General features: G+C 35.9%; 5 protein-coding genes across 14 annotated transcripts in view; 1 reads left to right on the plus strand and 4 right to left on the minus strand.

Moving 5' to 3' along the window:
- Positions 1-27,584: 27,584 nt before the first annotated feature.
- LOC113044321 (UPF0462 protein C4orf33 homolog) lies at positions 27,585-29,976 on the minus strand. Its single transcript, XM_026204214.1, has 6 exons — positions 29,846-29,976; positions 29,271-29,482; positions 28,945-29,005; positions 28,808-28,859; positions 28,145-28,344; positions 27,585-28,055 (listed from the first exon to the last, which is right to left on the minus strand). Exons 1-6 carry the CDS (start codon positions 29,959-29,961, stop codon positions 27,956-27,958), a joined length of 741 nt encoding a protein of 246 aa, XP_026059999.1. The 5' UTR covers positions 29,962-29,976; the 3' UTR covers positions 27,585-27,955.
- A 57-nt stretch (positions 29,977-30,033) lies between these two features.
- LOC113044319 (sodium channel and clathrin linker 1) lies at positions 30,034-43,950 on the plus strand. Of its 5 annotated transcripts, none has more exons than XM_026204207.1 (22): positions 30,034-30,087; positions 30,664-30,705; positions 30,818-30,882; positions 31,875-31,924; positions 32,088-32,160; positions 32,414-32,469; positions 33,863-33,992; positions 35,403-35,525; positions 36,012-36,077; positions 37,915-37,985; positions 38,227-38,317; positions 38,413-38,504; positions 39,226-39,403; positions 39,512-39,667; positions 40,182-40,253; positions 40,346-40,420; positions 40,949-41,094; positions 41,187-41,379; positions 42,642-42,838; positions 43,157-43,235; positions 43,338-43,433; positions 43,725-43,950. In XM_026204207.1, exons 2-22 carry the CDS (start codon positions 30,672-30,674, stop codon positions 43,785-43,787), a joined length of 2,106 nt encoding a protein of 701 aa, XP_026059992.1. In that variant the 5' UTR covers positions 30,034-30,087; positions 30,664-30,671; the 3' UTR covers positions 43,788-43,950. The 5 variants fall into 5 exon arrangements, with proteins under 5 accessions (XP_026059992.1, XP_026059994.1, XP_026059996.1 ...); XM_026204209.1 differs by having other exon boundaries at positions 39,512-39,610; XM_026204211.1 differs by having other exon boundaries at positions 39,584-39,667.
- A 1,107-nt stretch (positions 43,951-45,057) lies between these two features.
- Positions 45,058-53,127, minus strand: LOC113044322 (clathrin light chain A-like). 3 transcript variants are annotated; one of them, XM_026204215.1, is made up of 7 exons: positions 52,835-53,127; positions 50,893-50,921; positions 50,008-50,125; positions 49,801-49,912; positions 48,182-48,235; positions 46,880-46,915; positions 45,058-45,771 (listed from the first exon to the last, which is right to left on the minus strand). In XM_026204215.1, exons 1-7 carry the CDS (start codon positions 53,019-53,021, stop codon positions 45,600-45,602), a joined length of 708 nt encoding a protein of 235 aa, XP_026060000.1. In that variant the 5' UTR covers positions 53,022-53,127; the 3' UTR covers positions 45,058-45,599. The 3 variants fall into 3 exon arrangements, with proteins under 3 accessions (XP_026060000.1, XP_026060001.1, XP_026060003.1); XM_026204216.1 differs by lacking the exon at positions 46,880-46,915; XM_026204218.1 differs by lacking the exons at positions 46,880-46,915; positions 48,182-48,235 and having other exon boundaries at positions 52,835-53,124.
- Positions 53,128-53,710: 583 nt separating this feature from the next.
- Positions 53,711-57,640, minus strand: LOC113044320 (sialic acid synthase-like). The gene is made up of 6 exons (XM_026204213.1): positions 57,394-57,640; positions 56,631-56,846; positions 56,267-56,366; positions 55,651-55,805; positions 55,250-55,516; positions 53,711-54,153 (listed from the first exon to the last, which is right to left on the minus strand). Exons 1-6 carry the CDS (start codon positions 57,523-57,525, stop codon positions 53,944-53,946), a joined length of 1,080 nt encoding a protein of 359 aa, XP_026059998.1. The 5' UTR covers positions 57,526-57,640; the 3' UTR covers positions 53,711-53,943.
- Positions 57,641-59,735: 2,095 nt separating this feature from the next.
- Positions 59,736-63,112, minus strand: part of LOC113044323 (bifunctional UDP-N-acetylglucosamine 2-epimerase/N-acetylmannosamine kinase-like) — a 17,650-nt gene continuing 14,273 nt past the window's right edge. For all 4 annotated transcript variants that reach the window (XM_026204221.1, XM_026204222.1, XM_026204220.1 and 1 more), the window contains 5 exons: positions 62,980-63,109; positions 62,680-62,901; positions 61,499-61,681; positions 60,608-60,724; positions 59,736-60,519 (listed from right to left, as the gene is read on the minus strand). In XM_026204221.1, coding sequence (XP_026060006.1) covers positions 60,284-60,519; positions 60,608-60,724; positions 61,499-61,681; positions 62,680-62,901; positions 62,980-63,109 — 888 coding nt within the window. In that variant the 3' untranslated portion in view covers positions 59,736-60,283. The remainder of the gene's footprint in view (positions 60,520-60,607; positions 60,725-61,498; positions 61,682-62,679; positions 62,902-62,979; positions 63,110-63,112) is intronic.

Raw genomic sequence — 63,112 nt, forward strand, 5'->3', positions numbered from 1 at the left:
GATCTAAGATGGGCAAGGACAATGAATGTCCATGTAGACGTGTCTGTGTAAAGAAAGAAATGTTTAGCTTCAACATTCCCCTCTTTTTTTCAGTGGAATCTGGAGCATGTTCAAAACGATGGAAGTGAGGAAGTTGGAAGCATGTCATTCTTGCGTTTCCCCATCATAATCATTTATTGATTCCAGAGCAAAGCCGATAAAATGTCATGCTTCGCTTGTGTTGTTTGTAATCAGGGCACCAGAACCGTCTGTTTCGGCCTCAGAGGCTGCAGGCTAATGGAACAGAATTTCCCATGTTAATCCTGCAGAACATTCCACAGAATTACAAAATGGCAATAAAGGAGCATTGAGCATTCAGCATGTGTCTGTGTGCAGTGTGTGTCAGATATTTATATATTTTTGATGATGATTTAAAAAGATGTGTGTGTGCGTGTGTGTATATATTAGCTTTCCTTTCGATGACATCTTTTAGATTTACACATAAAAGAATTCAAAGAAAATCAAATATATTTTTAAAAATAAGTCATAAGTCAAAATTCAGAGCTTATAAGAAATCCAAAAACTGTCCAGGGAGGATGCTGTCTGATCATAATGGTGCCTTGCTGCTGCTCTTGTCGAAATATCAGGAGGGACAACAATGGAGCCAAATGAAACGAAAAGATCTGGTTGATTGTAATTGGTTTATGGAGAGAATATCCTCATCAAATTACAGGCTTTAAGTTTGACTTCACTGAGCCTCAGCCTGCATTGAACAGGGAAACTGGACTGTTCAGAGCTGATAAGTCTGATTACTCATGTTCAGGCTTTGGCTAAATGATATGGTGTGGATTCATAAAGCACTTTATTACATTAAATATATACTTTATATAAAAATTTAAAATAACAGGTTTGGAATGTCATGAGGGTAAATAATGTAAATAATGAGTTCTTTGCATTTATGGATGAGCTCTACCTGTAACAGCATTTTGCTTATTCTGTAAGTCTTTTAACAGGCGGATGAAGTGTTAAAGATCTGGTACGATTGACTCTCGCAATCTAAACCAACAAGCTGTCACAGCCGAGCAGATGAAGCCTCTGAATATATTAGTGAAGAGACAGACAGTGAAACAGGCTCATTAATTATGTCTCGACATTGTGTTTCATGTCAGTCTCCCATCAGTGAGGGTTTATGGGTAAGTGTGTTTGTTTGTGTATACCGGGATTTTTGACAGCCGCCTGCAGTGCTAGCACCATAACATGTGGGGTTGTCATCAGGGCGAATCCCCTTTAGGTTTGTGTGTGCACGATCACTTATACATATGCTCGCGGAGATCACTGAATCCTGAAGAGCTTTCTAATGCTCTACATATGTCTCTGCATGAATGTGACATGTCTTATGTTTTTGTGATGAGGCATAATTGCCCTTGGCGAACAAATACCAAATGTTTCCCTGAATGGAAAGTGTCATAACTGTGGCAAATTTGTGGGATAACTCATCAGAGATGTGACAGAATGATCTCATATTATTATTATTTATGATTCACAGTGACAAGGCAGGAATATGATTAGAATCCAACATGTTTATAGTTTTATTGTAGCAGCTTTAGAAAACACGTAATGCTCTGCCGGAGTCTTTTATTCTGGAAACAATGAATTAACCATTGAATCAAACATTTACATGTGTTTAAGTGTTTTAGCTAGAGGATTTCAGCACTTGTGTGAACTAAGCTGCAGTTGTGTTAAGTAGGTATGATTTGTATGTATGAAGATAAGTGATTTGCATGGTAATATATGATGAGCATCCAATTTATACTTAAGTAGTTGCAAATGGACTTCAGCATGATTTCAGTATATTGGAATGAATTCTAAAGGATCATGTGACACTGAAGATTGGATAAATGATGATGAAAATTCAGTTTAGATCAAAGAAATAAGTTACATTTAAAATATATTAAAATAGAAAACAGTTATTTAAAACAAATATATTGTAACATATTTCACACTACTGCTTTAAATAGAGTTCTGAAGAGCATGAGACATTTTTTTCAAATGTATATAAAAAAAATAAAAATCTTACCTACCCCAAACTGTAGTGTATATTTTTTACTCACTCGCATTTCGTCACTGAATTTTCTCTGAAAACAACCTGAGGACTCTTGTAACTGGCCTGACAGTTTTTGAAACACCTGAAGACATTCAGATTTAACAACCTTTGGCTCAGAGCTGTGAAGGTCTCTTCAAACAGCACAGAAAAGTTCCCAACACAAAACTCACTCGCAGACAAACCTACCACTGCATGAGTCTTCACACAACAAAGAGTATACATAGACGACTGATTTAACTACTCTGTTGCAACATCGCTGTTATATTGCAGATATTAAGCATTGTCAGATGAAGAGAAGAAAAACCGAATGAAGGGACCCCAAAAATGTGGAAGTAAATCAAAGCTAAGGGATGTGGTATGATAGAGAGAGAAGTGCAAATGGATTTATTAGAATATAAAAGGCATCATTTTTTGTATAATCTCCTATTTCTACAAAAACGAGACCTTCTGCTTTTCGACGCTGTACCCAGTTTGACTTGAGCACATTGAACAAAGTGATGTATTTTTCAGCAGGTGCTTTTTTTCCTCTGTGTTTGAAGATGGGCTCTTTTCTCTTTAATAAGAAACGTTCTCTAGCATTAATATGGAAATGAAGTGATGTTAATAATATAAAAAGTCTGTCTCTAGTCAAGTCTGAGCCAATAATTAAGTCCCCAGTGTAGGCAGACAGAAATGTGATGTGTGTGTATGTGTGTGTGGGCACATATGTGGGTAACGCCGTCATTGTTCATTTGTCCCTGTTTTTGTCTATATTTTTCTTGTCTGCATGGTGTCTTTAATTGTGTATTCAGGTATTTCAGATAATGCTTGCTACTAAAAGAGAATAAGTAGATAAAACATAAAAGATAAAGCATTTATGGTTGGGGTATTGTGAAAAAAAAATTATGGATATACGGCACGTTTCAGGACTCAAGCCTTGAGACACTGACAGCAGCGTAATGAGTACTGAGAGGAGAGCATAACCAATCCATACATAGGGCACATGAGCGTGCACAGACTCCGTCCACTACCTGTATTCTCACGGAGAACAAAGAGCAGACTCTGTCCAATGACAAAGCAGACTTTTGGGCTGTGTTTGGAATAGCATGTTAAGCTTTTAAATATTATCTTACTGAAATAATTAAGAGTTATGGAGTGACTGATATTTATATGCAATTTTATGTTACTTTAAGTTAAACATCTTGGTCACACTTTATTTTAGGGTCCAATTTTCACTATTAACTAACCATTAACAATGACTTTTGCCTCAATTAACTCTTTATTTGCTGCTTATTAATAGTTTATAAGGTAGTTGTTAAGTTAAGGGTATTGGGTAGGATTATGGATGTAATGCATTATATGTACTTTATAAGCACTGATAAACAGCCAATATGTTAATAATAGACATGCTAATAAGCAACTAGTTATTAGTGTGAATTGGACCCTATACTAAAGTGTTCCCAAAATCTTGATTTGCATTACAAACTATCAAAATTTCATCTAAATATCAACAACTGCACCAAGTTGCATATTTTTGCTCAGTTTTTTTTTTTTTTACATTCTCCATATTCTCCAAATCATACAATATGAGCCGTCAAATCACATGTACAAAATTTTATATTGTCTGAAATTCATTTTTCTATTATTTCATATTTAAAAAAAGGAAAATAAAAATTTAAAAATTAAAAATAAACATTTATTTCTAAGATGTTAGCTGAATGCCACTGTCTAAACTGCACATGCAACACAGTGCCAACAATGTAGCATACTACTGTTTGAAGCATTTGTTGTTATATAAGCAGAATACCATTTCCACATTTTTAAGTAGGCAGTACACAGTATATACTGCACGGTATCCTGCTAGTATTCCATTACAAACACGGCCTGTTGCTCTCCCATTGCCATTGCTGATCCCTCATTCAGATATGTTTAAACATCCGTCAAAGTAATGATGTATGGCTCAGTGCTACGTGACGTTTGGGAAAGTGAAGTCCCACTGTGCCTCTGTGCTTGGCAGACCTTTTCTTTATGTGTTTATTTGTGTTTATGTGTTTGTGTTTACTCTTTTCTGAGGCAGATTGGCTTCCCAGGGACCTGCCTGCAGTTTAGTGCTAACAGCCAATTAGGAGCATAGAGCCTGAATACACTAATACACACAACAACTGTGCCCAACACAGGCAGGGAAAAGGATAGAGTGAGAAAGAAAATGGCAGAGATTTGGTGAAAAACAGAACGAGGCACCTCCGCAGGCACCGCTTCTGTCCCTACCTTGTTACTGTCCTTGTGTCTCCTCTTAGAAAACTCATTTTCCCAAAATGACTGAGAGAATGATATGATATTTGTTTTTTGTTGTTGTTTTTTCCAAAACCTAGTAGGCTGCCAGCAGCAGATGTATTTTAAGGTTTGTGCTACTAACACAAAGACTTTTCCAAGAGTTATTATGCCTAATATTCCTTATTTTAACCAGAACGTTGATTATGGTGAACACCAGAGTGCATTGAGCTCAGTGGCTGATTTCGGAATTGCATTCTACTATACTACACTCAGTATTTCTTCTGTATCTTTGAATGATAGAAATAGTAAGAGCCTGAATTCAGTCAGTGAAGAAAAACAATCCAAGATGTGGACATAAACTCATATTTTATGGCTGGTTTTCTCTTTCGGGTGAAGTATTGCCATGGCAGAGCAACAGTTTAAAAAGATTCTTTCTAAGGTAAGTTAATAACGCCTCCAGTCTATTGGCACAAATACAGTAAACATATCAACTTTAACTCTGTAAAGCCAGACATATGGAATAATAGTCACAAAAATCTATTCAGTTTGAGTTACAGTATATGAGAGAATATTGAGCTCTCGAGGAGACCCAAACTGAGCAAAAAGTAAAAATTTGGTGTAGCTACTGATATTATATGATCAAAAACTAAGATTCTGACCGCTTGTAATGATCATCATTAAAATATTTAACAATACAGCAGATTACTTTCATAATGCATGCAAAAAATCAAGTTGCTTTGATAACAGGAGAGCACAAGTGTAAATTAAACATAGTGATATATTTAAGACTTCATTGGATGATAGTTTTATCATCCACATGAAACCATGCACACAACACTGAGCTGGTTTTAATTAACAGCATTTTATTAAGGCATGCTAAAACTTTTTCAGCTGAGAGATTTGAAATGTAATAATGTTACTGTAAACATAAATCATTATCCACTTCTAAATGTCTGCTTTTAATGAGCTCAATCATGGCTGCACCAGACTCAGCTGGGACATATGAGACAGTAAACACTCTTATTAATAAAACTTTATAGAAAACTATGAGCATGTAATATGCCACACAGGGTCTACCAACAGTAACCAGTTTTAATTCCAGAACTCATCACTGTGAGATGCATAAAAAGCTGGTCCTTGTGTTTTGTTGATAAAAAAATTTACTTCATCCAAAATGTAGAGGAGTTTGTTTCTTTATAGGGGAAAAGATTTGGAGAAATTTAGCATTGCATCCCTTACTCACCAAACATCCTCTGTAGTGAATAGGTGCCGTCAGAATCAGAATCCATACTAACGCTTAATCCAGTGAAAAAGTCAATCTCCTGTTGTCCTCTCATATCAAAATCCACCATTTGTTAGGGGATATATAGGGGATATAGTCCAGGAGCTACAGTTTTAAGTTAAAATGGTTTATTTACTACAAACACGCAGCTTTACACTTCACAAGATGTTAATTGATGGGCTGGAGTTTTGTGAATTGCTTATGGATTATTGTGATGTTTTATTACCTGTTTTTACACTCACTCTGATGGCACCCATTCGCTGTAGACAATCCATTGGTGATAAATTAAAGTAATGCTACATTTCTCTTAAATCTGTTCTGAACTGCTTCTTGGATGGCCGTAGGGAGAGTACTGTACATTTACAGCAAATGTTTATTTTTGTGTGATCTGTTCCTTTAAGTAACATCATGAGAACATCTGCTGCTGCTTGTCTAGGCCAGGATATTTCTGTTGAAAGTTTTAATCTCGGGACACTAGCAGTGTGTTTCATTATAAGGTGAGTGGCAGACACGCATGAACTAAAATATATCACAAACACGATATTTCACTATCAGTGCTTCACACAAAAATTAACACATGCTCATTAGAAAGCATGCAAACAAATGTGAAGTTTCAAGAAGAGTTAGACAAATTAGAGAAAGAAGCAAGATGCAGTAGAGTAGGAGACAGAGAAAGAAAGACAGCGACATTGCGCTGTGTGAGGTGATGTTAAGTGCGGTTACAGAGCTTAGCAGGACACCTCTAATTGCACAACCTACTGTGTATGTATGTGTGTGTGCATGAGAGAGAGAAAGCATGAACGTGTGATGAGGTGCAGTGAAGTAGAGACAGCACTAATTACAGTTCACACTGTGTCTGTTTGAGAGTACTGTGCATGTGTTTTTTGGCTGGGTGCTTTAAAGTGATGTCCTTTATATAACTTTCCTGTGTGTAGGAGTGTGTGTGAGAGGGTCTGACTTGACCCAAGTCTGAGGTTGAAGTTGAAGTCGAACTGTGCGCTGTCGAGTGATGAACTACGGCTTGCAGAACGTCGGGACTTCCTATAAATAATAAAAATGGAAAAATAAAACTGTTTGGATTTCTCATATCCAAACATCAGCATAGTAGGCAGTATCATAGTAGGGCTAGAGAGGCATCACCGTCTTGATTGTAATACCATGGTACTTTGATATATATACTGCGGGTCAAAATTAATACCATATTTAATACCACATTTCAGATATTTAAAAGAAGAAAAAAACATGATAACACTTGGTACTTTTATTTTTTTAAGCATTATCACAATAATAATAATATATTTGTGGGGCCTTTTAGTATAGCATCCACACAAAATTTGGAAGTCAGAATCAGAATCAGAATCAGAATGAGCTTTATTGCCAGGTATGTTTACACATACGAGGAATTTGTTTTCGTGACAGAAGCTCCACAGTACAACAGAATGACAGCAACAGAACATAAAACACATAATAAAAGAATAAAAAATGCAAATAGGTAGAAAAGTCAATAAATAGTTTATAAAATGTATTTAAGTATTTTCAACATTAATGAAAAATGTAAAGTGCTGTAAATGTAAAAATCTGCGCATAAAATTATTATTATTTCTTTTTTTCTTTTTTTTTTCTTTTTTGATTTTCATTATGAAGATTGACATTCTGGTAAAGGTAAAATAAAAAGTTAATAAAATATTTTATATTTAATACTGTATTTTTGAGGTTCAAAATGTCCTCTAATATATAGTCAAACCTGAAGAACATAATACAATTTGCTTTTAAAAAAAAAACGGATTAATTGTCCAAATCATGTTTTTATTTAAATCTGTTATGCACAGGTTTCTGTGAGGCTTATGTTTAGGAGTGAGGCTTGGCTTAGGCAGTAGAAACTATTATTACATAATATGAAAATAATAGAAGTCTATGAAATGTCCTCCCTAATATACAGTAGTGAAACAAAAGTGTGTGTGTCTTTAAAAAAAAAAAAGTGTGATGTATCTAAGTCTCTATTCACTCTCCATTCTCCTTTAAGTGATAAATAGTTAGACATTCAACAAAATGTTCTATGGTGTGTTTCTATGTTCAATAGTATCTGATATCAGCTCTGTGATATAATTTAACATTAGCATGGGGAGAATGGGTCAAAAGGTTGCGATCAATAGCTAGTGAAGCTTTCTCCACAGAACAATGTTTCGACAGAATAATATAGGCTGCATCAGCCCTCCTAAAGAGAAATCCTCTCATACACTTTATAAGAAACCATTTCTCTCCACCAGCTGACATAATTTGAAAATGTTCCTTGTTTGGCCCTGCTGAAAAACTCTGTTTTGGATATTATTCTCCGTTATTAAATACTGGTGTGCTGCTTAACTAGCTTAACCAGTAAGAAGTCATGGCTGGATAGATTCACAAGCTAGATTCTGCTAGTGAACAGCATGGTTCAGTTCATCCATCAGCTAAATTAGCACCAAACTAGCACTCGCCAAATCTTCATGCTGATTTGAGCTGGTATTTCCAGCAGGGAAGAGTATATTTTTTGTTACACTGCGTGTCAAATTTGCTGTCTATAAAATTGGTTTCCATTTGATTTTTGAAACTTGCTGTGTTAAGTAGTGACTGCTGCTATTAATGAGCTCGACTGAGACCCTCTGGTGAAGTACTAAGTAATGAAATAAGTATTGAATGATTCTTGCTGTCTGTCATGGAGAAATCAAGCTCGAGACTTAACTCAAACTCTTAATTCCCACTTTGGACTTCTGAATTAATGAAGATTACAATGTTAATGGAAACAGAAGTAGACTTTGGATAGTGGTGTGATTTTGAAAGAATTGTGAGATGAGAACTAAAGAACGGATAAAAATTAAATATGTACCTTGAATGCAATTTGAGTTGCATTAGATGAAAGCATCTGCCAGATGCATAAATGTAAGTGTAAGCAACACAAAATCAGCATTAGAATGCTTTCTGGAGGCTCATTTGACACTGAAGACTGGAATAATGACTGCTGAAAATGTAGCTTTGCCTTCACATGAATTACTTTCATTTGAAAATATATTCAAATAGACTTAAGTTCTTTTAAATTGTAATAAATTGTACAATATTACAATTTTTACTGTATTTTACCTCAATTAAATGCAGTCACAGGAGGCTTCTTTCAACAGCATTTAGAATTTCACAAAGTCAGTAATGAATTGTTTGTTGAATCGTTTGATCCTGTTCATAAACACGATTCAAATCAAACTGATTTGTTCAACTGGTTTAGTGATCAACTTGCAGTGAAGTGTCTTTAGAAGTCATATAGACTACTTTTATGGTGCTTTTGATTCCATTGAAGCATAAAAGCAGGTTTAAAGCAGTAGTTTTTGGTGAGGGAATGTGAGTCTCAAAGTCTCAGACTAGGCCTATATTTGGACTATACAGTTTCTCTCGAACTCTGTTCTGGGTGTAGCTTGTTTGGGTTGTTTTGTGTTTATGTGTGTGGCTCGTGTTCCACTCAAGTTATTAAACACCACAACCCCAGTGGGATGCTCCCTCACCAAAGTCCCGGTGGGAAACCGACACGCTGTGAGCCCAGTATGCTCTGACACCTTCAGGGCCATGCAAACGCACTCCAGAGGTCTACCAAACACACATACACACACGCTCACAATTCACCCGTGACCGGCGCGTATAGGGCAGGCGCTGGTGTGTGTCCTTGTCTCAGTCTTTGGCAAGGCCTCCTTCCACTCCCACTGGGGCCGCTGAGGGTGTGTATCTGTTTGTGTGTGTGGACAGTCCTGTTCCTCACTGTGCTTGTGAGTTGAGCATCTCTGCGTGTGTGAACGTGGGTGTATGACCGTCACGCCTCTCGTTGAGTTAAATCTGTTCCTCCTCACCGCTCCATACGCTATGTGATAGATGGACTGTTTAAAAAAAAGAGCTTCTCTCTCTCCGCCTTCTGGATCTCCTCTTTCTTTCTCTCATATTCCCTCTGTTCATCTGTCTCCTCCAATACTCCTTACCTCTGTTGCACGTTTCAGCACTAGAGAATACATTCCAAATTTCAGTCACGACGAAGGCAATTATTTAGAAGCTTGTTTAAGATTTAACCCTTAAGGAAACAGAAGGTTCACACTACTTTTTTCCATGAAATTAAAGTGAATGGTGACCAGGGGCAAGTGTTATTTATTATTTATTTATTATTCAAAAATATAAAAAAAATTGGATTTTGAAACGCAACAGCATGCCAAATATTTCATGCGTATTGGCAGCACGTCAGCAATTCTCTCAGATCGTGTCTTAGATTATTCACACATAGTGACTGTTGCTCGTGCAAACGAGCACAGATTTCGGGCATTTGTTGGCAATTTCACGTAATCTGTCGGCAAGTAAAAATCAGGGCTAAGATCGTGCAGTGTGAACTCGGCATGAGGGGGTTATCGCTGCTTTCCATGCTTTTATCTATGCTAGCCAATTAAAACTGTATGCAAATTGTTCATTATCTTTGACAATAATAGTCTAGATAATAAGTTGAATTTGAAGTATATTATGACTACAAATGAAATCAAATAAAATTAAAGCTAAATAAAAATGTTAAATAAATAAAATGACAGAAGCTTATAACAAAATTTATTTAATTAAATTTAATTAAAACTAAAAGATAATACTAAATAAATAACACTGAAATAACTCTACCAGGCTGTCAAGCTTTAAAATTGATCAAGAAAATGTAATAAGTGTGGGGGAAATGTGAAGCAGAAGTCCAAAAAGGACACATTTTGATAGCAGATGTGACCTGCAAACGCATGATTAGTATACTTTGTTGCATTTCGAAGACATTCATTTTAGTTCCTCGGGTTTGGTTTTAATATATACTGACATTTCCGAGTCTCAGCCCACATGTAAATTCATGAGAATTCCAAATTATTTAATTAGACTATCAGATCACAGTGCAGTGAGCAGAATTCACTATCAGCTCAGTGCGTCTCAAGAATCAATTTTTTTATTAAGGAATTATTTGAAAAGTCATGGCCAATCTGTGTTTTTTGAAGCTGCAGTAATTTCTCTGCCAAATGGAAAAAAGAATGACCTAAAAAAAAATAATGAATATCCAAACAGATTGTTGGTTTATTTCAAAATAGAAGTGTAAACACTCTGGCTGTACACTGCAATCAAACATTGCTTTGCATCATTGCATCCTGACCAACCAAACACGTTGACTGAGCAATGAACATGATGAGAGAGAAACTGTTTGAAATCATGACTTTTGCAATTTGGTGGAATTACACCCTTTGGTGGCAAACAAAAATGGTAAGCAATTTGCTTTACCAGTGATGAGTAGAGAAAGGATGTGTTTGAGAATAAAATGCATGCAAGTCAGCAGTAAAATGCTCCATCTTGCTCTTTTACTCCTTACCTTCCAGCAAACCCCATGAGCCTTCACAAGCTCAAGAACACTGCAGAATGACATTTGGTTTGATGAGCTCAACATTTTTGTTATAAATACACATGTATTTATATGAAAGAGAAGAGAAATAGTTCCTTGGTGAACTAAAAGTGTGAAGTGAGATGTGAATGTGCATTAAATTGCCATTTCTACTCAGGAACACACACAATATTTGCCTTCAGGCCTGTACTGAATTGCATTGAGAGCTATAACCAACAGCAGGACAGTTTTTCAAGACCTCTGCAATAAATAAACATATTTCATGTCCTCAAGTAATCCAGAGTACGATAAGATCATATAGCACGAATCCAGTATCATACAAATCAAGAATGATGCCTGAAAACATAGTGACAGTGACAAGAGTAAATATCAAAAAGATGACTTTCGTAACACAGAAGTCTTGTCAGTGTTGTTTAATAAATGAGTTCAACCGACACGAGTTCATTTGTCAACCTTTAATTGACTGAAACTGGGCTTTGAATGCTCTTTGATTTATTACTTGAGTGTACAGTGCAGCATTTGGGTCAAAACTGATGAGAGTGACTCCGATTGAAAGATGGTGACTGAATCTAAAACATTCAGACGACACATGGCCCGTATCTCTATCTCTGTGAGTTACTGAAATTCCACATGAAAGAACACAACACCCATGAGAGAAGCGTGGTGAATGTAGCCACTGCTTCTTGTGACCTTGACAGGTTGTAGTTTAGCGGGAGTCCGGCTCAGATTTACTGTGGATCTGGCAAGAAAGACAGACAGAGATAAAAGGGAGAGAGGGGGGATTTTGTTATGTGACATATGCTAAAAAGACACTGCCGCATACCCTCATTTTAACTCCTCTCTTTCTCTCTCTCATTTTTCGTCTCGGTTTTTCTCGTCAAATTGAACCATAGGGAAATCATGCAGGCCAGACAATTGTAGTGTTTTCAGAAATGTGGTCTACATTCACAAGTAGTTCTCACTGTCAATTATAGCACCCTTTCTGGCCACAAAAACACTAGTAAAAAGTTTTTTCACAAATAAAACTAATTAACTTAATATCAAAGTCAGTTTGTTTTGGCTGTAGAAATATCCTCAAAACAATATACATTTATTTAAAATGTACTTGTACATTACCTTGTTTTGTTCTGTTTTGCTTTCTTTTTAGTTTAGTTTTGTTTTCCTTATTACCTATTACAAAAAAAAGCACAGTGTGTAAATCCTGCAAAATTGTATGTTTTGTATATTTCAGCTTTTTTTTTTTTTTTTTTTTCTTGTTTAAAGTGTACATCTTGCTACGATTTGTTATATTGCTGCTTTAAAAACACTTGGCTAATTGCAGATTATTATACTTTATTAAATAATTTAGTTTTTCCTACCCTATTTTGTAAACTTTTTTTCTTGTTTTATCTGTACATCTTAATAAGTTTTGTTAATTCATATTAAGTTTTTTAAAACAACATTTTGCACATTGCAGATTATTTGTTTTATTTTATTTAGTTTTACCCCATGTTGTTCTTGTTTTATGTGTAAATCTTGCTAAGTTTTGTTATATTTCTGCTTTAAAAAACACTTAGCAAGTTGCTGATTATTTTAATTTTTTCTTACCTTATTTTGCAAACATTTTTTCTTATCCTATGTGTAAATATTTATGTCTGTAATATTTATAATATTTTTGGATTTAAAAAAATATATACTTTTCTCTATAGATACCAAGCAATCGTAATAACCTGACATAGATAAGTCAGAAGGCTACTCCAGCGGTGGTCATCCAGCTCAGAGCATGGACACGTACACGCACAAACACACACACACACACACACAGAACACACACAGTGTGGGATCGCTATCTATTTGGACAGGCTGTCACAATTCTGAGCATAGTAGGGCAGCTGTCTATGGCTGACTGGACAAGGAGCAGAGAGATCACAGCTGGATGGCACACACACTCACACACTTTCAACCCCAGAGACTTTGCCAAGTTTGGCTGTCTGACTGTCTGCGACCTCGTCTGACTGGTAGAGCTGTGCGTCTGTTGTGTGTGTATTAAAGACCACTTCTGTTCATGTCTTGTCCAGTTGCAGTCTCTCCTCAGATGTACAGTACCTATTCTTCATTGAGCCCTTCTTTCTGTCTTATTCGCTTTGTGGATGTGGGCTACAAAAGTTTTAGACATCTAGAAAATCTGCACAAATGTCAAAAATGTCGGCAAGGTTTGCAGATGTTTCCTACAGATGCTTTTCCCCTGTGGTATACCACCTGTTTCAAAGGACCACGTGTTTTATTTTTTACCTTAAGAGCATTTATAATGTTCTTCAACATCTTAAAAAGTTGAAAAGTTACACAAAAAAAAAAGAAAGCAGACTCTTGGGCTGATACTCATGTCAGACTCTTGGGCTGATACTCATTGTTGTAATTTTAGTATGTACCCCAGTCTTATAATAAAGGCTTTTTACCTTCCTAACTATGTGAGTGCCTGGATGTGGTATTTCTTGTTTTGCAACGGGATCCACCTACAATGTTTGACCATTTGTTCCCCTCTGGAGCACCCATAGTTTTGTTTTTATCTCACAATCGATCACCCATTTTATATCTCCCAATTAAAAAAAAAAACAAACAAAAAAAAACAGAATTTTGATAAACTGCAAGTTATAATGGCTGAATTTGGCAATATAAACTTGCCACTGACAGACAAAATGTCAAATTACATGTTTAAATGATCTATTTAAAATATTATAGGTTTAAATATGATTTCATGCTGTTACTGAAGGTCTCACATTGATTCCCATATGAATTGCGGATGTTTGTATATTATGTAGACCTGTTGCTTTTTAATGTGATGTCTGCAAAGCATTTTTATTGGATAATATTTTTTTAATTGAAGACAATAATAAATATAGATTACCTGGGCTTAAATTTAAGGTATCTTGATTTGTGGATAAGGTATTTACCCATCATATAAATAAACTTTAAGACATCGTCTAATTTGTTATATTCATAAACATCAGAATGGGAAAGAACTTTACTTATGGAAGTATTACACAGCTGGTGGAACACAGGAAACAGTTTCATCAGTCTTTGCAACCATAAATGTCTGTTTAACTTCATAGGGCATCTTTGTCGAAGCTATTCTATAAAAATAATTCTTGCATTCCTATTATAAAATGATTGCTTTGATTGGATTGCATCTCACAGAATGTTTGCTTTCAAGTAGCATTTGGATGTTCTGGGTGGACTGTGGTGACAGTTTTGCATTACAGATAATATTAGAGTCAGCACAGCGCATATAATGCTTTCATATCAATGTTTGTATTATGTTTTAAAATTCTGAATGAACACTAGGGGTTTCTACTCCAATGGGCCTTTTATGACTCTTCCTACCTGTGTGCTTGAGAATCTGGGAGCCTGACTTGGTGGGTGTGCGCGTGTGTGTGTGTGTGTGATACTGACAGGCCTGTAGAAGGGGCTGTCACACATCAGCGCATCTCCCTCTGTCTCGCCACATGAGTCAGTCCCACCTTCCATGTTTCAACTGCTTTCTTTCTTTCTCTCTCCCTCGTGCTCTCATGTAATTATTCCTTTCCCTCTGTCATCCTCTGTGCGTCACTCTTAATTGTCTCCCCAGCATCGCAACCCAAATTGAATTCTGCGCAAAGTTCCCCCTTCTGTCTTCCCCGTCACTCAGCGTTCCCGACACTGTCGTGCTCTTTATACACACAAACACAAACAGACCGACCTTTCCTATTTGTAATTAATTACTTGTGATATATACACCGGGTCTTCAGTGTCTGATGTTAACTTGCTTGTGTTTGGACTTTTTTTCTACCCTTTTCTCCAGTCATTTATATATTTACTCTCTGACTCTGACCTGGTAATGGCTGCGTTTGTTTACCCATTAGATGTGGTCTCCCGCGGTGACAAGATGAACCGTAAGCATGTTGTGTCTGTGGGAGGTGTTGGCATGTCAGCCCTAAGCCAGCCGTCGTCTGTGCCATTACACTCTGAGCCATACACACACGAATTTCATCCACGCAGGGTCCCTGTCAATCCATAAAGCTGAACAAAGCCCGGCCTGTGTTGATCTGTCACTCCGTCGCCCGGTCATTAGACAGTTATGGCACTATAAACACGCCGTCTCACTCTCTCACAGAGACGCTGTCGGACTCATCGAGACCTGACAAAGAAAGACACAAAATTCTGTTCAATTCAGTTTTTCCATCACAGAAATATTCATGAACACGTTAAAGGGAAGGTTCTGCATAAATGAAAATTCTGTAAGTGGCTACCCAGCCAAGCTTGTGTGATTGTCCCATCAGCATGATCCAGAAAAATAAAAAATACAAAATAAAGATATTTTGGAAAATACAATTGTTACAATGAAAATCAAATGTCTTCAAAGGGACATAAAGGTACACTGTTAAAAAAGTTCTGATATATATATACTGGTAATAATATAAAATATATAATATATTACAGGATGGCTTATTGGTTTCTTTATATTTTTTACTTAAAGCCTTACAACTTATTTTTTACAATTTGTGTGAAAGAATTTTAACTAAATAAAAAGGTAATATAGCACACTGTATACAAGTATATTACTGATTAACAAATAATAAAGTACATTTCTATATAATCATATATAATGTGTTATGGAATTTCCTTTTATTTTTACTGTAAATTATGAGGTAAATCATTATTTTACAGTAAAATTACATATCATGTAACTATTAATTTTTTACTGTATATGTTAAGATAGTTTACTAATAACCAGACTGTAAATATAATTTAAAAAAAAAAAAAAAAAATTTTTTTTTATAATTTTTACTTTCTTTTCATTCTAAATCTATGGGATTTTACTCTCTCACACACTCATTTTATCAAAGAACGAGTGAAAACTAATAGTGTGATCGCTCAGAAAAGTAATAGCACACCTCTCCTAAAAAAATAAATTAATAAAAAATACTATACAATTTCAGGTATCATTTTTGTGCAGTGAGTAACACACCGAAGTTTAATGAAGGTTATCGGTCTGTCATCTAACCCTTGGAATTATCAATCAAATAGTAATGTATACCTTAGCAAGGACAACTAAAAATATACAATTTAATTCATTATTTAATTCATGTATATATTTAATTAAAAACAAACTCCAATATGTCAAGACAAATGCACTAATGTTCTTTGAAACTAATGCTTTTTCAGGTTTATATATATATATATATATATATATATATATATATATATATATATATATATATATATATAATTAGATTTTTCTTACGACATTAACAGTATATGCATGCTTTCATTAAACAGTTTTTCATATAGTGTCATTAAGAATTGTTTTACTTGCAATGTTTCTATTACTTATCAAAATGGCCATTTATGCGATGAGAACTGAAACGAGATGCTTGTGGAGGAGTACCACAACTTTCAAGGGCTGTGTATGTGTGTAAGGTGCTTGTGTTTAAACTCCTGTGCTTCATTATATCTTGATGATTTTGCTTCAGTGTAATTAAGTACAGCTCAGACCTTGGCAAACACACATACTTGCTCACACTTTCACACATACGTATACGTACACTTAAACATATGAAAGAAAGAGCCACAGTGCCATCTATTGATCAGACAGCCTGTACTCTCTCTCTCTCTCTCTCTTTCTCTGTCATAGGTGCAGAGACAGCCTCCTCCATCATCTGCCCCTCGTATCAATAACAGCTAGACACAGCAGTGCTACGTTGCAGAAGGAGCTTGTTTGTGTTATTGTGAGGCTGTGGATGTGCGGCGAGGGGAAAGAGACAGTAAGAGAGCATAGAAGTGACAAACAGAGGGAAAATGAGCAAATTCAGTGTTCGTTTGAAGGCCACAAGCTCCTCGTATACCTCAGATATCCAATTATATTTTCATTTACAATGAATAAGAATTTTTACATGCACACAAACTCAAACTGAGCATTTTTCTAGTGTTCTAAAACCCCTTTCTCCTGTTTTCATCCTCTCTAGGTATCACAATGTGTCTGCAATGGAATTCAAATTTAAATAGGTAATGTAATATATTTTTAGTACGCTGAACTATTGATATCAGTGTTATATTTGTATTATTAGTATAGGCTTATAGCATTTATTCATATTTTGAAGTAGTTTTTATTATATATTTTTATTTTAGTTTTAGTTGTGTTTTTAACATATATATATAAATTGATGGCAACACTTTAAAATAAAGTTCTATTTGTTAACATACAGTATATTAATATTAGATAACACAACATACATTAGTTAACAAACTAACAATGAAATACTTCTGCTGTTTATATCAGTGTTATTTTAGTATTATTAACTATTATGGTATTTATTTTTATTTTGAACTAGCTTTTATTTTGAGATTTTCTATTATTTATTTTAGTTTTAGTGATGTTGTTAGGTGCTTGTAATCATTTTTTTTCATCTTTAAAAAATTTCTCATAACACTTTATATTGGGTTCCAATTTTTTATATTAGCTAGCTACTTTAAATAGCATGAACTAATAATGAAAAATAATTCTAAAGCATGTCTTAATCTTAGTTCATGTTAGTTTCAGCATTTACTAATTAAAATCAAAAGTTGTATCTGATAATATTATTTAATGAATCTGAGCAAACACAAACAATGTTTTTAGTTTTTTTGTTCTTTATTAACTAACTTGAAAAAATACCAGTTAATGCATTCACTAGCATTAACAAATGGAACATTATTGTAAAGTGTTACCATATTTCTGTTTATTTTAATTATTTCAGTTTAAGTTATAAAAAATTCCTTATTTTTGTTTAAGCTTTTAAGCTGCCTTTTTCCTCAAACATATTTTATTTTAAGTATCGGGGGGAAAAAATGAATAGCTTTAGTTTTAGTTAACAGTAACAACACTGATTTATATTCATTCGTTTTAGTGCTGAATGAAGTATACATTTCTTTATAATCACCATTAGCCATCATAGTTTAGCCCCCCTAAGCTTGACGCAGTGCATTGTGGGATTGCATTTTCAAAGGATACATTTGGTTGCCTTAAAATGTGTTTTATTCATGCAGCTCACCAGGTTTGGGAACATCCACAATGAGGATGATAACCCGTATGTGTGGGAGGATTGACATCATTTTAAATAAAAATAATACATGCTCAAGGAAACACAGACAGCCGTAGTAGCAGCTGTCAGGAGTTCAGAGCGATGGGGGAAAGAAGATCAGGTGGGATCAGCTAAAAGACACACTCAACATTCTTATTCACATCTTCCATAACAGGAGGTGACAAGTGCTATAAAGACTCCAAAACTCAGAAAATCACTCTATACAAAAACAGACAAGTTTCCTCACTAGACCATTTTTTTCACCTATAAACTTACATGCACACGCATTCTAGTTCTTGGATCTTCCCAAGGCCAACATAGGTGGCCAAATCAAGGTCAGGACCCCGTATCCATTTTGGTTATCAAGAGACCATCAGAACCGTGAGTGGATCCATTTAGCCCTTTCCATAGCTACACTCCCTCCCGAGAGATAGATGGATAGAGAGATAGATAGGCAGAGATAGAGAGAAAGAGGGATGACCATTTAACACAGCCAGAGGGTCCTCTTTAAGGTCTTACATCATCTCATACACAATACACCAACTAATGGCGTGTAATAATCCCCCGTAAAGACTTAATGTGCTTAATGTGTTGGGTCAGCAGAACACTTCTCCAAATGGTTTCATATGGCAGCACACGCAAAAAAACGTCCAATCAGAGGGAAGTAGGACCAGGCCACGGCAGACCAAGGATGGAAACTGTTTTACTGCGGAAAAGAAATAGTAAAGAAATAGTTCACTGGAAAATTATAACTCTGGCATTATTTCCTCATTTTAATGTAGTTCAAAAGGAGTTTTGTCTTATATGGATCTCAAAAGGAGATATTTAGTAGAATGTCTGTGCAACTGTCCATTTAAGGTTTGCCCAGTGAGGAATCACTATAATGGTGAGGTGAGTGTGAACGGACAGTAAGCTTAGAAAAGTTCCAGAGAACTATTTTTCCAAGTTCAAAAAAAGACAGAGTTTGTGGTGAGATCTAACAGATATGTGCAGCGACTGTTCAACAGATTGGAGATTAACTCATTGTGTACCAAACAGGCACTCTGTGTAGATTGTATTCCTTTGTAATTGGCTGCTGACAGTGGTTTTCAGGTCTCTTTACAGTGCCTCTCTTACCTGACAATGGGTAGTACCGCGGTACAGTATGGTAGTGCCATAGTACCGTGATGGTAATTCTATGGTACTTTCATAAACTGGATAATTACCATATTCATACACAATGGTGAATGAACGTACTTCAAATAATACCACAATATTACCCATATTAAAAAAGTAATGTGGTATAGTGATGTTATCAGATGGTAGTAATGAAATGCATGTACCATCATTGTATTTTAACGGTACTTCCAAAAATATTATGCTACATGTCCAAAATACTAATTAACTTCAAAGAATACCACAATTTTATCCTTACTAAAAAGTAATGTGGTGGTATCATGGTATAGTGATATCATATAATAATTATGGTATGGTGCTGAAATGTATGTTATTTGCATGGTACCACCATATGTGTCCAAAATACCATGGTAGTATGAAACTATGTGCAATAAATAAATGTAATTAATAACTACATGGTAAGTGGTAATACTTTTTGTATTAATGCTGTTTGTCCGTTGTTGTTTTTTTGTTTTTTTTGTAAATGCTATGACCGTAAAGCTTTGGTTTTAACCATGTTACCAAACAATAAAACAATATCATATTCATTTAGCATGCTATTTATGAAGTATACTTCAAAAAAGATCATAATATTACCCTTACTAAAATGTAATGTGGCAGTTCCATGGTATAGTGATGGTATTAGGTGATTATACAGTGGTATTTTGAATAATACTATGATATTACATTTTTTTATGATCCTCTCAAAAATATCATGGAACTATGCTAACAAAATACCAAGGTACCCTGCAGTCCTTAGTGGGGTGCAGCTGGTGTGGTCACACCGGGCCCTGCGGCGAATGGACTGAGGGGGACAAATCCCCCCGCCCCACGGCTCATGTACAACCCGCCAACCACACCCCCCCATCACAATATGTGTCTGTGTATGTTTGTATGTGAGTTACATCTGTATGCAATCAGTGTGTGAAGGTGAGAAATTGTTCTGAATTTGTTTTTATTGCCAGTGTGTGTGTAAAAGTCAGTGTACATAAGAGAAAGATGGGGGACTTCCTTAAACGGGAGAGTGAAGGTCACGTCTATGGTCAAGCTGATATAAAGTCAGTGAGCTATCACTGCAGCAGTGGTTCTGTCACAGCGGAGATTAAACAGTTGCTAAGGGGTGCTGCTGCTGTCTGTTTGGTGGCTAGTAATGCTCAGTGTGTGGTCATCCTTACTGCTGTCGGGTTTTTTTAATGTAATTTTTTTTTCCTCAAACCCCAAGAGCTTACTTCATTCTTCCCTTCTTATCTACCGATGACAGAAGTCTAGTCTGCACCTCAGAGAGAACCCTTCACCCTGACATAACCACACACAAGGGACCACACATATCTTTCCTCTGACCTCCTCTTCGGATTTGTCATTTGACGTTAAATTAAAGTGATGTTATGAAATATGATTACTAATATAAAAATGCCTCTTCTGTTTTAAAACGCAGCCTTTACTCCATTCTTGAGTGTCACATGTTTCTTCAGAAATCGTTCCAGTATTATATATATATTTTTAAATGTATTCACTACCATTCAAAAGGTTATATAAAAAGTTTTTTTTTGTACTTTTATTAAGCAAGGACGTATTAAATTGATCAAAAGTGACAGTAGAGGCATTTTTTAATGCTACAAGAGCTTTCTATTTTCAGCTAAAAATCCAATGCAGTTCTTTCTATTCATCAAAACTTTCTATTCATCAAAAAAATCCTTAAATAAAATGTACACAGCTGTTAACAACATTGATTATAATCCACAAATCAGCATATTATAATGATTTCTGAAGGATCATGCATATTAAAATACAATCAAAAAATAAAAGTTCCCAATATTACAGTTGCTGTATATGTATATAATTCATTTTTGCTGTTTATGTTTATGTTTTTTTTTTTTTTTTTTTTTTTTTTTGACCAGTAGTGTATATAATTCCCCCTAATCATTCAGTCACAGTATATAAATGTATATTAAAATGCATCCCTCTGGGACTCTTTTTCAGTGCCTTTTAGCCTATGAATTCCCATTCCTAGACTGAGATCCGAAAGCATTTGAAATTCTAGTTGAAGTCCTGATGATCCCAAATGGAGGGCTCTTGATTCTAAATGACACATTAGATGAATCTTGATTGTGAAGTCCCTCTGATCTTGGCACGCTTATCTTTATTTTTAGTGCAATTTCTCGGAGACGTATGAGCACTTGGAGTCCTGATTAGCTGGTTGCACTCAGCACTGAGTAAAATTAATTGTAATGAATTCAGAATGGCATCGGATGCATGCAGATGTCTTATGGCAGCTGGGATATGTCAATATCAAATATATGCCCTAAAGCAAACACAGAATGATGGTCTTGCTGAAAGATTTGTGCTTATGAAGTCAGTTTTATCAAGGCTGGACTTTTTAATTCCTATCAAATGGGTAAACATTTCCTCTTTTTTTTTCCGGATGTCATATTTGGTAATTGCAAGTGCACTTTCTAGTGCAACTGATCTTTCTGGCAGCCTGGGTGAATATTTCAAAAAGTAAGCTGATATTTTAATGAATTAAGATCAATTATGTATCACAAGTGTTTTGTTAATGTTCTTTCATGTTTCGGTCTTTTAAAATTATTGAAAGCTACTTGTTTTTATAAATATTCTATGGTAGCAATCTTAGATGATGTTGCCCTGTTCTAGCACATCACCTGTCATTCATTAGTACTATAAACATTACTTTCCATTGTCACTTTTGAGCTCTGACATGTGGTGCTGTCATATTGCAGTTTGTGTTGTGTAACTTGATTGGTGTCAAATTTATTTGCGCATATTGGTTCCGTATGTCTCTCTGGTTGCTTGTAATTGCCCTTACAAAAAAATAACTATGGTAACCAAGTTCTGCCAAAGTACCACAGTGACTACAGATATTTTACAACTTAGGTGTCAGTAAAAGCTTACACCATCTGATAGAGAGAACATTTTAAATGATATTTATTTACAGAAAAGCAAAAATACTATGGTAAATGTTATGTAACTTATGCATTTTTATGTTGTTAATGACATATATAAGATTATAGATTAATTGTCGATTGAGTGTTTATACCTAGAGTGAAGGTGTTACAGACATGCAACTGTTTTGAACGTTGAGAAGCTAGATATGTGTTATAAATAAAGAAGTAAATAAATATAAATAAATGAGAAACAGTAAGAATTACAGTGTAGGTGGAAATATTTCCCTAAGGCAGATAAAGCGGAGGATGAGTAAATCGTGCCAGAGAGAGAGAGAAACAGAGAGAGAGAGAGAGGGAGAGAGAGAATAAAAAGAAGACAGACAGACAGATATATATGGAAAAATAAGGCTTTTCACTGAATAGCACAATAGTTTAGTCATCAAATGTCAACCTGTTATTTGAGATGCATATAAATGCTAAATGTAAATGTAATTGGTCAGTTTTCAAACTTTAACCTTTAGTTTTGTTTTAATATGAGGATAGCAATTATTTTGCTAGTTTAACAAACATGATTTGGTATTTTTTTAGCAATAAATATTTAATATATTTCAAAGTTTAATTAACTAATATTTAATAATTAGAAGAAATTTCAATAAAAGGGATGAATGAACTAATATTAAATTAAATTCTCAATAAAAATCCATAAAAACACACACAGGTTGTAAATTATATCTAAATTAAGCTATCAGTTGGTTGAGCTTGACAAATACAGTCAGCACAGCCATTTGTTTTCATAATTATTGAAGACATTTTGATGTGGGACAATCTATTTTAACAGACAGGGCAGATTTTGATGGATTGAAAACGAACTATTTCTCATGCAAATGTTGTTGTTGTTTTTTCTCTCTCTCTCTCAAATGTAATAGTTCACATTTTCATGCATTTAAGTGTAGACCCTATTTGTGGAAAGTGCCAGCAGTGCATGGACCTTTCCCGTCATTTGTTCTGCATGTAAATGGACATTTCTTTTTCTTGTAATGGTCCATTACTTCCTGGTACCCTGTGTATTGTGTTCATAACACTGAATAATTTCAGCATACTCTGTGAAAGCAAACCTTATTTGTTTTGATTCACGGAACCCAATTCCACTCCGTTGTCCAGCTTTGCTTTATTGTCATTTGTCCTTACTCTCCAGGACCACAATCTTCTTTATTTTCTTCTCTTCACCAAAGATCACCGTGTGCTCCGAAGACAGTATCAGACATTATGAATTTTTATTGATTTTGTCAAGGTAGCAACATGAGCAGTACATGCTTTACCTCTTAGATAATTGGATAATGCTGAGAAACTCATGCCGTGAGACAGATGGCACCGTGTCAGAAAGCAAAGAAAGAGGACTAAAAGCGAGCCGATATGTCTGAGCCTTTCAGACTTTAATCTGAGTGCAAGAGATGATCATGTTGGACATGCAGATGAGCATTTCTGTCTGCAGAAAGAGAAACAGAGTTAACTGGAGTGAGACGTGTCAGTTTTATCTTTTGCCTGCTATATCTTATATGGCATTCTGATATCACTACAGCCAGAAGATAAAGAAACAAATGACTTAGGCAAAGCAATAATAAAAAATTTCCCTCTCACCCTCTCTCTCTCCCAGGCTTAGTCATCCCGCTTTATGATAGCTTATGAAATATTAGTATGATAGTACTTGACAAGCAAATAATGCTTTCTATGTTTATGTGGAGCTTTTCAATTGAGAAAAGGTCAAGATGCCTCAGACATTTTCTGTTAATTAAGCAAAGAGACTTGATTAGCTAATTGATGATTTTCCATTTGATGTTTTCCAAAATGGTTATTTAATGTTTTGTTGGGTAATTAACATGTAGCACAGTCCATTAAGCCTTATTCAACAATTAATTAGAAATCTTTCTAAATGGCTGCAGAGCCAGAGATATTCCTGCAGTAACATATGAAGATGGTTGCGATATGTTATTCCATGTCTGTCTGAATACTGGATTCTGATTGGCTGGCAGGTATGCATTAAAACCCTTTAATGCACAGGTACTGCAGTTCCTTGTTAATTTAATCACTGTTCCATATCAATGTGCTGCTTTAATGGATGCACACGAATAAATACTAACTAATAATAAAGTAACAATAAATAAATAATAAAATATACTCACATTTAGGAAAAGTCAGGGTATTATAGTTATATGGGTTTTATTGCAACAAAGATTTCAAAATTTCAAAAAGGTAGTTCTAGTGTAATTCATTCAGGAACGAAACAAGTTAGTCATTGAATTATTCACACAACCAAAACATTCAAAAAACAATGGTTTGTTCAAGAACACTTGTACAGAGACACAACAAAAAAGGTTTGATTCTTCTGTGGCGTTGATTGAAATTATATCAGCCGGCGAAACAAAACGTACCTAGTAATATTTGTGTACTCAAGGCTTCCGGTGTAATCTGCTTTTAATTATTTTAGCTGTACACATATAGCCTGTTTATTCTACTTGATATTGCAGACTGGCATTTCTTATAATATTCATAAACACTGTTTTGTAGCGCAATTAGTTTAACTGCACTTTGTTATGCTACTAGTTGCAGCTAATGAACCAGAAATATTGCACATTCGCAAAAAGCACATTTTTCCCATATTGCAAAATAAGGGGAATATTTTGGACACAGCGGTGTAAAAGAATAAGTAGAACTGAACCATTCGGTGACTCACATTTCATCTAATGTGCAATCACAGATACTTATCTCATCCTTGCAGGCTTTTCATTTCCCATAAGAGTGCAACTGTTGTGTAGCTAGTTAGTTTTGCCTGTGATATTAATCAATAAAATTCCAAGCACATCAGGAGAGAAATGCTGTTTTGGCTGCCTAACTGCAGCACCCGTCATAAGCTCATCCATCCGTAGCTCTCAGACAAATGGGAGCTGATATTTCATCAAACTGACCCTTGTGCACAAACAGAGCGTCTCGCTGTGAGTTAACCACTTTATGAACAGCTCCACAGTTACCACGTTTGCTTTAGAGCATGACCTCTAAATGTCTTGTGGAAAGACACTTGGCTCCATGTCTCATGCCTCTTTCTCTTTCTTCATGGGTTTAGTATTGACAGAAAAGCTGAGAGTATCCAGGTAGCATTTTCAACCCCGTCTCTCCACGTACTCCCCCATTTATGGCCATATAAAGTTCAATTCTGTTATTTTGTGATTTAGTGTCTCTGCTGGCCCTGCGTGCCGTGCCCTCGGTGGACCCGCTCATCTTGTTCTCATCCAGTCATTCGTTTTCCTGTGCACCGTGATTGGGTTATATCGAAATATTCATTCATCACACGGAACGACCTTTATTCCACTATCAATCAGAGGGTGTCGCGCGGGTAAAGGCTCTCCTCGGCGACCCTCCCCCTCCAGCACTTCCACACAGCACAAACAGCCTGATAATGTTGTGTTGCCTGCCATCCTCTCTTATTACTGCCTCCCAACTCAGATTTATCATCTTCCCCTCCCCTTAAAATCTGTAAAAAAAAATAAAAAATAACCTCCGCTTTGCGAGTGTGGTTCTTTATCATCCTTTACTTTTAGGCCTCCTTCTTTTATAGTGGCCTTTAATGGGCTTCACTGATGTGCGTGCGTGAGAGAGAGTGTATTGTACTAATGTTTATGATTATGACAGAGTTATAAAGGAAAATATTCTCCCTGACAGCCCCTTTTATCTAGAAAAGCTTTTGTTGCCATGGAAACACACTTTTGTAGCTCAGAGCGCAATGATTGATATTTGTTTAGTGATGAACAAAACATATATCAAAATTATCTCCGATAGAAAAAACAAACTGTAAACTGCCACTAGACACTATTGCAGGTTCAAAATATTTGTTTGTTATGTGTTTTCCGATAGATGAGAATCAATAATTTAGTGCAGATATTACCTGCCTCTGATAAATGGATGGAAGGGACAAAAGCGACAGGTAAACAGGTCCATTATGGATATAATGGAATCAAATAACAAACATGATTCATTCTCATTTTTTTTTAAAAGGAGTGGCAATATTTACCCCTCCCTTCGGTGTTCAGGGTTGTATCTAATGTGTATTCGATGAAATCTATTCCATTTCCGTGTGGCTAATGCTGTTCAGCTATAGAAATACCTCTGAAAACATGCCAGTGCCCAATCTACCCATTCAGTTTTGAACAGGCCTCCTATCAATTATAAAATGTCAGCGCATAAATTCTCCCTGATTTAAAAAACATGAGTGGAAGGCCATCTGATTGACTTCGCTCTGCTCCTAACAAGAAGCAATTTGTACTCCGCTGTTTCCCCCAGTGAATAGATTGCATGTGGAGAGAACAAATGCGATTACTCCGAGTCTGTGTGTGTAATTTGAGTACGGGCCTGGATGTGATTCTTTCTATTGGGTTCAATTTTATTTATTTATTCATTCATTTATTTAGGCTAAATATATTAGTAATGTGTTGTGCCTCTCTGCATTCCCAACAGATGAATTTGAGTAACATCTTTTTCCATGTTATACAAACTACACATAATAACAACGAATATATTTATTAATACCGACATTAATATAATACACAGTAGGCCTAATTCTTTGTTAATAATTTATATGTAATTAATATGTGTGTTTATGTATGTGTGCAGCTATAAATACTGTATGCCATAATCAGTTGTTAATAAAATTAGGCTACATGACGTTTGTTTCCATTAATTTGGTGTTTAAGTAATAGCAGCACTATAAAACGAAAGCTTAAAATGTGCCCTTTTAAAAGGTTTAAGTTATGATATCAAGTGTTTTATATATATATATATATATATATATATATATATATATATATATATATATATATATATATATAAACAAAAATATTCAGTTCAAAATATTTTTCTCATTTCGCCGTCCTTTGGTTAGCCATGACCTTTGCTCTCAGTTACGGCGCGTGCATTCAGCTCACGCCCGCAGAGTGCGCTCGTGTCATGAGTTCTGCAGCGCGAGAGCAGCGTCTCGGTAATTAGTCTCTGTTAATATTCTTTTAACGGACAGGGGCTGTAATTATAAACCCGTGTTCCGTCTTATTAGCAGCTAATTTGTAGTTTACGCAGCGCCTATCGATGATACGCGTGGGTTTGTTGAGAGAGTTAAAGCTGGCTGTTTTTAGAAGAGGTTTTCCTTCAGCTCATGTTAGATACTTAAAGGTTGCACGACATTTGCTAAATAAAAACACATAAAAGGGATTAAAAGAAACATCTTGTGATAGGTTTAGGCCAATGTTAATTGATAATTACTAATTTTGCTCTTGACCACCTAAGGAGAATCTCTGAAGTATCATCATTTAACGTAATATATAACAGCACTATGCCATATGTAACAGTGTTACCAAGAAAGGACAAAGAAAACTTAAATGTTATCGTTTGTTTATTAAATCTTCGATTTCTACATTTACCATTTCCATTATGAAATGGTTATTTCATTTTGGTATCCTATATAAAATGAACAATTCCCATTTGCTACATAAATATTTGGTGCTGGATGGAGTACTTACTGCTGAGATTAGTGCCGCATTACTGAGAGGAGATTTATTAAATTGTGATAATAAAGGCCATTATATTGCTATTACACCCACATTAAAACAAGCCACATCATTAACTTTGATTAGACTGCAGTGGAGTTTGTGCTCTAACATAGCAATGGAAGCAAATTGCGAGTAATTACTGCATTAAAAAGCTGGTTAGAGGACAGTTCTAACTTCATTTGTGATTTTCAGCTGGTCATTTGCTTGCCAAATCCCACAGGTCAGATTCTGGCTGAACCCAGTCTTCTCCCATGATGCTTTGCAGAGTGAAGTCTTGAAAATACTCGAGTCGATGACTGTTCAGATGAGAGACGTAATGTTAAGATCCCGGTGATGTTAAGATCCATTAAAAGGAAACAAATCGTATTAAGATGTCTAAACTTACAAGTCTGGTCCCTGTCCTTCTACTAGGTCTTCTCTAGGAACAGGATACAGAGCCTCATAGGTCCTTCCAGCTCCAGAACCATGGATGGCATAGGAATTCATCTTATTAATGCCCTGAGGGAAATACCTCCAAGGTAGAAGTGCTTCTCCCTTCCATATTTTGTTCTTTGTATTGGCTTTGAATGATAGAGGGATTTGTTGCTGCAACAGGTCAAGATATTGGTCAAGATTAGCATAAGAACTTTCATATCGCTGCATTTTTTATCCTGTGTATTACAGTAAGCATTACTGCAGTTTAATGTTTAGAGTTTAGACAATTACTGTTATAAACTGTACTTGATCAAATCCAAATGTGACAGCAAAGTCATTGTTAAATGTATCTAGATTTCAGAAATTATAGAAATATTAAGCAGCACAACTGTCTTACACATTTATAATATTAATCAATGTTTCTTGACCACATATCAGCAAATTACTTGATGATTGAAAATGATTTCTAAAGAATCATGTGATTCAGCAATTCAGCTTTTACTGTCACAGGAATACTTAGCATTTTAAAATATTAAAATCCAAGTTATTTTAAATCGTCATAAGATTTGATTGTGTTTCCTGTATTTTTTACTGAATACATTAATATGCTGATGTACAATGTGTTTTTTCTTACCATAAACGCATTATGTTTTCCATTCAGTAGCAGAATAAGATGTTGTCCATGACTGTAATGACAAAATATTATTTCAATTACACATTAGAATTGAAAAATCTTCCTGCTGCCTGATAAACACTGTAGGCTTAACTTACGGACAGACTTCCACCTCCAGATACTGCTCAGTGTCACTGTTCAGGAAGAATGTCTCCACCACTGAAAAATAAGTCAAAGAGCACACATTGTAAAAACTGTCAGTTAGAAATTCTGAGAAAATCAGTGAAAGGTAAACATTGTTTAGTGTTTAATTCAAGCACACACCAAAGTTCAGTCTTTTAGATTCATTTGGTAATAGTGCAAGGATCAACATGATCAGCTGATTGCACTAATTCTTTATCTAGTTATTATCTGAAAGTAAGAACTCAGTCTATTAACCAAAACTGACAAATTGGCCCTATATTAAAAGTACAGATGAATTTACCCTCATAGTCCCAGAGACCAGGGAACGGCTCTCCAGGTGGTCCGGCTGGTGCAGGGGGGTCATTAAAGAAAGGAGCATTAACCTGCATTAGCAAACCATCCTCACCGGGTGAGAAACGAATCTTTACCGGCTTGTGATCCACACGTAAGCTGTCCCAGGTATGTTTGATGTGGAACTCCATGACAGTCAGGAGGATACAACCAACGCAGACACTGTTAAGCATGGTCAAATATTATTCTTTTTTTTTTTTCAAGTCCTGAAATAATAATAAATTACTATCTGGTTAAGTTCTCAGACGTTGTATTCTTGTCTGTTAAGATAAAGTCTATATATCCACAGTTCTGTGCTCTAATACGTCTTAAGCCCAGCTCAGGATACAGGACAGTCTTGAAATATGAAATAAAGTTCAACAGTCATAGATAAGCCATCATTATCTTATCTGATATCATAAACTGAAGAACATTTTCTGATTTCACACAACAACATCTAAGAATCCGTGATAAATTTCAGCAGTCGGCCACATTGTCAGTATTAAATAAAATAACAAATAAAAAAATAGTTTAGTGAATTCTTGCCATATTAGATTACATCGAGAATCCTCATCTTGATAGTTCTTCCATTTAAAACCATGAAAAACAGGAACTCCGTAAGCCGCGCGGAACGCAAGCGGGTTGAAGTTTCCCGGGAACATTTTAAAAAGTTGCACCGCGTTCCTGAGGATGAATCTGATTGGCTCTGAGATTGAATCCGAGCGTCCGTGAACATGAATCTGATTGGCTGGAAGGATCTTTAAACTACAAGGCGGAAGGATTTGGAGGTACCTATCCTTATAACATTAACGCTACATTTATTTACGTCTTTCTGCTATTTTGTCATCTCTCATGTTACGCGTTGGAAAAAATAAACATTTATTATTAAGTTTTCTGACAAGATTGTTCAGCACGTTTACAATGAATGTTGAAATATGTGTAGCCGTTAGCCTGCTAGTTAGCCGATGCAAATCTCCACCTAGATACCAATGATGCTTCATGCTGTTGCTGAGATTACACACCAGATTCGCTTCTTTTTCATTTAATCTATTAAAGATTATGTCATTTCGTAATAATCCACTTTAATAATGTGCGTTTACACGATTAAACCAAAATGATAAATGATATGGTTCTATATAGTCAGTTAATTCAATGGTAAACTATTAGCAAACACAAAGACCGTCTCCAGGGATCATTTGTGCTGGCTGTGTATAAACTGACTGCTTCAGTAAAGCAAATTGTTCAAATTACCTACCCGCCCCATAGACTAACTGTTATTATCGTTATGTTGATGATACATTTTTGCAAAGCATTTGTTACCTTGCATATACGTTTGACCTAACAAAGTTATTTTGTTGCTGCAGATGCAAAAATGACAACAGAAGTCGAGTTTCTTCGAGATCAAGGTGAATTACGCTAGATCTCTGAAATGATGTTGTGCAGATACATGATCAGTTTTACAATCATGCATTATATTCATCCGCACTTGAACTTTGTTTTTTTGTGTCTTCTTATCAGTGAATCGTTTAAACTCCGTCCTGGGACGATATCAGGATGAATTTCCTCCTCCCTCAGTGTCACAGGTTAGATTTATAATTAAATGGCCGTTTTATTTGTTGAATTATGTAGAGATTAACTCTAGACAATGGCATTCTGTTTCTGTGGTTCAAAATGAATGGTTAAGTAAAAATAGAAGAGTTCATAGCTAAATAAATACAAATTCTGATGTCATCTGTATTACTTTTATGTAATGCAAAAGATGTCAAGGTAGAATGTGAGAACTAACAGCTTGAGTTCACTGTTACTGCATTATTTTCCATAAAAAGAAAGTGAATGGTTTCCAAACAGGCTTGGAATAACAAGAGATGAAATTATGACAAATTTTAAATTTTAACCATATTTAAGTCTGAGCAATGGGGGTAAAACAAACAGAAAATTCCTCAAATTCTTAATTCACCGTTCCATAAATTAATCCCTAAAAAGGTCTTAAAACGAAGCAGAAACTCTTAAATTCATAGTCACGTCATTAAATGATGCATGCACTGCAAAAGAAAGAATGAATATCTTCCTCAGTATCTTTGCCTTGTTTTCCAAATCAAATATTAAACATCCTTAAATCAAGACACATTTACTTGAGATGCAGACTAAACATATAAACTAAATAAATTGAACAAAATTGTGTTTATGCTTAAAACAAGAACAAATGTCCTTCAATGTGGTATGAAATCTTATTTTTGCTTTTAATAAAGGTATTTATCTTGAAAACTAATCAAAACTTTCCAAAAAAATTTATTTAAATAATAAACTCTGTTAATAAACTGTTTTGATAAATTACACCATAAACAAGACTCTTTATTTTATATATATTAGAATCTTTTAGACATTTGCTCTAGAAAACAAGACAAAAACAATGATAAAGATATACTGATAATATAATATACTTATAGTATAATCCATTCAATTTATTCCATACGTTTCCTTGGATGTACAAAGGTCTTAAAAGTCTTAGTTTAAATTCATAAATCTTGGGGAAATTGTCTGTAGACTAAAAAAAAAATATATTTTTTATATTTAGACAGGTGATGTGGTCATGGAATCTGCAGCTCCCTGGCTCTCAGACAGAGGGTAAGTCTCTACGGCCTTAACAAAAAAATAAAAATTGCTACTACAGTCTCTGGTTCAAGTCCTCTACTATTTTAAACACTCATCCGGTTCATAATAATAAAAAAAAAAAATCTGGCTTAAATGTTTTATGATTTTGTCTTCTGACCTGGGTGTGTGTTTTCAGTCTAATGGCTCCTCTAATAGAAGAATATGACAGACACATACAACAGATGGGGATGCAGCTCAAGTTCTATCAGGTACACATCCCTACCCTGCACAAATGCTTACAGCACATAAATGCTCACATTACAGTGAGGTTTTATGACTGTCAGGGCTTGATGGGACTAATTTCATGCTGTCAGTTTTAAATTGCAGTTTAATCCCAAGTTAAGTGAATTTGTCATGTAATAAGTTTGCCATTCAAGAGTACACTTTCTCTCAGTCTCTCTCAATCATCATCCTCCTCCCACCACTCACTCACACGCTTGTTTCTCCCTGTCAAACACTCAGAGGCAGATGACAGACGTCAAAGCAAGCCTGGAGCAGGTGGTTAAGGAAAACGAGCGGTAAGAGCTTTCGAATGGATCTCCTGCTGATTTCTCCATCCAGCCACTGATTTATTATAAGAGTCAGTCAGTGCTAACAGCTTCTGCACCACAAGATGATGCCCACCCTTTATGTAAATTTACTTTATTTGTTAGAGAAAGTTTCGTGCCCCAGTGTAGAGTAGGGCCTTATGATTCATGAGATGCGGAAATTGCGGACGGAATCATATGGTCAAAATGATACGATTAAAAAATAATACGATTTGAAAATAATTTGATTATTATAAAAAAAAAAATTAAAGGTATATTTACCAGAATGTTTTTTTAAATACACTGCAAAGTATTGAAAAAAAATAATTATATATATATATATATATATATATATAGATAGATAGATAGATAGATAGATAGATAGATATAATTTTTTTTTTTTTATCAAATTGTAATGAAAATGAAATCCAGAAAAAAACAAACAGAATTTGGTTCAAATAAAAAAATGTTGAGGGGAAAAAAAACTATAACATATGTCATAGGCCTTAAAAAATATATTTTTGTTAAAAAAATTTATAAATTGATGTTTTTCATGATTTCAGTCAGCTAGACATACTTTTGATATTTATTTTTTTATTAACATTAAAACAGAGTCTAGAAAAATTCTAATGAAAAAAAAAAATCTAAACCGATTTCATAGGGCCCTACTAGAAAACCTTGCACCCCCACCATGATCAAATTGTCAGTATTGTATAGTAATTAGTTCTGTCAAGTGATTAATCATATCCAAAATAAAAGGTTTTGTTTACAAATGTATGTGTACTGTGTATATTTATTATGTATATATATAAATGCTCACATACAGTATATATTTTGAAAATATTCACATGTATATACTTATTTATATATTCATATTCTTATATTTTATATTATACTGTATGTAAATATATTTAATATATAAGCATAACGTTTCTTAAATATATGCATGCATGTGTTTGTATTTATACATACATAATAAATATACACAATATACACATAAATTATGTAAACAATAACGTTTTATTTTGGATGCGATTAATCGTATGACAGAAATAATAGTAACAGAACACAAAATGACAATTTAAGCAATTAAACGTAGCAGATCCAACAATATTTACATGAAAAAAAGAAAAGCAAAATGACAATTAAATCTTAAATTATTACATTTATGAACATTAACACAAAAAAAAACCTTGCTTTTAAATGTATCTACTTTCTTTTGACACTGATTTAATTTGATTATGTGTATTCATGCCAATCTATTACTATGCATGAAAGTCAGTTAATACTTCAAAACCAATTAAAGCATTTCTGCAGATAATTCCCAAATTTTTACGAAGGTTGAACTTTTGCAATAACTGTGTATATTCATTTGTATTTGCAGGCTTCATGCAGAGCAGAGAATGTCCATTGAAAAGCAGTTGCAGTCTCTGTCCACTGGAACAGCAGGAGACACGACAGCGGATGCGATCGCCATTAGCAATCTGGAGGAGCAGGTCAAGTGTGCCGTGGAGGTGAATATCCAGACCTCTTCCAAAACCTCCTCTAAACTCCCATGAGTTGGTCTGTGGCAGAAACCCACAGGCACTTTCCTGAGCCTGTATTCTGACTCTCGTGATCTGGGGTTAACACCGCTTTAAAGCGTCGTTCTCTAGTTAATACGTGATGAGACGGTGCAGGTCGTGTTGTGCTTAGGGAATGGGTTTTAATCAGCGTGGAGTACGCTCCAGGTGCTACTGAGGATTACATATCAACACTTGACATTACGGAGTAATGAGAAATTAGTGCGACACTCATCAAGCTTTCCACTTTCAGCCTGACATTGCACATCTTTGCCCTTCTTTAGGGAGCAGTTCACCAGAATTGAGTATGCTGCAAATCACATCTAAACCTCTCTAGAGAGCGCATCGGTTCAAGTCAAGTCTCAAGTGACTTATTTTTGAGTTTGTGGACTTTCCAATTCATATTCACATTTCTAATTTCCTAATTAACTGAGAATGAAATAATTAGCTATAAATGAAACTTCCGGTGAGACATCACTCTCATCTTAAAGGTGGTAATACAGAATGAAGCAGAGTGAAAAGAAGAGTAGTAACTGCATGGCTATATTATGTCGTAATTATATGTATCTGTTTGTATATTAGAATATATTGGAGGTTTGCCAATATCAAATAAGCAATATTGTGAATATTTGCAAACTGTGTGCTAGTTTTCTCACTACTTGTTTTGCAAAAAGAATTCGAGCATTAAGACTAAAATATTTTAATAGCTTCTCTGGCTTAAAACTCATTAGCAAAAAAGGGTGATAGATCTGGGAATATGATTCATTCATGCAAATCAGTTTTTGCGAACTGTCCATTTTAATGAATCGGGTTAAATTCAGCAGTTCATTTGCATTAATACTCAGGAGTATTCACGGACATTTTACATTTTGAAATGTTTTTATAAAAACACAAGTCAATTTGCGTGAAAAACTAATCTAAATGCTATCTGAGTCATATCCAAAACATTTAAAAGCTTTAATTGGTGTAGTTATAAAAATCTCTTCCATTCAGCGTATTTACACCAAAATATAATTGTTACTGCAGTTACTGTAATTAAACAAATCTCAATAAACATAGTTAATTTTTCCTCCTTCATGCTTTTCAAAACAACTTGAAGTGCCAGAGAAATATGTGTAATCCCTGCCAATAAATCTCATGACCTTGACACTGCTAGCATCATAATTAAATTCTCTACAAGTTGAGCTACAGTTTAAATCTATTCAGTTAAGTTCAGTTAACACTGCATATCAGATAGCAGTGGTATTCAGAGGGAGGTTTACATACACATTTATGGAAGGCCACAATCATAGTCTGTTTACCTTCGATTTGATTAGTTCTGTGTTTGTGTGTGTGTGTGTGTGTGTGTGTGTGTGTCTCCAGGAGAAAGAACGGGCTCTTCAGATGTGGCAGACTGCTTCGCATGAGTTGGATCGACTGCAAACCCAGTATCAGTGCTCCATAAGTGACGGACAAATACACGCAGTTGAAAGGCAACACATGCAGGTTACACTGTTTACATACTAACATTTTTACACGTCCAAGTTCAGTCTGTTTATAATGCATGTTGGTTTCTTTTTAAACTCAGCACACACACACACACACACATATATATATATATATATAAAGCATAAGGACATCTATAAACACATATTTGGTGGGCATACTCCTATTTGGTTTCTGAAACCAGTTCAGTATCCTCTGTAATTTTCGCAGTTATTTCTAGAGTAGGTCATATGATGATTGAACACTAGAGGGCAGTGTTTAACTACATGCAGTCACAGTTAACAGAACAAACAGACCCGCAGCATTTTCCAACAATTATACATGAACCGGAAGGCATGCTGGGCTGAATTATTTGAATATATTAATTCAATATTAGCTGTTGGCTTTAAAATATTGACTTAATTGTGGCTTGAAGCTTATTATAATACACATTAATTAATTTTTTTAATGCTTTGTCTGTGCTCTTACTGACAATCGCTGTTTTAGAATCAGCTGGCGCAGGTTCAGCAACACAACCAGAAGCTCCAGCTGACCAATCAGAAGCTGGAATCAGTAAGACTTCATCTTTCAATATGTAAACAATACTGGGTAGAATCTAAGGCCTGGGGCCTGTACCATGAAGCTAGATGAACTGCATAGCCAGGTAAGTTTAAGGTTAGTTTGCACCAATCCTGGGTTTTAGGTACCATGAAAGTGGCTTGGCTTTTAGCGGCATTTATTGCCATAGTAACTTACACTCAACGGCTAACCTGCACCGGGGCAGCTTATGTCCTGAGTTAGAGATCTCAAACTGAAGTTGGACCAATCAGATGTGAGAGAAGTGACACATGTCTGACACAAAGTCACTCCAGTTTATCGTCCTCCAAATTAAAGGTCACTAATGCTAAAAAAAGGAAAAGAAAAAAGAAGTCTGGCTTTAATGATAATTATGATTTATAGAATTTTGATTCATATTCATATTATTATCATTATTTATCTTTTACACACAAGCAGTTTTAGTTTAACAGTTATAATAAATAATTTATTTTAAATAAATATCAATGTATACAGATCTTGTAATATAAATTATTTAGTTTCAAAAGATTGCACTTATTTATTTAAAAAATAGAAAAGCTGACCTTACATGTTTCGAGTCTCTAGCACTATATATTTTCAAAAGTATAAACTGCGTTAACAAGTTTGACTTGTCACTGAACTGATAGAGCAAGATTATTTATCCTTCATTTTTCATATGACGTCTAAATTTGTCATATTCTTCAATCTCTTAACCTTTGGCAAAACATTTAACCTTTAGTTTTGAATCTTGCTGGGTCTCTCGCGAGAAGTAAATCAAACTTGCTTTGTGTTGCAAGGCTCGTGATTGGCTGTTCGCTAGTGATGTCACACATTGCATGCACTTCTCAAACTCAGGATCAAAGCCTGAGTTGACAGAAAGTTGACGGACAGCATCATGGTACCAACAAAGCCGGATTGAAGAGGTTTGGTTTTGTTAACTCAAAGCTAATCCTTGTTCAGCTACCATCATGGTACAGGCCCCTGGTTTCACAGACAGGGTTTAGGTTAAACCAGGATTTGGCCATAGTTCAGTCAGGGCATTCAAGTATATTTTAAAACAAAACAACTGATATATTTTATGATCAGTCAGTGCAAATTTCTTTTAGTTAAAACAGCCCAGACATACATTTTAGTCTGGGACTAGGCTTAAACCTTGTCTGTGTAGCTGGGAGATAATCTACTGTACTTTCTACTGTTTATATTGTGCGGTTTCATCAGATTTATTCGAATGAAATAATCTTCCATATTTTTTTTTTTTTTTACTTTCTTGTCTCTGTTCTCACATAATTAAATCATTACCATCTTTTTTATGTTTATGTATTTATTTGGTGAATAAACCTTTTTTATTCTGTGTTAATGTCCTGTAACTTATCCCTTAAATATGTCATCAGCCACGTTTCATGATCCAGTGGATCAGGTGGATAAAATCAATATACTTTTCCCACTGAAAATGTGTTGAAAAATATCATTTTACATGTTTATGAAAGGATTTCATTAGTGATATCATTGTCATGACAGTGAGTTATGCAATGGTTTTAAGGCCTAATCATTGTACTGTCTTAGTCACATGCTTTTTTCACACTAGTCAGAACACCACGTGTTTGACAGAGTGTTGTTCATTGTTTAGCCTTTGTGTGTGTGTGTTGGTTGAGGAGAGAAATACTACTCTTTTCATGAATATTTAATAAGCTGTGTAGCTCTCACACACCCACCTTTTTCACCCCTATCCCATATCAACCTCCAGAACCCCACCATCCTGTCCTCCGTTTTTTTGATCCTTGCGAATTTCTATGAAGTGTTCGGCCGGCGTTCATGTCTGTCCTGTCATCCTCAGACCAATCAGCAGTTCCTGAAGACGGTGGCAGAACAGAGCGGTGAGCTGGAGCAGTTACGCAGCCAACTCAGGTAGCGTTCCAGATGGCCAACCCCTTCAAGACTTAACCTTGACTCGAGTTCTGTTTGCCTCATATGTTTATAATTCAGTCAGCTCGGTGTGATTATCATGAGTCTAACACAGCTTTAGTGCAGTCACATTTACTCAAGAGAGTGAAAATGGGTTTTTCCTGTGATCTTACTATTCTATTAATAATTATCAGAATTTAGAAAGTAGTAAAAAGATCAGCTTTGTGTGTGTGTGATGTTTCAGGCAAGCAAAGCTTGAGCAGAGATCTTCTGCGACTAAAGTGGAGGAAATGACCAGACTCCTGCAGAATGTCCAGGATCAGATGCAGAGGAGGGTGAGAGACAGACAGCTTGCATACACTGTTAATGTTGCTATTATTGTGCTTATGTCATTTTTTTCTAATAATGTCATGTTTGTGTAATGGTGCAGGAAGAGGACACAGCAGAAGCTCAGGGTAGAGAAGAAGCATCTGATCGGAGACTTCAGCAACTACAAGCAGCACTGAAGCAGCTAGAAGCCAGGTGAAGTTTAATAATGAAGTCAATGCGATTTTGTTTTTAAGAAATAGCACTTAAATTCAGCAAGGATCCATAATTAAACAAATTATATGGTGAAGACCTTGTAATAATGCTACAAAAGATTTTTCAAATTAATGCTGTTCTTTTGAACTTTCTATTCATTATAGAATAATGAATAAAACATGACGATTAACACTAAAATAAGGAGCATAGCCATTTTCAACATTGATAATAATAATAAATGTTTCCTGAGATTCAGATTATCATATTATAATGATTTCTGAAGGATCATGTGACACTGGAGACTGGAGTATAGGCTGCCTTAATAAATTAAATAAACTTAAATATTAAAATATGTTAAAATAGAAAACAGCTATTTTGAGTTGCAGTAATATTTTGCAGTATTATGCTACTGTTTTTTGTACTGTTATTGTATAATATTATACTATTTTGTTTTATGTTTGATTAAATGAATGCAGTCTTTGTGAGCCTAAAAAAAAAAAAAAACTTAAAACAGTAATGCACTTATGAAGTTTTAAAACAACTAAAAAAAACAACCGACGCAGCCTTTCAAAAAAGAAAAGTATGTATATTACTGCATTGTTTACTAATGGACACACAAATATGTAATAATGTGAATTGTTTGTATAGATTGTTTCCTTTTTTTAATTCAAATATGAATATATGTTATATTATTATATTTGTATTTTGTTTTGCTTTTCAGACTCAAAGCTGCGACGCAGGACTCCGAGTCGGTGCGCAGGAAGCAGACGGATTGGGAGCGACAAGTGGGAGAACTACAGGGTCGCTGCGCCTCTCTGGAAGAGGAGAAATTTGAAGCCCTCAGTCGCCTCCGCAACTCCATCCAGCTGGCTGAGGAAGCCTCGCTTCAGAGAGAACAGGTCACGCTCCAAATAATCACACCGCACAGGCCCAGTTCAAGAGCTCTTCTATACGTACCTGACTTCTCTCAGTCTAAAATCATTTGCTGTGTTTTTATGTTACTCTAGGCTCAGCTGAGGGAGAAACAGAGAGCAGAAGAGCTGGAGAAGATGAAAGATGCCATGAAGCAGCTGATTCAGGATGCTGCCATGCTCACCAGGAAAGAGGTGCTCACTGCTAATGTTCTTGAACTTTCAAAGGAAGACAACAGAATACGACACGAGGTCTACGCTCAGACACGTTAAATTAGGGTTTGCTCCAACCCTAGTGAACCTAATACCTAGATAATATTTTAGGTACTATGAGGAGCATTTTTATAGTTCCTATAACTATGGGTGGAAGCACACTTTTTGACATGGTGGTACTGCAGGAACTAGGAACTATTTCAGCTTTTAAATAAAGCATAGTTTCAAACATTTGATCAGTGTGTGGAAAAAGCTAATGTTTAGCTTACCTGTTGAGAAGAGTCTCTTGAGCAACTCAGTTGAAAGTCAAACATTTAATCAAATTGCTCCATTCTGTTTGGCAAGCCTATGAATTTTGGCTTGCACTTTTGTAACTAAATCAAAATTTCTTTAACAGCATTAAAGATTAAAAGCAAATGTACTTCCTTGAACCCTGTAGAGCTCTATTTCTAATTTTAGTGCTTTGACATTGAGCTAATCTGTGATCACAGTGTACATATATTGTTATTTGCATCTTTGCATCTCTGAATGTTTTCTTTTCCTCCTTTTATAGGTAGAGAGTGTTCGTAAGCAGTGTAACGTTCAGATTCATCGTATGGCTGAGGAGCTTTCTGCCCTGCAACTGGTGACACATTCATCAGCATATGTAAAGATGTGTATAGCTACAACTGTCACCACTGCAAATCAACATTATTTCTGCTGTGGTTGTGTGTGTAGGAGTGTGCCGATAAAGAGACACAGATTGAAAGAGCCCATCGGGAGAGAAAAGCTGTGGAAGAGGAGCTGGAGAAGGTGAAAATGAATGCACAATTTTACTCCCATAATTAAATGTACTAAATCTGTACAGTATTTTTCTGTGATGGTATCAGATTTAAAGGGACAGTTCATCCCTAAAAATTTAATTGTCAACATTTACTTACCCTCACTTTGTTCCAAACTTGTACTAGTTTCCTTCTTCTATTGAACACAAAAGAAAATATTTTGAAGAATGTTGGTAACCAAATATTTAACTGCAGCCATTTACAGTATGGAAATACAGTGAAAGTCAGGCTTCCGTTAACAGCATTATTCAAAATATATTCTATGTTCAACAGTAGAAAGAAAACTCTCACAGATTTAGAACAACACGAGAGTAAATGATGACAGTTTGCATTTTTGTGAACTACCCCTTTAAGGAGTGTTATTCACTATGATGTGACATTGCAAATAGAAAACAGTTGTTTTAAATTGCAACAAAAACTATTTATTTATTTTTTGATAAAAAATACAGCTTTGGTGAGCATGAGACTTCATTGAAAACACTTTGTATTTGTGTTGTAGGTCTATAAAGAGGGCCGAGTTGGAGAGCCTGAGATGAGGAAGATGGAGGCTCTCCATCAGAGATGTTTAAATGCTGAACGAATGAAGGACGAAATGCAACTCACACTCAACAGCACTAAAAACAAGATGAAGAAGATGGAGATGGAGTGAGAACTTACACGCACTCTCCTAAACTAAACAGAGGTCAAACATAAGGGTGCATTCCGAACAGTTTGCTGCCTCCCCTGTGCTTGTGTAGGTATTCAGAGGAGCTGTCGCGCTGTCAGGAGGAGTTGCGGAGGCTGCAGTCCACGCTGACGAGTGCAAGACAGGAGAGTACAGCCATCAGTGAGGAGAGACTTACACTGCAGCAAGAGAACCAGCAACTGCACAGAGACATGGAAGCACTGCGCAAAGAGTGTGCGCTCGCTCAGAGACGCGCCAAACAACAGGTTACAAATAACTGCATTCTCAGAAAAACTCATACCCACAGTCACATTAGTTGGATCTTAGTAGTGCTGTCAAATGATTAATCTAATTATTTAATTATTTATATATATAAAAAAAACTTTTATTTTGGATGCGATTCAATCGTTTGACAAATCACAAATTTAATGTATATGTTATTATTATTGTTTCCATAAAAGAAAGTCATATTTGAAACCACATAAGAAAAATAGTATTTTTGGTTGAACTATATTTGTAAGCAATATTTAAAGGTTGTGTCATAGAAAACTGGATTTCTGATTGACGTCACAACTGTGAGCACATCAGCACCCATATTTATATATTTAGAAATAAGTATTCAGGAACCTGGCCCAACCTGATGAACGACTGTGTGAACTACACTGATCTGCATAGGTTAACCAATCATAACAGAGGTCATTTACATTAAGTTGTAAAAGAAATAGTTAACCCAAAAAATCTGTCATCAGTTATTTAGCCTTTTTTATTCCAAACACATCAAGTCATCATCAACACAAATGATTTCAGTCATTCCATTGAAAGTCCATTCAGAATCAGAATCAGAATCAGAATGAGCTTTATTGCCAGGTATGTTTACACATACGAGGAATTCCACATACGAGGAATTTGTTTTCGTGACAGAAGCTCCACAGTACAACAGAATGACAGCGACAGAACATAAAACACATAATAAAAGAATAAAAAATACCCCAACCACAAAAGAGATCATAAAAACATCAAAAAAGTAATCCACAAGAATTGAGCAGTTAAATCAGTGTTCTTAAAAAAAAAATCTTTACTTTGTGATAAACAAATCTAAAGCTTTACTTCACTTCTAGACACTGATCAATGCGCATACATAGAGCTAAACAAAAGCTCAAACACGATTGCTTGATCTGCATGAACAAATGAGGTTTGCTCTCGCATGTTGAGTTTCCTTGGACCATATTTGATGGAATGGTTTTCAGGGTCAGAAATATCTCCGGTTTCATAATATTTTAATTTGGTCTTCGAAGATGAATGAAAATGTTACTGGATTTCAATGACTTCAGTGTGAGAAATTAATAACAAAACTTACATTTTTGCTGAACTAACCTTTTAAGGCAGTACAGCATGTGCAGTTCTTCTGTTCTGCGATCATCTCAAATTTGAGTGCAAGAAACATTATAAATGGACTTGAGGAGGAAAAATAGAATGGCTAGAAGTGTAGGATATGGCGTCTTTCACAGGTTTTTGATTGCGTGTGTAGGTGTCTTCAATGCAGCAGGAGCTGTGTGTGAAGGAGCAAGGTTTAGAGTCCAGGCTGAGAGAGATGGAGGAGAGCAGTAAAAACTCCAGCGCTGGTTTGAGCAGACTGCTGCTCGCTCAACAGAAAACCATCAGCCGCTACAAAGACGAGGCCAAGAACCTCACACAGGCTTTCCAACAGAAACTCGACAGCCTCAGGTGAGCGCTCACAGATCCCGCAGAAGCATTGTTTGCTAAGGCCAAAATCACTATTACTGTTACTCATATTTAGGGTTAGACCACTCAATATTAACCTTTGGTGTGTAACTCATCCTGCTCCGTTAAATGGATGTAAATGATACCCAGGCCAGAACACCATGTCATGGCTGAAATGTGTTCTTGCTCATGCTTATTTTCATTGTTTTGAGACAATAATAGCCATATAACAAGCTTATTGATTACACATAATGTGAATGTATTAAATAAAGCATGTCAAGTCCGGATCGCAGCAGTTAAAAATGACTGTGATTGTTGCAGGTCAGAGCTGAACAGACAGAAACAGCGCGCTCAGGAACTGGAGATCCAGGTGGAAGCTGATCATCAGAAGATACTGGAGGTGTGGATGTGCAGTTTGGTTTCTGCTAGATGTGTGCTGGAAGTGTTTGAAATTCTGTTGGGTTTCCAGCGAGTCATGTTCTGTCACTTCTGTCACCCCTAGTATGAGAGGCAGGTTTTAGAGCATCAGGAGAAGAACACACGTCTACAGAGGCGTCTTACTCAGGCAGAGCACCGTGCGGTCAGTGCATCACAACAGGTATTTGATATTTACACACTTCCTGCACATTGAATGCATCAGTGGCCACTCACTATTTTCCCTGTTGGGGTTTTTAAAGTGTTCATTTTAGAGTTATTAACTCATTTGTAGTTACTGCAAACCAAAGTGTTTTAAAAATTAGACAAAAACACAAAGGTACAGGACTGTGTACTTTACTTATAAATGATCGTTAAAAATTAGTTCTCCTAATAGAGAAGCTGCATGGGTTTTTTACTTGTGAAACCTTACTGTTGTACAGAATCCCTTTGTAAACTACTTCTTCTGTTTCAGCTGAGTGTGATATCACAACGGAGAAAAGCTGCATCCATGATGGATCTTGAGACTTTATCATAGATAAACAGCATTCATCATCATCATCATCATCATCATCATCATCATTCTGATCAGTTTGTTTTTGGGCTTCACAGTGTGTCAAGAGCTTTCATTGGCAGCATTCCCCATGTGTTTATTATTGCCAATTAATCTAATAAAAAGAACTTCAGTTCACCACTTACCATTGAGGAAAATATTACAATCACTGCTTTGGGAGAATTGTCATCTAAAAGATTAATTGTCTACTGCTGAATGAAACTCTTTGGATAAAGTAATGTTATTTTTGTTTTTAGGGTCAAAAGTTACTACCAACCCAAAGTTTTTTTTCTTGGAATAGTACCTGTTGCACAAATTACCATAATACAAATGTTTTTAAAACTGCATGCAGATGGGTTTATAGTCTTCCTAGGACACAGATTTTCCCATTGTAAGAATTGACCAGTAAATGCAATAATTTATACCAAAGGGTTGTTGAATGTTTGATTCTGAGTGATTTACAGACATTCTAATGTGCAGAGTTCTCAGAAACTTCACAGCTAAAGTAATTGCGTTTAATTAGCAACGTTTAAATAAGTTCTTAACATAAACTGATGCTAATACACACATACATTTATTAATGAAGTAAATTAAACGAAAACATGCAATTTTTAATGCTAGTGAATAAAAAAAAAAAAAAAAAAAAAAAGAAACGACCCACTCGCAAGCCTCTGCTGAACACAACAGTACCTGGATCAGTGAGCTGCGTCTGGGGCCGATGACGTCACTTCCAGGGAGTCATGTTGTACACGCCCCCGTCCCTTGACTCCACCCCCCATGTCAAAACAGTGCCACAAAGCGAGACGAGCAGTATTGCAAGCTCAAACTAGACTGAAACGCAAAATAAAAGCATCGTTGCAAATAAAAGAGTAGATATGGGCATGGAAAATATGTATAGCAAAATCATTGCTTTCGTACCGTTTCGTTTTGCAATTCTTTATTTTTGTTTGCAAAAAGCACATTTGTTTTTCTCAATACTTTAATTTTCATTTGCAAAACGTTATTTTATTTTGCAAAACTTTATTTTTTTGCATATATATGCAGCATTATTAATATGACTCCATATAAAACATCTAGACTATGGTAACCATGGAGTAACACTCCAAACTAGGATTACATTTCAATATCTTAACGAGCAGTAATCCAATTAGTTCTTCTTACATATACAAATTAATCTTTACCATTTTATAAAGTATTATTTTTTTATTTTCCAAAACAATGGAAACACAACAATAAAAAACTGCTTCACAAACACTTAACATTTCAAATGTGTTTAATCATACTGATACAGAATGGACTACGTGAGGCGACGTTCACTGGGGTACAGCTCAGTTCTTCAACAACTTGTGCCATAATCTCACAATGAAGTGTAGAGGACCAGTCTTATGTACATAGTTACACACACACACAGGCTAATATCCACCATCTGTATACAACATACACAAGACATTTAGTACTGTATTCCCAAACACTTTATGAGGGAAATGCATAGATTGATAGTGTCACAATGCCACAAACTGTCTCTACATGGAAAAATGAACATGGAGTTTGGTCCATAAAATAGACACCAAAAATAAAAACAATCTGAACATTGTTATATATATGTATACATTTATAGATGAAATATATATATAAACATATATAGATATAACCATATCATATTATTCTATAATATAATATAGATTATTTATATATGGAAATTGAAATCAAAGCCATTGGAATGGGACCACAAAAGAATCAAAGTTGTGAATCCCACTGGCTGCTGGGACATGGTTTTGAAGACTCCAGAGGCAGAGCTTAGCGAACGAGCGGGGCCTGTTTAAGAGAGATGAGGACCGAACGCATGCGGGAGACATCCTTGGCCTGCTTGCTAGACTTGGGGTTGAAATCGCAAAGACGAGCCACGCGCTCCCATTCTGTGCCGGGACTGTTCTCATCCAGCTCGGACACCATGGCTTCCTCAGCCGCCCTGCCAATGAGAGATCACAATCAGCTTGGGACAGAAACTGGAAACACTCTCAAACACAGCCCACTTAAGCACACAACCGCTGACCTCCTGACTGTTTACATGAGAGATATTGACAGGACTGAAAAATTACTTTCCAGCAACCTCACAGATTTTTTTAAATTGCGTTTACCAAAAAAGTTAATTAAAATGTTTCCGTAGGTTTTACTTTCGGAGGTAAGAGGCATGTGTACCAAAGCAGCTGTGTCTGGGTGAAACTCAATGGTTTTTCCATCCAACAAGAAAACATTCATAGAGGCATTCTTCAGGTGACCACATCCAAAACAGATGGTAGTTTGAGCATCATGCCCCCAACCCACCATTACCAGAACTAGTCTCGATCTTGAAGGCAGGAAAAGGTTCCAGAACAGCCACATTCAAATTTTGCAGCGATTCAGTTGGTTAAAACAATTTGTTGTACTTTGAAAGTCCTTATATTGTGGGACATTCCTCATCACTTGACATTCCAAGGAATGTCAAGGAATCGCGTACGCTAATGAGCCTGACTTCAACGTAGCGACTGACAGGCCAATTAGCTTATTTTAACCACTAAATCTGTGTGCAGAGGCTGTGAGTGCCATGCGTTGGCAGTGACCAAAAGCAGGGCCTCCTGCTGAGCTTGGGGGAACTAAACCAAGTTTCTGGCAAGCCAAAAGCTAAAGAGCTCTTAACATAATAAAAATAAAATCTTCAGAGAGCTTTTGGAAACTATATTCGACTATTCCCGTTTCCTCCCGGCCCATTACCGACCCTTTCTGCTGCCGAGGACTCAGTCCAGTAGAGTTGCATTAGCCTCTCCACTATCACACAATATACACAGCAAAATGGGTATGAAAAGCCAATGAGGTAAATCACGGTCACAATCAACTACATCAACTCACAGGACTAATGCACCAACACATCACCACAAAAGGACATCCAGAATCGTATTTTTAGCAGAAACAGGTTGATAATAAAAACAGCAATTCATTGGTATATAAATTTGCCATAAATGGCGTTTGTTCCCTGAACATATTTGATTGTCTTGTCTTTAGATTTTCTTTTTGTACTTTTTTTTTTTTTTTTACTTAACTGGTCTAGGCGGTAGCAAGGATGGTTAATGTGAGTGCTTAAAGGTGCATAGAGAAAAGAAAAACAAGGAGAAACAGATCACAAGTCAGATATATAGAAAACCAAAAGAAATGAGATTTATGCAGATGACCAAAGCAGGCATGCACTGTTCAAAACCCAAGTCATCTTAGGAGTGTTTCTAAGTGCGCTTAGCTTGCAGCCGTCATTGATGTATGCACCGCTCATGGCGTTCAGCGATCTCAACTGGCGCTTCAGTTGAGAAACATTTACCAAGCAAAAGAAAAGCAGCTAATGTTTATAATAGTTCTGCAGAAAAGGCAGAAGAGTTAAGAGGTCCATGATGAGGGCTGCAGAACTAAGAGTTTTACAGTTCTAGTCTGGGACAGCTTTGCTCAACCTAGGCAACACCGTATTCTAAAAAATTACATCTAAGAGAAGCAACTAGGTGTCTGGCTGAAGTACAAACCATGGGATATAGGTGCACCAAGTCTCGGTTTATAATAAAATTAAATAAATAAATAAAAGTCAACGAAACATTTGACCATGTTGAGATTGTAATCAGCCAACAAGTAACAAAACGAATTTATAGTCTTGCCAACCAATAATATAATATTAAGAGATCAATAAATACATTTAAAAGTTTTAAGTGATAATTTTTTTTTTTAGAAAGCAGAAGATGTTGAACTTTGATAACATTAAAATACATTTTTTGTATTTACTTTTTTTTTTTTTTACAAAATCGCACCACTGGCTGGTTTATTTATTTATTGACTGGTCTGGCAGACACATAGTTGCTTAGAAATTCACTAGTGCTGTATTACACAGACGCTACCTACTGCACTAAATATAACTACTATAATAAATAACTCAATATTAATGCTAGACAATAAACAACATTGACTAATTTATACAAATGTTTATACATCTTAAATATCTAGAAAATGCAGACATTGGTGACAAATGCATAAACAAACAACAACAAAAAAAATGGTTAATTTTGTAAATTAATCAAGAAAAATTATAAAGAAAAAAAAAAGTGACAAATTAGAAAAAAGACGACGGATATAAAATATGCAACAAACATGAAGGAAGGGCAAAAATATATGCTCAACATGCATAGTGTGCAGAATTACTTGTCCAATAAGTAAGAAATAACTAAAAAAAAACTATTTTTTTCAAATGAAGTTAACCAAAAGTTTGGTTAGAAACGTTTGAGTAACATGGGGAGAAGAAAAATTGAGATGCAGGAAGATGAGTTACTGAAATGCATGATAAAAGAAAGGATGTTAGTTTAGCAACATACACATAACCAATCAGATCAGCGAAGGGTTGTTTGAAGAAATCCTCATCCAGCACCCTGGGAGTCCCAGAGGAGAGCAGCGAAGCAGGAGAGAACAGAGAGAGTGGTAAAAAGGAGAAAAACAACACTCATACAGAGCCAAAACACACTGCAGTGTTACCATACCAGTGTTAAGACCAGGCCAAGACAAAAGTAAGACAACACTGCACACGAGAGACAAACAGGACACATAGAAACAAGGATTTCACAGTCAGAGGAATTTGGACAGCTGTACAGAAAGAGGAAATGTGCTTATTTTATTTGTACCAAAAAATACTCAATTTCCACTGGGATGGAATGGAAATGAAACTTAATAGAAATCTTAACTTTTGACCCAATATCGCTTACTTTCCTTTCAGCATGTCTATTGATAAAGTCAATTCAAATGCGTCACTGAAGCAGAAAGAGCCTTCCATAGAGCTCTTTATTCCATTCTAATAACTAAATACAACATCTGATGGCAATCACAGATAAAGTAACTACTTGGGATTGAATGAGGAATGATCATGTGAGCGAAACACTGCAGAAGCTTCTTCACTGTCCTCTCATATCATTATAGTCACAACATCATGAAACGGTTAGACTAAATAACAGGAATGCTCCCTCAAAAATGATCCTCACTCTTATGTTGTGAATGTTTGCGCCAGGGCTTGAAAATTAAAAAAAAATTTAATTGGTTCACTCGGAGCAGAACTGAGATTTTAACGTTTCTGTTCTGTGTTATTATTACCATTCCAAAACCGTTTCAGGTGGAAGAAATACCGGTTAATAACATTATTTTTTTAAACCATATTCTTTGCCTATAATTTGCATAATAATAAAGTACAGTGTTTTCTTTACTCAAAAAGACAAGGAAAATATAGAGATCTAACACTTAATCACAGCCAATACAGCATTATCTTTTCTAGATTTTGGCCAAATTGTATAAGATTGCGTTTTGAGACTAAAAAAACACTTAAGCCTAACTCAACCATGCAAACCTATTTAAATATTTTGATAATTTACTGAAAATAAATAAATGACTTTTGAAACCATTTAACTGATTATTAATCTGTCAAAATTAACTAATACAGTTTTGCTGCATTTATGCACACTCAGAAACCGCTGACTGAACGAATCAGCAGAGCTTGTACAAGCTTTTGTCATCGTTGAATCTTTCTCAGACATTTACAAATGACGAAATTGGGTTGCGCATCTATCTGTGCATGATGTCCAATTCCCCCGGCGAGCAGAGCTTCTCAAAGTTGGGAATAATCAAAATTATTGTGATGTTTTTATCAGCTGTTTGGATTCATTTTGACGGCACCCATTCACTGCAGAGGATCCATTGATGAGAAAATACAAACTCCTCTACATTTTGGATGGCCTGAGGGGGGCGAGTACATTTTCAGCCATTTTTCATTTTTGAGTAAACTATTCCTTTGCAAAAAAAAAAGTTTCCCCTTGAATACACTTAACAAGCATAAACCTCGATGATGAGTACGATGGAGAAGCCATGCACTTTCTAGTGCTTTTGTAACCAAAACAGTAAGAGACAAACTAGGCCTCTTCTATAGACTTCAGCTGCTTGAATAGTGTCGTACCTGTTGTTGACTTTGGTCTTCTCCAACTGCTCGTTCTGCCTTGTGTGCCACTCCTCCAGCTCCAGCTTCGCTTTCTCCTTCCACTCTGCCTCCTGCTTACGGGAGTTAGCATCTGAAAAACAGCAGAGGGAACATCTGTCAGCCCTAAATTAACCTTATAGTTTTAATACTTCTTAAGGAGAACATTAACATCTATGCTCAAGTTACCAAGTTGCTCCAGCCGCTCACGCTGCTCCTCTCTCCACTTCCTCAAGCTCTCCGGCTCTGCCTGCAATCGGTCAACACTGGAGATGGCTGCATACACGTCTGAAGGACCGTTACTCTCCTACAGAACACAAACAGCAAAAAGCAGGAGTCCAAACCATACAATCTCAGTATAATATTTAGTTGATGCAATTCTTTAAAAGCATCGACTCATTTAAGCAATTCTTCAATTATTTTAAAGGGGTCATATAATGCGATTTCAAGTTTTCCTTTCTCTTCTGAGTGTTAAAATTAAACACTATGCCAAAGGTCAAATACCAAACATGTTTTTTCACATCCCCCATGTAGGCCTATTTTGCCATTTTTTTTTCACCATTGCATTAATTAAATTGCAGAAATGTGCTTTTTACTGTTTTGTCCTGCTTTTGAAATAAAAAAAATAAATTACAAAACAACGGTGGCAAATAAATATCAAAGAACAGATAATTGATTTAAAACTTAAAAAAAAAAAAAAGAGATGACAACAGAACAACAGAAGATGCCATTCTTTCAATCTCCACAAGGACTTGTACCATGGCAGAACAACTGTTTGTCACGGACAAAGTGATGTAATGCTACATTTTATAATAAATAAGACACTTGTTCTTTGCTTTGTTTTATTTTATAACATTAAAATATATTAAAGTGCAAAACACACAAACGAAGGGAGGGGTACTAGCAGACCAATTTAGTTTTTTGTTCTGCGCTCATGCACACTGCATTTCCTATCATCTGTATTATAAATACATTGAAGACACGAAAAAATTTAATAAATACAACTCCTATGTAATATTTTTAAAATTGTGCTCAGTTTGATGGAACACAAGAAAGAATCCATCAAAGTCTTACCCCGTGCAGATCTCCATTCAATGCTCCACCTGCCAAGATAAAAGAGAGAGAACAAGGATGCTTAAAAATAGTCAGTGTTCGGTCAATTGTCCATGCATCGTATACAAACCATCAGTATGAATCACCCTGTCATTAGACAAAGGCTATATAGCCTTCCTGAAGCTCAAACAGTAGAGCATGCCACTAACAAATGAAGGCTGTGGGTTTAATTCCCAGGGAATACATGAAACTCAAAAATTACATGCAACGGAAGAAACTTTGGATAAAGGCCTCCGTCAAAAACATTAAAAAAAAAAAAAAAAAAAAAACAGCAATTCTTTTGCAATAACGTATAGTCCATGACAAAGCATTATTTTAGTGGTGAATTGTGGGACAGGATATACAGTCTTTCCTCCTGCCAAAGTCTTTGGTTTTGCTGACTTCTTTTCCTTTCTTCCTGAAGAAATACGTACTAAGCATACAATTAATAAAAGACGACAAGTTTTCAGCAAATGAAAATCCATTTTTAACCCAAGCCTGAATTTAAGTATTTAGGCCTGACTGTTTTTCTGCAGACTGTACTGCATTGTACCTCCAAGACTGTTGTCTTCAGTCACTCTAGACCGAAGTCAGACTGTGCCTTTTTGCCAGTGAAACAACATCCCCATCATCATTTATTCAAAACTTTCGGCCAAAGCAACATTCAAGCCAACAGCCAGTAAAAAGGGAACACTAGACGCTTGTGTAGATTGATAAATGTATGGTGTGATTACAAACCAAGGCAAAGACCACCAAAATGGTCAAAATTAATTTAAAAATGTGTAATTATAGTTTAAGTACCTGTAGAGATTAAATCAGCAATGAGATACTTGTGATAGAAATGTATGCATTGAAACCTAGTGAGCTGCCTAACTAAAAAGACTAACTGTAAGCGTATGAACCATTAAATATGAACCCCTTAAGCAACTCGTTTTGGAAAAAAAAAGGATCTGCCAAATGTTTAAGTGTTTTTTTGGGCACGAAAGACACTCTAGATTCTTTAGAACAAAACCTTTTGACCATCATAACGGGGTTCAAATCGATCATTTATGTATGGTCATTCGAACATTCAAATCGAATATTTATTCCATTACAGGTTCGTTTGAAATGATCGAATCCATCATTTATAACATGACAGGCGAGTTCGAGACAATCATTTCTTGACATTACAAGCGTGTTCTGTTATAAATAATATTTTTGGCAATCAAATGCGTGTTCAAATCACTAATTTTCGTGGATTTCCGATGCAGTCTAAATAGGCATCTCAATACGTGAATACAGAGCAGTGGTCCGGTCAAAACCAAATCTAAAAGATGCCTGGACACTTCAATATAAATGCAATAGGAACTACTCTCTCACTCCCACTCTCTCTCTCTCTCACACACCCTTTCGTCCAAAGGTCATTATATAATAAAAACTCCATCAACGTTCAAGGAACTGGAATTTTGCTGATACAACCAGTACGTTGACGGTAACTTACTACAGTAATCAATCGACACAAAAATCGGTAAATATGTGTTCAAAGAGACAATTATCTATTTTGAACACGAATAAATTTGCAATTAAACCGTTAAATGTGCGGTCTAACGTTAACGTAACTTACCAGAGGAAAGAGCGGAGCTAACGACAGATAACGCCATTTTCCTTCTTCATTTAACTAACATTAACGGTCCATTAAGTAAAACGTTAGGACATTTAAATGGCTTTTAAACTAGTTTTGGTAGTGAGATCTATATAAACAGCACAACGCGTATTATTTATACACATCGCGTTACCTCAGAGCTCTGAATGAAGGCTAGCTGGCTGGCTAACGAGCGAGTAGAACAGTTATTTGCCAGTTATTGAGTCTGACTGATCGCTTTTAAGATTATAAAGAGAGCACTTGTTGTTTGTTTTTATTCTTATCGATGTTGTGTGAACCCACCGTCGGGGTCTTGGCTCAGGGATGAAGGCACTTCTCCGCTGTCCAGGATGCTGAAGCCCTCGTCATTCTCGATGCCCGCGATTTCACTCTCTTGCTGGGCCAGAAACGCTGCCGCCGGGTCCTCGTCCGCCCCCACACCGTTTCCTGCGCTTCCTTGAGGGGCACTGAGCATATCAAAATCGTCCATGGCTCGCTAAATGTTTGGAGTGCGAACAACTGAAAACACAAACCACTAAGGTCTTCCTCGTCGATGGCTCCAATGTCAGTGAGGGAGGTGCTTAAGAGAGAACGGCTGCGAAGGAAATGGCGCTCAACCAATCAGTGTTGTGTATTTTTGATGAGCAGTTCTGTTGTCCAGTCAAATGACGAGAAGTTGAGTCGCCGACCAATAAAATGACTAAACCGTGGCTGTACAAGTCCCGTGATCATCAGCGTGCCCTGATAGGGCGTTGCAACAATATGGTATTGCAAACGTATCAATCTATAATAAATATAAACAGGACTTGTCATGAAACACTGACCGCGTAGTGCCCTTCACTGAAAGAAACAAGCTGGCCTTTGAAGGTCAACTGAAAGCTAGATTTGTGTGTAATTTTAGTTTCAAAGGAAAGCCTGATTATATCCCAATAAATAAATAAACAAACAACATGTAATGGCCATTTCCTGCATTCCTGTACCATGGTATTTAAAAAGACAATTATGGTGCTACCATGACAAACACACAGTATACACACACACACAAATCCTATCAACACTTACTCAAAAAAAGCAACATTCACGGTATAACCCAATTAAATTGGTAATTTATATGGATAGTAATAAGCCCTACACATTTTTGATTCCATTAATTCACCTTAAAAATAAGACAGATTTCCATCTTTTTTAGCACCATTATTTATTCAGATTTATTCAGCAGTATTTGGCAAATAAAAACCCATATAAACAGATTTAATGGTACTTGTTGTATTGTTGCATTAGTTTCTGTCTGCAAAACATAATGCCATTTTAACCGTGCTTCTAGAATAATGCATTTCATTTTGGCAAAAATATCTCAATTTCTTTCCAGTCTGATGAAGAACGACAGGCAGAGACGGCAAAGACAGTTTTCCTCAAGCTTTGGCTTTTTTGCCGTAGTTGTCGACTGCATCCTCAATGACGCTCTCGTCCTCTTCGATGTCTGTTGTCACTTTCTTCCCCACCAGCTGGAAGATGTCTTCTGGAGCTACACCCTTAGGTTCTGCTACTTTCACAGTCAGCATGTCAAGGGTCAGTTCTGTACCTTTCGGGATGGCGGTCTTGGCCACCACAGATTTCCCAAGCTAGAGAGGAGTGAAAGATGTCGAAGAGGAATTACAGGAATGCTTTGACAGAGCAGATTACTTGATGACAATGTGGTTCTGCTGTTGAAAACAAACATCCCACCAACATAAAAGAGAAGAAGCAAGGTTGAAGAGTAGTGATACTGGGAAGCCAATGGAGAAAGATGATGGTTGATAAAGAAAGAAAGAATGAAAAGAAAAAGTTAAGACAGGATGTTTTGGAAGGAAACAGCATGAACAGGAATGCTGTGGCAGGAATGCAACAGAAGATGGAAAGAGAATGGAGCTGTAAAACAGATAGGGTTGAAGTTGACACAGAAAGTGCTACAACATTACAAATTAATTGAAATCAAGGTATATACTGTATTTTCCGGACTATAAGTCGCACTTTTTTTCATAGTTTGGCTGGTCCTGCGGCTTATAGTCAGGTGCAACTTATTTATCAAAATTAATTTAACATGAACCAAGAGAAATAAACAGAGAAATGAACGAAGAGAAAACATTACCGTCTCCAGCCGCGAGAGGGCGCTCTATGCTGCTCAGTGATCCTGTAGTCTACACTGAAGACATAGAACGCCCTCTCGCGGCTGGAGACGGTAATGTTTTCCCTTGGTTCAGAATAAATGCGACTTATAGTCCAGTGCGACTTCCTCATCATGACATATTTTTGGACTGACGCGACTTATATTTAGGTGCGACTAATAGTCCGAAAAATACGGACTAAAATAATAATAATTTATTATTATAATATTAATATATTATATATTAATATAATAAAAATAATTTGTAAAATGACAAAAGCACACAAAAATACTTGTAAAAATAAAGATTTATTAAGTAAAACAATTATTGTTATTATTCAATTAAATTAAACATTATGTAATTAATTTAATTTAAATATTACTAAATACTATAAAACAATATAATTGATATTAAAATAACACTGATGAAACAACATTTTTAGAGTTAGTACATTTTAGAAATAACCCCTAACCCTAATTATGAGCAATAGTAATAGCGATGCGTGCCACTTATGTCATGAAATGTGAACGTAACAAAATGGAAAGGAATGCATTTGCACTGGTTCTTATTGTACCTTATCATGGCATGGCACCTCGCAGGGCAGCATGCGTTTCACCCCAGTGCCCAGAGCTCTCTCCACAGTGCGGATGGATCGCACAAGCTCAGCCAGCTCTTCAGGCACCAGAGATGCCTCATGATCACTGCCTTTCCAGGTCTTGTCCAAGGTCACGTGGCGCTCCACGACCTTTGCTCCCAGTGCAACTGCCCCAACTGTGATGCTGATCCCACTTTCATGGCCTGAGTATCCAATGGGAATGTCTGGAAATTCTTTTTGATATTCCTATAGGTTGGGGGAAAAAAGTTATATTAAAAAAAGTGAAAGTGCCGACCACTGTGATTAGGATTTTGATAAACATGCTGTTTTTGAAATAAATAAAATGGATTACTGAGTGTGTAAAGAGCTGGTTTCTTTACCATGATAACCCGCAGGTTGACATCCTCAGGTTCCAGAGGATATGCACTTGTGCACTGCAGGATGCAGAAATTCTGGTTGTGTTCCTTTACAGTTTGATAAACACGGCGCATAGTCTCCATGGACTGCATTCCGCTGGACACTACCATGGGACGTCCTGAACACACACAGACAAGCATCAGAAGTTATATTTGTTTCATAATTAGTTTTAAGAGTGAATTATACATTTTAACTCATGCTTATCACAGATGAATGTATTTGATGTAGTAAATAATTATCACAAAACAGTAATACTCTGAAATATTATTTTAATTTAAGAATTCTTTATTATTAATAAAATTATTTCTTTAATATATTTTATATCGTGCTGCTTAAAATTTGGGAAAACCTGGATACACATTTTTTGAATTCGTTGACTCATAAAAAATTTCAATGAACAGTATGTATTTGAAATAAAACTAGATTTAACATTATAAACATTAATTTTGAAAGTGCAGAGTAAACATTAATTTCTGTTTTCCAAACTTTTGAACAGTGTGTGTGTGTGTGTGTGAGAGAGAGAGAGAGAATATATTTAAACATCTTTAAGATATTTAGCATTAAAAAGAAAAATGGCACCTTTTTGGGCAGTTTTTTTGAGGTAGGGGAAGTTGTTGGTGTCTCCAGATCCAACTTTGAAAAAAGGCACATTGAGCTCATGCAGGAATTCTACAGCCATCTTAAAGACACAAGCAGACAAAAAAAAAATTATTATGGTTATAATACAGGAGTAAATCAGCGTAAAGCATAACTTTCCCATGATACTGCTTATTCACATGACTAGTGAGAAAAATAACAACACATGACTTTGGTATTTGATGTGATGTGAGCACAGGCTACGGTTATCTTTCCTTGCTATTGGTAAGCCGGAAGCCATTAGAAATCAAATACAGATGCCAGTCTAATAGTCTGCGCATGCGCCGTGCGGCTGTAACCCGCTCACCTCGTCCATCCCGGACGCAGTGAAGAAGATGCCCACTTCTTTAGCGTACTGCTGCAGCTCCCTGTACTGCTCGTGGCTGAACTCTAGATGGCGCTTGTGCTCTCCGTATGTTTTTCCCCAGGATTGTTTGGAGGTGTACGGCCGCTCCAGGGCTTTCTTATTGAACTTAAACTCCAGCTCACTCTTCTGAAACTTCGCACAGTCTGCCCCGCAGTCCTAGTACAGAAGAGGAATAGTTATATACAGTAAATCATATGAGAAACTATTTAAAATAACGAGACCTTAAATTAATGACAACATAGAAATTTGTAAAAAGTCATAAAAATAGACTTACAATATAGTCATATTCTGTATACAGTCTTTATATGTACTCTTACTGATATGGTATATAATTATTACAAATATAGAACTAGCACTTGTATCTATTAGTAATGTGCAAAAAGTATTATTAAACATCTTAATAAGTAGGTTTATGGTCTAAACACTTTAAAGATATTCTACGGCAGACTTCTAGACTGCAAGGAAGTGATTTGAGAAGCAGTTCTGAATGAACATTTCCAAGTATTTTATGTCCAATATCAGATTAAGTAGTAAACTGAAACCTGTCGTGCAATGTACCACTGACGTTTAAAAAAATAAAAAATAAATAAATAACATTTTTCTATAATAATAATAAATTAACATTTTGTAACTTGCAGGCTCACCGCCGATAATAAATGTACAGTACCGATGTTGATTAATACAAATAAACTCGTAACGTTACCTTTGCCATCTTGATCATTTTCTTGGCGATTTCAATGTCTCCCTGATGATTCTGACCGATTTCTGCAATAATGAAACATGGGTTGTTTCCTCCGATCATGCGACCGGGACATAACTCAAATTTAAGAGGCATTTTAAATCCAGATACACACACACAGCAGGCAAAGCCTAAGAAAAGACAGGAGTGAGTCTGGAGGGAGTCAAACACGCGTCAAATGCTGAGATGCCAGAGCCGTGGAACTTCCGGCTTTATTAGTGCACACGCCCATGCGTTTCAAAATAAAAGTCTGAAAGGGATAGTTCACCCAAAAATGAAAATTATGTCATTAATGACTCACCCTCATTCCTCGTTCCAAACCCGTGAGACCTCCGTTGATCTTAAGAAAACAGTTTAAGATATTTTAGATTTAGTCTGAGAGCTTTCTGTCCCTCCATTATATGTCCAGAAAGGTAATAAAAACATCATCAAAGTAGTCCATGTGACATCAGGGGGTCAGTTAGAATTTTTTGAAGTATGGAAAATACATTTTGGTCCAAAAATAGCAAAAAAAATGACTTTATTCAACATTGTCTTCTCTTCCTGGTCTGTGAGCGAGTTCAAAACACTGCAGTTTAGTGATACCCGGTTCTTCTTGAACCAGTTGACCAAATCAAACTGAATCATTTGAAACGGTTCGCATCTCCAATAAGCATTAATCCACAAATGACTTAAGCTGTTAACTTTTTTTAAAGTGGCTGACACTCCCAATGAGTTAAAACAAACCAATATCCCAGAGTAATTCATGTACTCAAACAGTACACTGACTGAACTGCTGTGAAGAGAGAATTGAAGATGAACACAGAGCCGAGCCAGATAATGAACAAAAGATTGACTCGTTCTCAAGTCAAGAACAAGTTGCAACGGTTTTCAGATCACCAGTAGTGATGGGAAGTTTGGTTCTTTTCCATGAACAGGTTCTTTCGGACAGTTCGATTCAATAAATCATTGAAGAATACGGTTCACCGGTTCTTTTGCGCTCAACATAATGACGTCATTGGCGATGATTGCCCTTGATTCAAGACTTCGGTTTACCTGCGCTCATAACATTAGCACAGAATCAGTTCAGAATCAATCATCAAAAGAACCAGTTCGGTTCAGACGCTCTGTGTGTTAACACATGTGCAGAATCATCAGTTGAACGCGTCCGACACAAACAATTCTTGAACAAGTCAATCTTTCGTTCATTATCTGGCTTGGCTCTGTGTTTTTCTTCAGTTTTCTCTTTACAGCAGTGTACTGTTTGAGTAAATTAATTACTGGGGGATATTGGTTTGTTTTAACTCAGTGGGAGTGTCAGCCACTTTAAAAAAGTTAACAGCTTAAGTCATTTTTTGATTAATGCTTATTGAAGACGTGAACCATTTCAAACGATTCAGTTCAATTTGGTGAACTGATTCAAGAAGATCAGTTTACATCGAGTGATTCGTTCACGAACCAGACTAAACTGCAGTGCTGTGAACGTGCTAATATCAGACCCAGTAAGACAACAGTAAGAGAAGACAATGCTGAATAAAGTCATCGTTTTTGCTATTTTTGGACCAAAATTTATTTTCAATGCTTCAAATTCTAACTGACCCTCTGATGTCACATGGACTACTTTGCTGATGTTTTTATTACCTTTCTGGACATGGACAGTACATACATTTTCAATGAAGGGACACAAAGCTATACATCTTAAACTGTGTTCTGAAGATGAACGGAGGTCTCACGGGTTTGGAACAACATGAGAGGAGTTATTAATGACATAATTTTAATTTTTGGCATTAATCATCATCTTTATAAGGCTCTTTCTGAAATAATGTTTTTACATAAATTAATGGTTTTAACCTACTAGTCAAAGGGCATACATAAAAACAAATGCCAGATTTTGTGTTCTGTTAAGTTATTTAAAGAAGTTGTATTCAGATGTATTGTAGTTCACAGTTTTATTTTATTTAGGTTCTATATTTTATTATTTATTTTTGGTACTGTATATTGTGAAGTGTCCGTTATTTAGTTAATTGTTTATATTTTTAATAATATATATATATATATATATATATATATATATATATATATATATATATATATATTTACAGCACCTTTGATAGCAGGAAATGTGTCTCTAGGTGGCTTAAGAAACCAAAAGGATAGTATTTGCATTTTAAAGATAGATAGATAGATAGATAGATAGATAGATAGATAGATAGAGCAATATTCTGCAAATATGTCACCCTCTTTCATTAATATTTAAGGTTTCTAAGTGTATTGCAGAATATTTTAGGATTATATTATTATAACAATTCACTGGCAAAAAAGGAAACTTTGTTTTCAATAATTTTTAATGTTCACAATAGGTAAACAATTCTACATGTTCTTTGATTAAAATTAAATATTAAATTACTTTAGACATACTGGACAAACATTTTTCATTCATACAGGCTGAGTAAACAAATACAGTGAAACATTTGGTGCTGAAACACAGTAAAGGCTTGGCAACGATCAGCGTAAGGCGCAAAGGAGAATGCGACTGCCTCCGATAAAAAATACAAACAATAGAAAGCAAGATAGACATAATGGGTGATGAAACCACATTAGTGTTTTTATAGCAGCCTGTCTGTAACAAATACCCCTTAGTTCCACTTTACAAATATTAAATAAAAACCATTCTTCAAAATTAAAAAAGAAATCTTACATTATGCAACTGATCCCAAATAATATAGCACCTACATGTGACTATGGTACAAAACTAGATGAATAAAAGTGTTTAGGTCAGGCTTCGAAGCCACTAGGATCCTAAAAAGGACATAGCGCATGATTGGCCCTCTGTCTTTAAATCTGTAACTGATTGGTTCCCGGTCTTCGAGCTCTTTCAGTAGGTGCGGCGGGTGGTGTAGTCCAGTACCATACTGGCGGCACCCAGCAGCGCAGGATCCTCGAGCTCAGACACCATGACCTTGGTCTCCTGCGCAGAGAGGAGAGCGCGCTGGCTGATCACCTGACGAACGGGATTCTCATAGTGCGGTGCCAGGACACCAGACAGGATCACCAGAGATGGGTTGATCATGTGCAGGATGTTCACAATGCCCAAACCCAAGGCAGTTCCCGCTGTTAGGGAGCAGAAGAGAGGCTGTCACTGCTTTTCTTCACTACAAATCTGCTCAGAATAATGCATGTACTTGAATGTGCATCTTACCGGTGTGAAGTACACTCTCTGCTTTGGAGTTGCCGAGGCGTGCAGCTTCGATGAGATGAATAGCATTCACCTGTTCTTTATTTTTCACAGTCATTCCTTCCACCAACAGCAAGTCCTCTGTCATTAAACGTCAAAGAAACATGTTATTACAACATTTTACTTTAACTTGGACAACATTTATTATGCAAACTTCTATTGCAAACCATACCTTAGGATGATACTATTATTTACGGATTCTAAATGTAACCATAAAAATCAATTTAATTTTTCTTTTTATTTATAATACATATTTTATTAACACATTGCATTACTTTAAGGTTCTAAATTACTTCTTAATGTCTAAATCATGTATTAATTGGTATTTTATATATATTTATACATTTAGTTTGTCTTATTTAGTCTATATATATATATATATAAAATTAACAGTTCTGTTATTGTAACAAATGTACTGCTTATTGTTAGTTAACACATTAATGGGACCTTATTGTAAAGCAGAAATTCAAAATAAATTATTAAGTTCACTAAAATAAATGAACAAGACATCCATCAAATGTCGAGACACTATTACACTACAAAAAAAAAAAGTTAGTAGGTGTTTCTACTTTTACGCCACATTGTTGGCTAGCCTTCAGGGTGATTATTCTGTCATGTCAGGGCTGGGTCCATTTTTGTCTTTAAAGAATGAACAGATAAAGGCTGGTGAAGAAATATGAGTTCAGACAAGTACAAACAATAGTGAGGGTTAACATCACTCTTAACTGTGACGTTTTACAGGAATTCAAACCAGTTTAATTTTTTACTACCAACAGAAAAAAAATATTTGAAAAGCTGAAGCGTTTTGTGACAGTGGGCGAAGCTGATAAGTGTGCTTTAGTCTAACCGTCTCACCGTCATGGAGTCTCTTGGCTTCTCTCTGTAGGGCGAGACCAGATGAGTAGGCCTCTATGCAGCCGTGGCTGCCACACATGCACTCTGGTCCTTCCAGTGAGACCACGATGTGACCCAGTTCAGCCGCGCAAAACGTGCTGCCATGGATCAGGTCATTGTGCTGGATTATACCACCTCCGATTCCTGCACAAATAAACACAAGGCAAAGCTCATTACAGGCAGAGTCACAGAAGTCAAATAAAAGTAAAAAAAAAAAAAAAGAACATTTTGATCTGTTTCAGCCTTTATTTATGCAGAAACATGACATTAGATTTGTGATCAAACGGAAATCTGTTTTATCATGTGTTTCTAATTACTTCTATACAGTACACACATCTGCATCAATTAAAGAGAAAACCAATATTTATCAATGTTTTCTGATTCATTCCTAGAAACAGATGTTATTAATGCCCTAATATACATATAATGAACAGATATGTCAATTTTTTGAAAGAGGTATCTTATGCTCACCCAGGCTGCATTTATTTGATCAAAAAGGGAAAAAACTACATTAAATATTATAACAATTTAATGTAGATTATTTATTTTTATTTTTTATTTTAGCATCATTACTCCAGTCTTCAGTCACATGATCCTTAAGAAATCATAATAATATGCTGATTTGATGCTCAGATGTGCTGCTTAATATTTTTGTGGACAGGATTCTTTGATATATAGAAAGTTCAACTGCATTTAATCCAAATAGAAATGTTTTGTAGTATTAAAACTGTATTTACTGTCACGTTTGATCAAATTAATGCATTCTTGCTGAATAAATGTGTAATGTATATAAAAAATAATAATGAAAAAAAACTTGCTGACCCCAAATATTTAAATGGTGAAGTACATAAAGATATAAACATTTACATTATTAATATTATGTTAAAAATATTATGATATTACTTAAAAATATTTTAGCTGCAACCTTTTCAAATGGAAAAAAATCAGGTATCTAAAACACTTTCTTGACAATTACCCTCTTAAGTGTACAATAAGATTGCAGTAACCTAAATAACCGGTGTGTCCAGTCTGTCAGCTTTAATTCCACTTTCTGTCAGGCCTCATTCTTTGCATTATCAAACAAAAGGGAAAACCCACTACCCCAGCAACTAACAGAAAGGGTTGTAATAAAGGGAACGGACCGGTTCCAGTTATAATGGTGACAAAGTTCTCCATGCCCTTCCCATGACCAAACTTCCTCTCTGCAAGGGCGGCGCAGTTGCCATCATTATCCACCCACACGGGGAGATGAAGTGCACTAGAAAGAGGTGTACGGATGTCCACCGAACTCCACTCATTTATTAGCTTAGTGGAGTGGAGGACTATCCCATCTTGTGGGTTCACACGCCCCCCTGTGCTCACACCTGAAACAAATGGACAGTGAATGAGTGAGTGAATATACAGACACATAGAAAAGAGACCAGGGACAAACGCAGACATACCGACACCCAGGATTCTGCAGTTGAGGTGAACGGCGTCAGCCATGGCCTGTTTGGACATGGTCAGTATCAGCTCGATCCTCTCCTCAAACGTCTTGGGATTCAACTGGATATATTTCTTAACCACTTTTCCCTG

The sequence above is a fragment of the Carassius auratus genome, chromosome 26, assembly GCF_003368295.1.
Source record: "Carassius auratus strain Wakin chromosome 26, ASM336829v1, whole genome shotgun sequence".
In the NCBI taxonomy this organism is placed as follows: Eukaryota; Metazoa; Chordata; class Actinopteri; order Cypriniformes; family Cyprinidae; genus Carassius; species Carassius auratus.

Bases quoted from the DNA above. Each gene is read 5' to 3' on its own strand.
- LOC113044321 (XM_026204214.1), bottom strand. From the start codon at position 29,961: ATGTTCCCGGGAAACTTCAACCCGCTTGCGTTCCGCGCGGCTTACGGA. The intron at 29,006-29,270 runs GTAAATTCATCT...CTTATTTTTCAG, and splicing joins TGGTCTCTGGGACTATGAGG to TGGTGGAGACATTCTTCCTG. The intron at 28,860-28,944 runs GTAAGTTAAGCC...TTGTCATTACAG, and splicing joins CTGGAGGTGGAAGTCTGTCC to TCATGGACAACATCTTATTC.
- LOC113044319 (XM_026204207.1), top strand. From the start codon at position 30,672: ATGACAACAGAAGTCGAGTTTCTTCGAGATCAAG. The intron at 32,161-32,413 runs GTACACATCCCT...TCAAACACTCAG, and splicing joins TGCAGCTCAAGTTCTATCAG to AGGCAGATGACAGACGTCAA. The intron at 43,434-43,724 runs GTATTTGATATT...CTTCTGTTTCAG, and splicing joins CGGTCAGTGCATCACAACAG to CTGAGTGTGATATCACAACG.
- LOC113044322 (XM_026204215.1), bottom strand. From the start codon at position 53,021: ATGGACGATTTTGATATGCTCAGTGCCCCTCAAGGAAGCGCAGGAAAC. The intron at 49,913-50,007 runs GTAACTTGAGCA...GCTGTTTTTCAG, and splicing joins TGAGCGGCTGGAGCAACTTG to ATGCTAACTCCCGTAAGCAG. The intron at 46,916-48,181 runs GTATGTTGCTAA...TGCACCTTTAAG, and splicing joins GCTGATCTGATTGGTTATGT to CACTCACATTAACCATCCTT.
- LOC113044320 (XM_026204213.1), bottom strand. From the start codon at position 57,525: ATGCCTCTTAAATTTGAGTTATGTCCCGGTCGCATGATCGGAGGAAAC. The intron at 55,517-55,650 runs GTAAAGAAACCA...CCCAACCTATAG, and splicing joins TCAACCTGCGGGTTATCATG to GAATATCAAAAAGAATTTCC. The intron at 54,154-55,249 runs GTACAATAAGAA...ACTCCTCTCTAG, and splicing joins AGGTGCCATGCCATGATAAG to CTTGGGAAATCTGTGGTGGC.